At 42.8% G+C, this 70,424-nt stretch overlaps 4 protein-coding genes across 10 annotated transcripts; 2 read left to right on the top strand and 2 right to left on the bottom strand.

Moving 5' to 3' along the window:
• Nucleotides 1–10,871: 10,871 nt before the first annotated feature.
• On the bottom strand, nt 10,872–15,282 carry LOC111153904 (prostate and testis expressed protein 2-like). Of its 2 annotated transcripts, XM_022513209.1 has the most exons (4): nt 13,231–13,353; nt 13,077–13,100; nt 12,576–12,716; nt 10,872–12,262 (listed from the first exon to the last, which is right to left on the bottom strand). In XM_022513209.1, the coding sequence occupies exons 1-4, from the start codon at nt 13,292–13,294 to the stop codon at nt 12,060–12,062; spliced, it is 432 nt and encodes a 143-aa protein (XP_022368917.1). In that variant the 5' UTR covers nt 13,295–13,353; the 3' UTR covers nt 10,872–12,059. The 2 variants fall into 2 exon arrangements, with proteins under 2 accessions (XP_022368917.1, XP_022368918.1); XM_022513210.1 differs by lacking the exons at nt 13,077–13,100; nt 13,231–13,353 and adding an exon at nt 15,216–15,282.
• A 14,647-nt stretch (nt 15,283–29,929) lies between these two features.
• LOC111153931 (HYLS1, centriolar and ciliogenesis associated) lies at nt 29,930–40,361 on the top strand. Of its 5 annotated transcripts, none has more exons than XM_022513255.1 (4): nt 29,930–29,991; nt 31,903–31,952; nt 37,793–37,850; nt 39,093–40,361. In XM_022513255.1, the coding sequence occupies exons 3-4, from the start codon at nt 37,837–37,839 to the stop codon at nt 40,018–40,020; spliced, it is 942 nt and encodes a 313-aa protein (XP_022368963.1). In that variant the 5' UTR covers nt 29,930–29,991; nt 31,903–31,952; nt 37,793–37,836; the 3' UTR covers nt 40,021–40,361. The 5 variants fall into 5 exon arrangements, with proteins under 5 accessions (XP_022368963.1, XP_022368962.1, XP_022368965.1 ...); XM_022513254.1 differs by having other exon boundaries at nt 37,735–37,850; XM_022513256.1 differs by lacking the exon at nt 29,930–29,991 and adding an exon at nt 30,298–30,353 and having other exon boundaries at nt 37,735–37,850; nt 39,096–40,361.
• Nucleotides 34,251–37,513, bottom strand: LOC111153930 (pseudouridylate synthase 3). The gene is made up of 4 exons (XM_022513251.1): nt 36,791–37,513; nt 36,112–36,677; nt 35,027–35,217; nt 34,251–34,885 (listed from the first exon to the last, which is right to left on the bottom strand). The coding sequence occupies exons 1-4, from the start codon at nt 37,163–37,165 to the stop codon at nt 34,575–34,577; spliced, it is 1,443 nt and encodes a 480-aa protein (XP_022368959.1). The 5' UTR covers nt 37,166–37,513; the 3' UTR covers nt 34,251–34,574.
• Nucleotides 40,362–43,517: 3,156 nt separating the features above from the next.
• On the top strand, nt 43,518–64,173 carry LOC111153803 (DEAD-box helicase 25). 2 transcript variants are annotated; one of them, XM_022513046.1, is made up of 12 exons: nt 43,518–43,649; nt 44,280–44,346; nt 44,622–44,663; nt 45,136–45,271; nt 46,814–46,906; nt 46,992–47,094; nt 48,551–48,665; nt 49,862–50,039; nt 58,032–58,269; nt 59,359–59,521; nt 62,404–62,592; nt 63,881–64,173. In XM_022513046.1, exons 1-12 carry the CDS (start codon nt 43,518–43,520, stop codon nt 63,940–63,942), a joined length of 1,518 nt encoding a protein of 505 aa, XP_022368754.1. In that variant the 3' UTR covers nt 63,943–64,173. The 2 variants fall into 2 exon arrangements, with proteins under 2 accessions (XP_022368754.1, XP_022368755.1); XM_022513047.1 differs by lacking the exons at nt 43,518–43,649; nt 44,280–44,346; nt 44,622–44,663; nt 46,814–46,906 and having other exon boundaries at nt 45,150–45,271.
• Nucleotides 64,174–70,424: the final 6,251 nt, after the last annotated feature.

Raw genomic sequence — 70,424 nt, 5'->3', positions numbered from 1 at the left:
GCCTAGCCCCTGGCAAAAGCAGTGCAATTTCACTCGGGGTAAAGACACCTGAGAATCAAATAAAAATGCCAGTCCCCCAGAAGATCAGCAAGAACATGTGGCCAAGACCAAGTTTGCCACTCAATGAGAACATCAAAACTCCAGTGCTGGGGAATATAGCATATAGAATTCATGGTTTCCCCCCACAATTCTTTACTCTTTCAATTTAATGTTTTTTTCTCTTTCCTTTTCCAACCAATTTCTTATTTTATCAACTCTTTTTTAAAAACTTTTTTAATTTTCATTTTTACAGTTACATTCTATCCTTTCATCATATTTATTTTTGTATAGGTATAGGTTTTTCCTTCTTTACAATTTTGGGATGCAGTTTCTTCTAACAAACAGACAAATATACACCCAGAATTTAGAGTATAGCTCTGTTCTCTTCACCTGTACAATCATATTCTCTGTTTTCTTTTTTTGTTTTGTTTTGTTAAACTCTTTTTAATTTTCATCTTCACAGTTACATTCTATCCTTTCAAAGTATTTAATTTTATTTCTGTATATATATGTTTTTCTTTCTTTACAATTTTGAGATGCAGTTTATTCTAACAAACCAACCAAAATACACACAGGATATAGTGTATTGCTCTGTTCTGTTTACCTGATTATAGTCTCTCTTTTTGGAATTTTTTTTTCTTTTTGTTTGTTTGTTTGTTTCAGGTCTCTTCTGCTTTGTTTTTCATGCATATGTCTCTGGGGTTGTTGGTGCCATTTTAGTATTTTGTTCTCTCGCTTATCTATTCTCTTCTGGACAAGGTGGAAAAACTCACCTCAAAAAAGGGAACAAGAGGCAGTACTGACTACCAGGGACCTAATCGGTATGGATATAAATAAGAAGTTGGACTAGAGTTCAGAATAATGATTATAAAGATATTGGCTGGGCTTGAAAAAAGTATAAAATACACTAAAGAATTCCTTTCTGGAGAAATAAAAGAACTAAAATCTAATCAAGTTAAAATTTAAAAAGCTTTTAATGAGATGCAATAAAAAATGGAAGCTCTAACCACTAGGATAAATAAGACAGAAGAGAGAACTAGTGATATGGAAGACAAAATGATCGAGAATAACGAAGTTGAGAAAAAGAGAGATAAACAAGTACTGGATCATGAGGGGAGAATTTGAGAGATAAGTGAAACCATAAAGTGAAAAAAATATTAGAATAATTGGGATCCCAGAAGAAGAGGAAAGAGAGAAAGAGAGAGAGAGACAGAAGTGAGCAAATTATAGCAGAGAACTTCCCTAACCTGGGTACAAGTACAGGAGGCACAGAGAAACCACCTAAAAATCAATAATAAAATAAATAAATAAAAATAGGCCATTAAAATATAGGTCAATACTTTTTTATTTTTATTTTTTTATTGTTTTGACATATAAAATAAAAACAGGTCAACACCCCAACATGTAATAGTGAAACTTGGCAAATCTCAGAGACAAAGAAAAATCCTGAAAGAAGCTCAGGACAAGAGGTCCATAACCTAAAGGAATTGAAACTTTAGACTTGCAGCACACCGATCCACAGACACTTGGCAGGCCAGAAAGGATTGGCATAATATATTCAGGGTGTTGTTTGAGAAAAAATATGCAGCCAAGAATACTTTATCCACCTAGGATATCATTCAAAATAGAGAGATAAAAATCTTCCACAAGAAACAGAAACTAAAAGAATTTGTGACCACTAAACCAGTCCCCCCCCAAGAAATATGAAAAGGGGTCATTTAAGCAAAGAGAGAGCCCAAAGGGCAGACCAGAAAGGAACATAGACAACACAGAGAAATATTAACTTTACAGATAATACAAAGGCATTAAATTCGTATCTTTCAATAGTTATTCTGAATTAAATGGATTAAATGCCCCAATCAAAAGACACAGGGTATCATATGGATTTAAAAAAAGCAAGACCCATCAATATGATGTCTGCAAGAGACTCATTTTAGACAAAAAGACACCTCCAGATTTAAAGTGAGGAGGTGGAAAACCATTTATCATGCTAACGGACATCAAAAGAAAGCTGGGGTGTCAATCCTTATATCAAATTAGATTTTAAACCAAAGACTAATAAGAGATGAGGAAGGACACTATGTTATACTTAAAGGGTCTATCCAACAAGAAGATCTAAATATTGTAAATATTTATGCCTCTAACATGGGAGTAGGCAATTAACTAAGCCAATTAATAACAAAATTAAAGAAATACACCAATAATAATACAATAATAACAGGGGACTTTAACACCCCACTCACTGCAATGGATAGATCATCTAAAAAGATCAACAAGGAAATAAAGGCTTAGAATGACACACTGGACCAGACGGACTTCACAGACATATTCAGGGCATTCCATCCTAAAGCAACAGAATACACATTCTTCTCAACTGCACATGGAACATTCACCAGAATAGGTCACATCCTGCGTCACAAATCAGGTCTCAACTGGTACAAAAACTTGGGATCATTCCCTGCACATTTTCAGACCATAGTGCTTTGAAACTGGAACTCAGTCACAAGAGGAAAGTTGGAAAGAACTCAAATACATGGAGGCTAAAGAGAGTCCTACTAAAGAATGAATGGGTCAACTAGGAAATTAAAGAATTTTTAAAATTCATGGAAACAAATAAAAATGAAAATACAACCCTTCATAACCTTTGAGATGCAGCAAAGGTGGTCCTTGTATTGCTCTTGTATATAGCAATACAAGCCTTTCTCAAGAAGCAAGAAAGTTCTCAAATATAGAACCTAACCCTACACCTAAAGGAACTGAAGAAAGAACAGCAAAGAAAGCCTAAACCCAGCAGGAGAAGAGAAATGGTAAAGATCAGAGCAGAAATCAATGAAATAGAAATGAAAAGAACAGTAGAACAGATCAATGAAACTAGGAGCTCGTTCTTTGAAAGAATTAGTACGATTGATAAACCTCTGGCCAGACTTGTCAAAAAGAAAAGAGAAAGGACCCAAATTAATAAAATCATGAATGAAAGAGGAGACATTAAAACATCACTGAAGAAATACAATTATAAGAACATATTATGAGCAACTATATGCCAACAAATCAGGCAGTCTGGAAGAAATGGATGCATTCCTAGAGACGCAAGAACTACCAAAACTAAAACAGGAAGAAATAGGAAACCTGAACAGACCCATAACCAGTAAGGAAATTGAAGCAGTACTAAAAAATCTCCCAATAAACAAGATTCCAGGCCCAGATGGCTTCCCAGGGCAATGCCACCAAACACTTAAAGAATAATTAATCCCTATTCTTCTGAAGCTGTTTCAAAAAATAGGAATGGAAGGAAAACTTCCAAACTCTTTCTATGAAGCCAGCATTACTTTGACCCCAAACCAGAAAAAAAAAAAAAAACAACAAACACCACCAAAAAGGGGAATTACAGACCAATATCCCTGATGAATATGGATGCAAAAATTCTCACCAAGATACTAGCCAAAAGGACCCAATGGTACATTAAAAGAATAATTCACCATGACCAAGTGGGATTATTCCTGGGCTGCAAGGGTGGTTCAACATCCACAAATCAATCAATGTGATACACTACATTAATAAGAGAAAGGGCAAGAACCATATGATCCTCTCAATAGATGCAGAAAAAGCATCTGACAAAGTACAGCATGCTTTCTTGATTAAAACTCTTCACAGTATAGGGATAGAGGGAACATACCTCATTATCATAAAAGCCATCTATCATAAAAGCAAATATCATTCCCAATGGGGAAAAACTGAGAGCTTTTCTCCTAAGGTCAGGAACATGACAGGGATGACTACTTTCACCATTGCTGTTCAACATAGTACTAGAAGTCCTAGCCTCAGCAATCAGACAGCAAAAAGAAATAAAAGGCATCTGAATCGGCAAAGAAGAAGTCAAACTCTCAATCTGGAGAGCTGACATGACAGTCTATGTGGAAAACCCAAAAGACTCCACCCCCAAATTGACAGAACTCATCCAGGAATTCAGCAAAGTGGCAGGGTAAAAAATCAATGTACAGAAATCCGTTGCTTTTATATACACTAACAATGAGACAGAAATAAGAGAAATTAAGGAGCCGATCCCATTTACAACTGCACCTAAAACCATAAGATAACTAGGAATAAACCTAAGCAAAGAGGCAATAGATCTATACTAAGAAAACTATAGAACACCCATGAAAGAAATTGAGGAAAACACAAATGGAAAAACATTCCATGCTCATGGATTAGAAGAATAAATATTGTTAAAATGTTTGTGCTACCTACAGCATTCAAAGCAATACCTATCAAAATACAATCAACTTTTTTCACAGCACTGGAATAAATAATCCTAAAATTTGGGGAGCCTGGGTGGCTCAGTGGGTTAAAGCCTCTGCCTTCGGCTTGGGTCATGATCCCAGGGTCCTGGGATCGAGCCCCGCATCGGGCTCTCTGCTCAGCAGGGAGCCTGCTTCCTCCCCTCTCTCTCTCTGCCTGCTTCTCTGCTTACTTGTGATCTCTGTCTGTCAAATGAATAAATAAAATCTTTAAAAATTAATTAATTAATTAATTAATTAAATTTTTAAAAAAATCCTAAAATTTGTATGGAATCAGAAAAGACCTTGAATGCCACAGGAATGCTGAAAAAGAAAAGCTGGTGGCATCACAATCCCAGACTTCAAGCTCTATTAGAAAGCTGTAATCATCAAGACAGTATGGTACTGGTACAAAGACAGACACATAGACCAATAGAACAGAATAGGGAACCCAGAAATGGACCCTCCATTCTACGGTCAACTAGTTTTCGACAAAGTAGGAAAGAGTATCCAATGGAAAAAAGACAGTCTCTTCAACAAATCGTTTTGGGAAAATTGGACAGCCACATGCAGAAGCATAAAACTGGACCATTTCCCTATACCATGCACAAAAATAGACTCAAAATGGATGAAAGACCTCAATGTGAGACAGGAATCCATCAAAATCCTAGAGGACAACACAGGCAGCCACCTCTGTGACCTTGGCCACAACAACTTGCTAGACACGTCTCCAAAGGCAAGAGAAACAAAGGCAAAATGAAATATTGGGACTTCATCAAGATAAAAAGCATTGCACAACAAAGGAAACAGTTGTCAAAACCAAAAGACAACCAACAGAATGGGAGAAGATATTTGCAAATGTCTCATCAGATAAAGGGCTAGTATCCACAATCTATATAAAGAATTTATCAAACTCAATACCCAAAGAACAAAAATTCCAATCAAGAAATGGGCAGACGACGTGAACAGAATTTCTCCAAAGCAGACATCCAAGTGGCCAACAGACACATGAAAAAATACTCCATATCACTCAGCATCATGGAAATACAAATCAAAACCATAATGGAATACCACATCACACCAGTCAGAATGGCTAAAATTAACAAGTCAGGAAATGACAAATGTTGGGGATGATGCAGAGAAAGGGGAACCCTTTTACATTGCTGGTGGGAATGCAAGCTGCTGCAGCCACTCTGGAAAACATTATGGAGGTTCCTCAAAAAGTTGAAAATAGAGCTACCCTATGACCCAGCAGTTACACTACTGGGTATTTACCCCAAAGATACAAATGTAGTGATCCGAAGGGGCACCTGCACCCCAATGTTTATAGAAGCAATGTCCACAATAGCCAAATTATGGGAAGAGCCCAGACGTCCATCAACAGATGAATGGACAAATTAGATGTGGTATATATACAATGGAATACTACTCAGCTATCAAAGAAATTGAAATCTTGCCATTTTCAACAAAGTAGATGGAACTAGATGGTATTATGCTAAGTGAAATAAATCAATCAGAGAAAGACAATTATCATGTGATCTCACTCTCATGTGGAATTTAAGAAGCAAAACAGGATCATCAGGGTAGAAAGGAAAAAATAAAACAAGATGAAATCAGAGGGAGAGACAAACCATAAGAGACTCTTAATCATAGAAAACAAACTGTTGCTGGAGGGGAAAGGGGTAGGGACATGGGGAAACTGGGTGATAGACATTAAGGAGGGCATATGATGTGATTAGCACGGGGTATTATATAAAACTGATGAATACTGACCTCTACCCCTGAAACTAAAAATATAGTGTATGTTAACTGAATTTAAGTTTTTAAAAAGCAAGACAAAAAAATAAAACTGACCCACTGGAAAAAAAATAATAATATGAGAAAAACTTCAAATGATGTAACTGGAATTAAGAATATTAAATAAGATTCTACAGGTTTACTTACCCATATAATGCTTCATTTACCTATTTTAATTAGTTTTAAAATAATTTAATTTTAACAAAGGGAAACAGGAGAATTTCTATAAATGGATAAAATAACTTCTAAGTGTTAGAAAAATAAAAATGACATTTTTCTAAAAAATAAAAAGAAATAAAAAGGAAACTAAAATGAATAAATAACTTACAAAATAGGAGAAAACATTTTAAGCCATGTATCAGATAAGGGGTCAATATCCAAAATCTATAAAGGACTCATACAACTCAGTAACAATAAAACAACTCTGGCATCTACTGAGAACCTAATACATGCCAGGCAGCTGATATTATAATCTTATTTCTTTCTTGGAACAACTCAGTAAAGAAGAAGTTAGCATTTTTTATTTCATAAGTAAGAAAACTAGAGTTCTGAGATGTTAAGAGAATAGTCCAGGGCCATTTGATGAGATGGGAACAGAACCGAGGTGATTCATATTGGGATCTTTGGCTCAAAACACATCAATGTCTCCATGCAGTCCTAAGAAAAGAAAAGAAAGAAGAAAGAAAAGAGAAAATCCCACTAAAAAATAGGCAGAACTAAACAGACGTTTTTCCAAAGAAGACTTCCAATGGTAAACAGGTACACGGAGAAGATGTTGAACATCACTAATCATCAAAGAAGTCTAAACCACGGGGCACCTGGGTGGCTCAGTGGGTTAAGCCTCTGCCTTCGGCTCAGGTCATGATCTCGGGGTCCTGGGATCAAGCCCCACATTGGCCTCTCTGCTCAGTGGGGAGCCTGCTTCCTCCTCTCTCTCTGCCTGCCTCTCTGCCTACTTGTGATCTATCTCTCTCTGTCAAATAAATAAATAAAATCTTAAAAAAAAAAAAAGAAATCTAAACCACAATGAGTTATCACCTCACACCTGTTAAAATGGCTATCATTAAGAAAAATACAGGTAACAAGTGTTGAGGATGTGGAGAAAAAAGGGCACTCTTACGCAGCATTAGTGGGAATGTAAATTGGTACAGCTACTATGGAAAACAGCATGGAGGTCTTTAAAAAATTTAAAAATAGAACTACCATATGGTCCAGCAACTCCACTCTTGGGTATATATCCAAAAGAAATGAAAACAGGATATCAAAGAAATATATGCTCTCCCATGTTTACTGCAGTATCATTTATAACAGCCAAGCTATGTAAACAATTTGTGTTCCTCAACAGGTTAATGGAAAAATAAGAGATGTGATATTCACCCCCCTCAACACATACAGGAATATTGTTAGCCATGATAAAGAAGGAAGTTCTGCCACTTGTAACAAAAGAATGAAACTATTTTTCATTTTCATTTTTAAACATTTTTTAAAAGATTTTATTTATTTATTCATCTGACACAGAGGGAGAGAGCATGAGCCACGGGGAGAGGCAAAGGGAGAAGCAGACTCCCCACTGAGCAGGGAGCCCAATTGGGGCTTGACTCAGGAACCCGGTGATCATGACCTGAGCCAAAGGCAGATGTTTAACTGACTGAGCCACACAGGCGCCCCGATAGGAAACTTGGTGGCATTTTGTGAAATCAATTAGGCAGAGAAAGACATATGCTGTATGATCTCACTTACATGTGGAATCTAAAAATGCCAAACTAGTGAGAATAGAGAGAGTAAGAAAGAGGTTATGAGGGTCTAGGGGGTGGATGAGTTGAGGAGATGTTTAAAGATACAAACATAAAATCGGTAAATAAATAAATCCAGGACATCTAATTGAAATTAGTGATTTCACTGATTAGACAATACTGTATTATAAACTTTAATATTGCTGAGAGACTAGATCTTAATTGTTCCTACCACAAAAAAAAAGAATTGTAAAATGTGACATAATAAACGTGTTAGCTAATGTTTCAGTGGCAATTATATTGTAATATATAAATGTATCAAACTGACACATCGTACACCTTAAATTTACACAATGCTCTTATGCTTCTTCCATTGCCATGAGTAAGACATGTCTAAGCTAGTCTATTGGTCCCAGGAGAAGATGAGCATACAGAGCAGAGCTCAGTCACCCTAACCAAGGCCAGGCTAAATCAACCAGTCTCCAGCTACCCACTAGACATAATGAATGAGTCTGGTCTCACTGAGATTAGCAGAACTGCCCAGCTGAGCAAATCGGGATCACCTAAATTCCTCACACACAGAAAGATAATTTATAATTTTAAGCCACTGAGTTTTAGAATGGCTTGTTACTCAACAGAATTGAAATAATTCATTGTTATTCTTTTATCTGTTTTTGAAATCTGTCAGCTACTACCTTGTCAAAAATTTTTAAATTGATGTTTATAAGTGAGTTTTTTTTATGTCAGACTAGACTATTTTTTCCATCATCAAGTCTTTTTAATGACAATCTCTTCCAATTCTTTTTTTTTATTATTATGTTGTTAGCCAGAAAAAAGTGAGATTTTTTATAAAGGTCTATATTACATAAACTCATTTGGATTTGGATATCATTTAATAAAAAGAATATTTCTTATCTATACTTTGAAAATGTTTAAGTAGCATTGGAATCATCAACTTATTAAAGGTTTTTATTGGGAGGGGCATCTGGGTGGTTCAGTCGGTTAAGCATCCAACTCTTGGCTTTGGCTCAGGTCATGATCTCAGGTGTGGGATGGATCCCCATGGTGGCCTCCACGCTGGGTGGGGAGCTGGCTTAAGATTCTCTCTCTCCCTCTCCCCTAATCCCCCTTAAAAAAAAAAAGTTTTTTTGGGATTCTTCTGTGAAAACATACAGATATAGTGCTTTTCTTGGGAGGTGACAGGAACACTTTTATAATTTTTTCTATTTTTTAAAAAAGATTTTATTTATTTATTTGACAGAGACACAGTGAAAGAAAGAACACAAGCAGGGGGAGTGGGAAAGGGAGAAGCAGGCCCTCCACAGAGCAGGGAGCCCAATGTAGGGCTCGACCCCAGGACCCCGGGATCATGACCTGAGCGGAAGGCAGACCCCCAACAACTGAGCCACCCAGGCCCTTTTTTTTTTTTTAAAGATTCATTTTTTTAATTTGAGAGAGAGAGAGAGAGAGATCAAGCACATGAGTGGAAGGGGCAGAGGGAAAGGGAGAGAGAATCTCAAGCTGATTTTGTCCTGAGCGCAGAGCCTGCAGCAGGGCCTGATCTCAAAGATCCTGAGATCATGACCCCAGTAGAAATCAAGAGTCGTTCACTTAACCAACACCACCACCCAGGGACCCCTAATTCTGCTTGGGACAGTTTGGGTAAAAATTCTATTTTCCTAGAAAATTAGTTATTTCAACTAGATGTTTATACATCTGTAAACTAGATGTTTATATTCATTTGCATAGGGTTATACAAATTAATTTTGAAATTTAAAGCAAATATTTTAAAAAATTTCCCATTTGGATGTTTATTTCTCCTTTGCAATATCTAATATTCTGTATTTGTGCAGTCTCCTTCTTAAATAAGAGGTTAACTTTGTGATTTGCTTATTTAGATAAACTTTTTAATTCATTTGTTGTATTTATTTCCTGTTTTCTACATGTGATGGAAATATCCTAAGGTATGGGTTATACCCAATGAGTCACCCCTTGAATGTGGGCAGAACTTATGACTTGCTTCTAACCAACAGAATGTAGCAAAGGTGATGGAATATCAAGCATATTATTATGTTACATTATATAAGACTGGATGTTAGCAAACAGGAGAGAGACTCTCCCACTGGCCTTGAAGAAGCAGTGATGTAAATTGACTATGGGGATAGCCACGTGGTGGGGAACTATGGCCCTTTGGAGCTGAAAGAGGCCTTAGCCAACAGCCTGAAAGAAAATAGGAAACTCAGTTATGCCATTACGGAGATGAAATCCACCAACAGGCCAAGAGAGTTTAGAAGTGAATTCTTCCTAAATTAAGTTTTCAAATGAGAACATGGCTCTTGGTCTACCCCTTGACTGCAGCCTTTGTGAGATTCTGAGCGGAGGACCCATCTAAGCTCTGTCTAGACTTCCAACCTATAGAAACTGTGAGATAATATGTGGCAGCCATAAAAAGCAACACGGCCATATGGAATGAATACACTACCTCTGAGTTTCTGCTTTTACTTTTTGCTAGCTCTTACCTTTTTTCTGCTTACTTTGTTTGTGGTCTGCTATTTTGAATTGAGTGTTTAATTAACTTATTATTTTTTAAATTTTTGTGTATTTAATTCTATGACTTTTCCACTGATAAATGCTATAGCTGTATTTCATAGGTTTTGATATGTAATGTTTTCTGTTAAGAAATTCTGCATTTTTTTTTTTTTTTTTTGGTCCTGGATTTTCCTATTAAGAGCTCCTTGATAACATCTTTCTATATTTCCAGATGGTGGCATCTTTTTGGTCTTATTTTTAACTTCTACTTTATTGCATGTGGTAAGTGAATATTGCTTATATTATTTCTATTTCCTGGAATTTATCGAGTATTTCTTTGAGGGCTTGCAAAGATTTCCCAAATTTAGGTATCTGGAAAACCTCATCAGACTTCACAGAACACACTTATTCTCTAGGAACATACTTATAGTGCATACTGAATATAGCTTTTATTTAAAGACTGAGGATACAGTGCAGCAAAAGAAGAAGAATACAGACAAAAATTAGGAAATCCAAGAGACATTCCATGCACAAGCTCCCAGGAGTCCTCATTTACATACAGACTGCTCTCTGTCACGGGATTACACAACCACAATCTGTGTCAGGAATCTCAGCATCAGGGCTATTTTAAACAGAAGTTCTTAATGAGGGTGCATGTGGTTGGTGGGGAGGATGGCATTATATCTGTAACCATGTGATCAAGCCAGGCTGGAAAACAGTTTATTTAGATCAGTAAATAAAATGATGCTGGGAGTCACCAGGGGAGTTTCAGACTTTAAAGAGCACATCATAAAGGTTTTTATCCTGGCCAAAATTCCAAACATGTACTGAGGAAAATATGAACCTTCTACAGGTCAGATGTAAATCAACTCTATCCTCCACAGGGCAAATATACGTGACCAATCTTTGTGAATGTTCCGTGTGCATTTGAAAAGCCAAGTTCTCTATTATCTGGGTTCAGGATTAGATATAGTTTTATAAGATTTACCTTAATAATCATGTTGTATATGTCTTCAATCCCCTTGCTAATTATTTACGCACATGACTGATGATTAGCATGCATTTCTTTTTTTCATCGTACCTCCTACAATTTCTATAGGAGAGTTGTTAAGAAAAGTCATTGCTCTGGTATTGGCTGCCTGTTTTAATAATTTATATCTTTATGGTACATTACTGACTTTAATAATATAAAGTATATTATCTCTTTTGATGATTTTGAGCCCATAAATAGGCTCATACTCAATATGGGTTTTTAATATGTATTTTCCTATTCATTTATATTTACACATTCCGAATTGTTTTGACTCGGTCATATTTCTAAATCATCATAAGAGTTAGATTTTGCTCTGTTTACTAAACTAAAATCTTTTTAATTTGGCTGATATGTTAAGTCAATGCTGTTATATTGTTTTATGGTGTTTGTAAATTTGTGTGTATAATTTTCTACTTTATGTTCTATTTCCTTTTATACTATCTTTTTCTTTTCTTTTTTTCCCCTTAAGTTTATTTATTTAAGTAATCTCTACACCCAACATGGGGTTTGAACTCACAATCCTGAGATCAAGAATCCCATGCTCTTCAGACTGAGCCACTCCGGTGCCCCTATACTCTTGGTCTATTTTAGGGGAAGGGGAAAGTATTATTTAAGATGTGCATTCCTATATGGTTTAAAATCTTAAGCATGTGTTTATCTTCTATCTTTTATCACATCAGTCATGTTATCTATCCCTCTTCCAAATACCACTGTAGTATCTAAATTTATGTTGCCGTTATTACACATGTCCTTATGATTGCAGCAAATTGTTTCTTTCAGTAAGTCATGGTATACTTGAACCATTCCCTCTTCACAAGGTTTACACGACAGTTCCGAATAACGATACAGAGCTCTCCCTAAGGAGAGAAAAAAAGCAAATGTGATCACCTTGTTTAATCACACCATCTTCTTAGCAATGACATCTCAGAACCTCACTGGTTTTCTGTGGACAGGAATGAGCCCCCAAAGCTGTGCCTACATTTCATCATCTCTCTAGACAGGACCAGACAAAAGACATCTGCCTCCCACTCAGGCTCCACACCAAGTAGTTTATGAGAATTCCACTTTCCCCAGCCTCTCCCATGGTCTCAGTTAAGCCTCCACACCTTGACATCAGGGAAGGTGGGGACCACTGGTACAGTTTTGTGTCTCTCTATAACCTGCACTTACCAGTAATTCGATCATCGTAGTAGTAGTGATCTATGGTACAACTCCTTCTGTAAATTGTTAGATTGACTTTCCAGCACTTTTTCAAGCCAGTGAGGCATCTGTATCCATCAAAGCGGGCACATTGATAGCAAAATCGAACCACTAAATAAAGAGAGGAAATTTTAAAGCAGAGTTCTAGGTTAAGTAATTCAGCTTCAGAAGCCTATCCCACTATCAAGTTACACTGGCAAGGTGTAGACCTCACAAGAAGGAAGCTGACAACCTTCCCAGCTCCTGCCTGGGGTCCTCACTCCCTTGAGTGGGTGACAGCTATGACCCCAGGGATTCAAGCCTCCTCCCTCCTTTGCCCAAGGCCGGGGACAGAAAAAAGACACTAGAGCAGTGAGTGAGGAGAGTGGAATATTTCAGGGAGGGTAGAGAGACAATGTTTGAAAAAATCAGGAGTATCCCCTCTCATTGCAGCATTATTTATCCAAAAACTGCAAACCAACTACACCATACATCTTGATGTCAGGACTCGGTTTCCTATGAAGAGAAGAAGAAATCTCCTTAAGCCATTGTACAGCAGCCCAAAAAGTTAAGGTTAGAAACGACCTTCCTCTTCTTCCCACATAGTCTCTCGCCACCCATCTCTGCCTCCCTCACCAGGCTTTACCTTCATCCATGAAGAGCACTGTGAATGTGCCCAGCAGAAGCAACTGGAACATCCTGGGACCCATTCCAGGGATGATCCTGGAGGGAGGCTCCAGCTCTATTTATTCGCATCACCTGCCCTCAGGCATCCCACTAGATCACAGAATCATAAATTTCAGATCAAGCCGCCTGAATCCTCTCTACAATGTTCCCAGGAGAGGGTACATCCTGTCTGCATTTGCATGCCTCTAGATATTCAGAACTCAGCCATCCAGACACCCCCTTTCATTTTATTAGATCCAGCATGAGGTACTCATTAACGCTGGTGGAGAATCTCTCTCGCTAGTACCTCTTCACTTCCCCTGTAGTTCTGGATGTTGGTCTGCAAAGAGCGTGACTAACCCCATGTCCGCAAGACAGCCTTTCCCATATGACAGAGCTGGAATCACTGAGCATCTGTGATGGAGCTGCTCAGGCCCTTTCAGGTAGAAGCATCCTGGACACTGGCCTCAGGGCGACCTCCAGCGGTACTACCCCCCCACCCCGCCAAAGTGGGTCATCAGGACCAGAGCCTGGGACTATAGATGTGGTCCACCTGCCCAGCATAGCACGCCTCTGAGAGACGGATGGGGCAGTTCAAGAAGTGGTGAAGAGGTTTAGATCTGTGTCCCTTGAGCTTTATTCATTAATTTGTCCAAAGGAGACAAAGACCAGAAATGATTACAGTGGGAGAGACTTACACGGAGGGTGACGGGGAGAGAGGAAGACATATTTGGATGAGTCACTAGAAATGGATTGTGAGGGAAGGAAAGGAGCAGGGAGGCCTGGAAAGGGGTTTTCCCATCAGTTCTCTGTCTTTGCCTCCCTTCCTGCAGATCGCGCCCACAGGTGTCCCTCCCTCTTTCATCCACGAAGTGTCAGTTGATTAGTGAGGCTCGCCAGCGCACTCCCGGCAAACACGAACTATCTGTATGTATGCACAAAGCTCCCTGACCGCGCTCGCCCTGTCCCTTTCCTGTTTTCTCCCACGTGTTTGGCCCAGTTTGTCATTTGATGGCTTTTCCTTATTTATGTTTCTTGTCTCTTGCCCTCTCAAGGACGAAAGTGCCATGAATGCAAGATTTTCCTGTGTCATGTCCACTGCTCTCTCCTCAGCACCTAGAAGGATGCCTTGCACCTCTCAGATAATCAAACTATCTGATGAAAACACGAGTGCACTGTTGTCATTGTTAACCTGAGAGGCACAAGGGAACGGTCCCGCCATACGGACAGCCCCTAATTCCCAGATCGCAGGATGACAGTCCTTGTCTACCTTGCGGTTGGTGGTCACCACACAGAAGACAGGCATGGGTAATGGCAGCTTCCTGTCTTGGGGGAAGAGTGAGTGTGGGGCCCATTTATCTTGACTGGGCTCCTTCCCAGAACCAGAAGCAGGCTACCCCAAGTGTGATTCCCCGCATAATCTTCCCTCTGCATCTGGGATGGAAGGCGAAGTGTGCTACCTACCGGCCATGGGATCTTCAACAAGTTTCTCCCTTCTCTGTGCCTCTGGGACCTCACAGGTAGAAACAACGACTGCCAGAGCTACATCAGATGGAGGTGTTGGAACTTAAGAAATTCACATATGGAGCGGCGCCTGGGGGCTCAGTCGGTTAGGTGTCTGCCTTCGGCTCAGGTAAAGGTCTCGTGGTCCTGGGACTGAGTCCTGAGTAGGGCTCTTGCTTGCCAAGGGAGTCTGCTTGTCCCTCTCCCTCTGGCCCTCCCCACCAACACATGCTCTCTCTCTCATAAAGAAATAAAATCTAAAAAAGAAATAAAAATTCATGTGTGGATAATGGTCAGGAAGACCCTACTTGGTGTCAAACCTTCTTCGGGCATGTTATGCACTTGATTTCTTTGGATTTTCTGAACAAGCACGTAGGTTAGAAAGAATGGACCTCTTCTTCCAGTTGAAGCCCAAGGGCACATGGAGTGGAAGTATTTTTCCCCTGGGAACAAGGTGTTTACCTGTTGGACTGGGTGGGCCGATATCTTCCCATTTTACCATGCTGTTTCCTTCTTTTTACAATCTGGAGAAGGTTCCCAGGACTGGAGATGACTGTGGGGAGAGACGAAGGGAGAACAGGTAAGAAAAAGCCTTTCTCCATTAAAAAAATAAAATAATAAAATTAAAATAAAAAAAGAATCTCTCTCTGCCTGGCAGAGAAAACATTCACAAATGAACTCCCACTAAAAATAGGGTGTCCCACAAGCCTGGTTGGGATCTAAGACTTATGAGCCACTGTCCAAGTAATTCCCATAGGGACCACATTCGTGAGTCTTGCATTTGGACCATGTGAGACACAGGCACCAATCCATGCACAGAAGTTCAGAGGGTCTGAGTTGGGAAACCAAGCTTCTGCTTGGAAGCAAAGGACCCCGTGTTCTGGCTGGAAGGATGTTCCTGCACCAGGATCTGGGCAACCAGGGATTAAAATCGGCACTGAATCCCAAAGTTTGTGCAATGTATCTCTCTCCTGTGTTCATCAGGCAACTTTGGACAACATTCTACATGGAAGAAAAGGAACAGAAATTGTGGAAATATGCCAAACTCCTAAGAAGTACCTAAAACTCCCTTTGTGCTTCCAAATCTGAGGAAAACTGTGGAACGGTGCCATAGCTCCATGCAAGAATTCTTCTGTGCATGTACCACAGGTTCACGTTCATAACAACTGTCATGCTTGACGTGGTATGTGTGAGGCTGTGATTTGTTGTTGTGGGAAGGGCACCTTTGTCATCGAACCTGTCTTCCCCTCCTAGAAAGAGAGGCCCAGAGATGGCGGGAGATTCAGGAGCTGGGCTCCTGGTCAATCCCTTTTAAAAGGTGAACACCCGAGTCTGCCTTCCAGACTGCGCCAGAAGCTTTGGCCACTGCTTAGCCCCTCAATCCCTCACCTGAGGATCTCAGTGTGGGCCCCAGACTGACCTTGGACACCTGTGGCCACCTGTCCCTCCCACAGATAGAGACGATGTGCCCTGTAGCCAGTCTTTTCCTCCCCGCTCCTTGTCTGAACCCCTGGAAGCAGGTTGCCGTCCCTCCCCCGTCTCGGGGCTGAGAATCTGCACCTTCTCCCCTCCTCTCCTGGCTCCTATTCAAAGCCTTTCCACTCTGCTGCCCCTTCCTCCATGGGAGGTTGTAGGACATGCTGTCCTGCTCCTGCCCTGCCCAGAGGCTCACTCTGAACCCATGCCCTATATCTGCAGATGGAGGAGAACCACATTCGGCTCCTTTGTAGTCAGTCCCAGGGTGGGTTCCCCTTGCCCCTATAGGAGGACTGTGAAAGGGTAGGGGATGCAGGGAAAAAGAAAATAAAAACAGAAGCCACCTCTGCCCCACCCAAACCCAAAGAATGTTCCCTGCATTCCACAATAACTCTTCACTACTTCTGCCAACCTCCAACAAGCACTTCTCCTAGCCCTGCTCAGTAGGGAGCCCACCTGAGAGTGGGATCATCTGGTCCCAGGGGAGTCCGGGAGAAGAGGGAGACTTGCTGTATTACAGGGCTCCCGTCGAGCTCCCACACTGGCAGGAAGAAGGAAGTGTGAGATGGATATCCAGTCCCATTTCTTCTCTGTGACCACTTCTTCCGCATGTGACAGCAAACCTGCCTCACTCGCAGGTCTGCTGGGGACATGGGGTCTGGCTGACTAGCTCTCCTGGCCTGCAGTCCCCCGAGGCCTGCCTCAGACCCACGCTCCCTCTAGCCACTGGACCCAGCCCACAGCACTGCCCTGCAGGCCTGGGTCTCACCCCAGAATCCTCTGGCCCCCTCCCCCATACTCAACTCAAATCAGCCTCCTGACCTAGCCTCCCTTCTCCGCTTTAACTGTCATCCAGACTTTCTAGCTATAGCAGCCTGGAAGGTACCATTTTCTGAAACGGGTCAATGTGTTGGGCATAGAAGCCACAGAGCCCCATGTCTTCCTTTTATGCTTAAGAGATGGGACTGAACTGAAATTCTGTCACAACGTCAAGGCAGAGAGAGATCCTGATCCGGGTCCCCTCAGCTGTCAGGTCATGTGTGACCGGCGACAGAAGCAAGGAACAGGAATTAGGGGTCAGACATGAACTCTGAGTCACCCCTTCTCGTTGGTTCAGCTCTTACCATGCACACCGCTTAGGACCTTAATTCACCTAACATAGTTGACAGGGGATCGATTGTGGAGAGGCCATGAGTAACGATGGGCTTTTTCACCAGGACACCCCCTAAAGCTTTCTGCGTGACCCCCTTTCTTGAGGCTCATTTTAGATGGAATCAGCAGGATCTCAGTCACCAAGGCAGGGAGGGCTTTGCCTTGAGACCATTCCCTGTTCCACTGCCCCAGCCTCCTACCGCCTTCCAGCCCGTTGCTCTGGTCGTTGCCCAGCACACTTCGGACTGATGAGTACAGGATAGGAGGCTCCGATCAGCCACCCCCGAACAGCCGTTCTCGACCGATTTCCAGGACTTCGGACCAAAAATTGTCCCTGTTATTACAAACAACATGTTCTGCCCTAGGACACAGAGACCATTTAAGAATCAAAACTGTTCACTCACTCTGGACAGCCAAGTTCTATAAATCTAAAGCAGCTGCTTTGGAAGCTTTTGGTTGCATAAAAAAGTCTGGATGGTCTGATAACCGCCGAGTCACAAATGTTTATGTAACTGCAAGAGTTGCTCCCACTTCTATTTTTCAGATTTGTGAGGTGAGCATAACAAATCCAGCTTGCTGTCTCCCTTCTTTGAAAGAGAATATTAAGAACATCCAGTCTTAAAATGTGGTTAAAAAAATATCAGTTTCAGAATTTCAGCCAGGTCTTTTTTGCAGCCATGGGTTGGCAATCGATCACCAGGGACTCTGTTGCTTGAAAAAGATAGGATCCACTGAGCAGAGAGCCTACTTCTCCCTCTCCCTCTGCCCTTCCGGCCCACTTGTGCTCTCACTCTCTGAAATAAATAAATACATATTTTTTAAGATTTTATTTATTTATTTGACAGAGATCACAAGTAGGCAGAGGCAGGTGGGGGTGGGGGCGTGGGGGTCGGGGAAGCAGGCTCCCTGCTGAGCAGAGCAGGTCCCTGGGATCATGACCTGAGCCGAAGGCAGAGGCTTTAACCCACTGAGCCACCCAGGCACCCCTAAATAAATCTTTTTAAAAGAGAAAAATAATTACACTAATTATAGTATAAACTCATGCTGGTAATTAAGTTAATTTTAAAAATAATTATGCTAACCTCATAGGGATTTTGTGACAATGAAATTTGATGATTCATGTGAACGGTTTAGAAGAGTGTCTACTACAAGAATATGTTCATTAGATGCTTATGATTATGATTAGTACAGCTGACCCTTGAAAAACGTGGAGGTCAGTGGCACCAACCCCCCACACAGTCAGAAATACACATTTACCTTGGACTACCCCAGAACTTTACTAATTAGCCTACTGTTGACTGAAAGCCTATGGATAACTTAAATGGTTGATTAATACGTGTTGTATACTATATGCATTATATACTGTATTCTTACAATAAAGGTGGAGAAGAGAAATGTTATTAAGAAAAACATTAAGATGACAAAATACATTTATAGTACTATAGGTATACTTGTTGAAAAAAAAATCTGTATGTAAGTGCAGTTCAAACCCGTGTTGTTCAAGAGTCAACTATACAGCCAAAGAATTCCGGGAACTGGCTAAGATCTAGTTGAATAAGAGAGTTCCAGTGGAGCTGAAGCAACAATGGGACATCAACATTTAACTGGCATAGAAGTGAAGATGTTAATACAAATCCCCTTTGCTCTCAAATAAACTTGCAAGAGAAGCCCTCTAAAGGAGGGTTTACAAGGGACACAGACACAAAGCCCAGGGAGGAGAATCGTTCCCAGATCAAGCCACTGAGGTGGTCAGCCCTGGGGCAGAGGGGCAGCCAGAGTGACAGGAAGCCTCTGAGACCTGGATTAGACACTGCCTATGTTCCAAAGCAGCTGAAGACAAGCCCTTAACCACCCTGGGATCAGTATCTGGCCTGACCAACAGCAGCAGGTATATTTCTGACCACTTATCTGAGAGAGAAAAAAATTCCCTGTGTAGTTATTAAGGTTTGAGAAATGGTGCTAGCGAGGCAGATGAGAGAAGGCAATGCACACAGCACTGAGGAAAGTGATGGCTAATGGTTTTCACAGGAAAATATCATTATGGAAATTTAGATTTCTGAAGAGCGCAGATAATTTCTCACCATTAATCTGGGAATATATGAGGCTTAGAACTGACATTCTAGGCTTAAGCTTAGCTTTCTTGTTTAAATTTAATTTTTTATTTTCTTTTACATGGCATTGCGTTGTATTTTTTCATCATAGTAAGTATACTCTATAATCCCCATCACCCATTTTCCCCATCCCCCAACTTAGCTCCCCTCTGCTAACCATCAGTTGATTTTCTAGTTAAGAGTCTGTTTCTTAGTTTGTTTCTCTTTTTCTCCTTTGCGCATTTGTTTTGTTTCTTAAATTCCACATATGAGTGAAATCATATGGTACTTGTCTTTCTCTAACTTATTTTGCTTAAATATTCATCCCAGCCATGCCCAAAGAGACCTATGGCTGTTTACCAAGGGAACTGCGCACTGGGGAAAAGGAAATATTCAAACCTTTCAGAGACTACTAGAAACCGACTCTGAAATGACACAAATTCCAAGAGACCCAAAATATCACTGTGGCCTGCCAGTCAGAGCAGGAGCTTAGGAAGCTCAGGTGATCAATGGAGTTTTAGCTCCAGTGGGTCCCTGAACCCTTCCTGTGTTTATTTTTCCAATTTCAAAATGCATACTTGGAATAGAGATACTTAGGTGTCAGAATCCCTTCATCGGTTCCCTGACTATGGAGTGTGAGCTACTCCAGGAAAGGTCAAACAGAAGCCATTAAAAATTCCTCCACCTAGGGGCACCTGGGTGGCTCAGTGGGTTAAGGCCTCTGCCTTAGGCTCAGGTCATGATCCCAGGGTCCTGGGATCAAGCCCTGCATTGGGCTCTCCGCTCAGCAGAAAGCCTGCTTCCCTCTCTGCCTACTTGTGATCTCTGTCAAATAAATAAATAAAATCTTTAAAAAAAAAATTCCTCCACCTAGGAAAATAGTAAACTGAAGTTAAATCTCGGGAGGGACTGCAGAGATTAGTGCCAACATCAAGGATATGAAGGATACAGAGAAGTGATTCCCACCACATCCCCATTCAACTCTCCCAACTGGCCTGTGCAGATGACAGATGCACGTGGATAACGGCAGTGGTTGATTATAAGCTTAGCCAGGTGGTGACTCAACTGCAGCTGCTCTACCAGATGCAGTTTCATTGTCTGAGCAACTGAACACATCCCCTGGTAGCTGGGGTGCAGCTACTGATCCAGCAAATGTTTTTTTCTCCATCTCTGTCCACACGCCCACCAGGAGCATTCTGCTTTCAACTGGCAAGGCCAGAAATACATCTTTACTATCCTGCCTCATGAGTAAAACAACTCTCCAACCCTATGTCAATTTCGTTCGTAGGGGGATCTTCATTACCCTTCCCTTCCAGAAGGTATCACACTGGTCCTATTACAGTCATGATATAATGCTAATTGGACCTAGACAGCAAGAAGCAGCAAGTACTCCAGACATATTGGTAACACATTTGCATGTCAGAAGGAGTAAGTCCAATAAAAATTCAGGAGCCTTCTAACTCAGTGAAATTTCTAGGGGTTCAGTGACATGAGACATGTTGAGAGATCCCTTGCAAGGTGAAGAATAAGTTCATTGTTTTATCAGGGCCCTCCTACAACACAAAAGTAGGTCCATTGGCTTGTGGGTGTCTTGGATTTTGGAGGCAACATATTCCTCATTTGGCTGCGCTCATCACTCCCATTTGCCAAGTGACCAAAACACTGCCAGCTCTGAGCAAGGCCCAGAGAACAGAAGGCCCTGTGGCAGTTCCAGGCTTCCGGGCCAGCTGCTCTGCCCCGGGGCCGTCCGATCAGCCCATCCAGCGGTACACAAGGTGGCAGCGGCAGACGGGGATGATGTCTGGAGCCCCCGGCAGGCACCTACAGGTCAAGTGGAGCACAGCCCTCCTAGAACTTCGGAGCAAGGCTCGGCCATCCTCTACAGATAACTGCCCTCCTTTTGAGAACAGCCCTTGCCCTGCTGCTGGACCTTAGTAAAACTAAACACCTGACCATGGGCCACCAAGATTCCATGAGGTCTGAGCTGCCCAGCACAAACTGGGTGGTATCTGACCCACCCGTTGACTTTTAATCCTTTCAAATTGCATTTACACAGTTCTTCTGATTTTGATCAAAATGGTTTAACAGGGGCCAGATTTACCCTCCTGCCCAAAGCATGTTAATAAAGGAATAGATTACAATACATGGCTCTCCAAGCATTGGATATGAGGTAGTGTAGGTCAGTGATTCCCGAGGCATGGAAAATAAATGAGGTCAGCTCTAAGACGGCTCCAGCTTCTACCTGAAGAGTTCGCAGGCTACAGAAGTATGCCTGAGTTGAAGAGACAAAACTGACAGTTTGGGAAGACCAAGGTGGCTAGAGCTCACAGATGCAGGAACTAGAAGAGAGAGTACACAGAGAACTCTGAGATCTGGAGACGATCCCTCTCAAGGAGTCAACTGGGTACTGACGGACACACATGAGGAAGCTACACGAAGCAGGCGAAAACACCACACAAAAGCACCCTGCTTGTTCCCACAAGCCAGAGAGAAAAGAAATCCACACCAAGACACATCAGAGCCGACCTTCGGAAAACTAAAGACAAAGGAAAAAAATTTTGAGAGCAGTAAGAAAGAAATGACATTTTCAATTCAAGTAAGAGATTCCTCATCAGAAACTATGGAGGCTGGAAAGAAGAACATTTTCCAAGTACTGAAAGAGAAGAGCCATCCTGTATTCAGCAAAAATACACGTTAGGAATGAAAGTGAGAAATGAGACATTCTCAGATCAAGAAAACTGGGGAGAACATGTTGCCAGGGGACTTACCCTAGAAGAATGGCTAAAGAAAGCTCATAGGAGGGGCGCCTGGGTGGCTCAGTGGGTTAAGCCTCTGCCTTCGGCTCAGGTCATGGTCTCAGGGTCCTGGGATCGAGCCCCGCATCGGGCTCTCTGCTCAGCAGGGGGCCTGCTTCCCTTCCTCTCTCTCTCTGCCTGCCTCTCTGCCTACTTGTGATCTCTGTCAAATAACTAAATAAAATCTTTAAAAAAAAAAAAAGAAAGCTCATAGGAAATGCTGTTCTTGGAAAGTCAAGAGGAAATAAAAACACAGTAAGAGAATAAATGGATCAATATAATAGACTTTCCTTCCCATTTGAGTTTTCAAAATTCCATTTGACAGAGAAAGCAAAAATTATGATATTGTCTGACGTGGTTCTTAATGTATGAAAAAGGAAATATTTTTTTTTAAGATTTTATTTATTTATTTGACAGACAGAGATCACAAGTAGGCAGAGAGGCAGGCAGAGAAAGAGAGAGAGGAGGAAGCAGGCTCCCTGCAGAGCAGAGAGCCCAATGTGGGGCTCGATCCCAGGACCCTGGGATCATGACCCGAACCGAAGGCAGAGGCCTTAACCCACTGAGCCACCCAGGCGCCCCGAAAAAGGAAATATTTAAGACAATTACATTATAAATGATGGATTGCATTATAAAGGGGCATAAAAGGAGGTAGGTTTCTATACTTCATTCTGACTGGTAAAATGACAACACCTGTAGACAGTGATCAGTTATGCATCTATAATACCTAGAGCAACCGCCAAAGGAGCTACAGAGAGTCACTCAAAAACATTACAGATAAATCCAAATGGAGGTTTCAGTTCAAGCTGGTGTAGTAGGATCCTGTACTCAACCTGTTCCCACAGACACACCAAATCTATAACTACATATGGAAAAAGATCCTCTGAAAGAAACCCCAAAACTAGCTAAGCAGCTCCCACACACTGGGTGAATGAGAAAAACAAACAGACAAACAAACAGACAGACAGACATGAAGTGGTAGGAGAAGCTGAGACATGTCACAAATGCTCCCCTCCTCACCCCCCACACAGTGACCTATATTCAAGAGGGCACTCACGAACCCAAGTTTCTCCTTGAGGAATGAAGGGTTTGAACCATACACCTGATACCCTGACTTTAAAGACCTGCGTTGAAAGACAGTCCTCAAAATATCTGATTTGGAAAGCCAGCGAGGCTGGTGTCCATGAGATCCACAAGTCTATTTGAAACTGAGAAACACTTCTTAAAGAGCTCGTGCAGAATCACCCACTCTAGAGCCCAGTACAAAGGCAGCCAATGGCAAAGTATCAAGACATCTGGAGAAAGAGACTTACTTGCTTATCTTAAAGCATCTGCCTGATGGGAAAGCTTCTGATTTAGCATTCAGCTATGGACCTACTGAAACACATACCAAGACAGACGCCTATAGATACTCTCTTTGTGCCAATCCTCTGCCTTGCTCCAGGACACTAGTATCTCCTGCATAGGAACTTATACTGTCTCCTGGTGCCCTGATATTTGTACCTGCTGCCTAGGGGACATCTCTAGATTGCCTGGTAGCCAGTGACTTACACTCGTGGGTCCCACAGGATTGTAGAAAGATTTCTTAACTAGCTACTACCTTCCCAGGACATAGCAAAGAGGCAATAGAGTGAGGCGCTCAGTCTTTCTGTGAAAGAGACCTATTAGCTTGTGTTCATAGCTGTGGCCTAAGGAGCAGGCTTCTAATTAAACACACATCTAAGGGCTGACTCTAATCCTTTCCAGAGACCTTAGAGGGAAGGCACTTTCTTCCTATTCTCCCTCTGCTGTACTATTCATCGGTATCTCCTGGAGGGGAGTTAGTCTACTTGACTGGTATCCCACTCTGGGATTACACCTAGTTGCCTGGCCCTGGTGGCCAGTGGAACTTGTGTTCATGGTCCCATGAGACTGTAACAAATGGAGAGATAATTCTTGGGAGCTACCAATCTCAGGGCACAGCACAGTTACCAGCAAAGTTACCAAAAACATCAGAAAAAGATATTAAGGAAACAGAGATAAGTGATTAACCTGATGGTCATAAAGATCCTCACTAGGTTTGACAGAAGAATAAATGAACAAAGTGAGAATTTTAACAGAGATATAAACTATAAGTCACAGAGCTAAAGAATACAATAATGCACTGAAAAATACATCGGGGGTCCAAGAGCACACTAGATAAAGCATTAGAAAGTATCAGTGGAACACACCCAATGACAGCAGCAAAACAAACGAAACAAATTAAAGCAAGTGAAGACAGCTTAAGAGACTTATGGGAAAACACCGAGCAGGCCAACATTCATATCACAGGATTCCCCAAAGAAGAGAGTGAGAAAGGGGCAGAAAACTTATTTAAAGAAATAACGGCTGAAAACTTTCCTAACCTCAGGAAGGAAATAGACATCCAGATCCAGGAAGCCAGAGTGTTCCAAATAAGATGAACCAGGAGACCCCACCAAGACACGTAACCAAAGTGTCAGAATTAAAGACAACAAGAGAATGTTAAAAGCAGTGAGAAAAAACAAATTGGTATGTAAAAGAGAAGACTATCAGCAGATTTCTTAACAGAAACTTCACAGACCAAAAGAAAGTGGCACAATCTATTTAAAATGCTGAGAGAAAAACCCGCCAACCAAGAACACTTTACCCAGCAAAATTATCCTTTAATATTGAAGGAGAGATAGAATCTTCCAGACGAGCAAATGCTAAAGGAGTTTATCACCATGAGACCAGCTTTGCAAGAAATGTTAAAGACTGTACACTAAATGTATGATCCATAAAAGGGAAAGTTGATAAAATGGACTTAATCAAAAGGTAAAACTTTTGCTCAGTGAAAGACCCTATTAAGGGGGTGAAAGGCTACAGAGCCGAAGAACTTATATGCAAACCACAAACTTGGTAACTGTAAGATATATGAGGATGAGAAAGAGTTAAAAAATGATCACTTCTTAAGTGTTGGAAGCCTGAGGAAATGATGTTACTACTGAAAGGAATATGGTATCATAAGGGTGAATCCAGAGGGAAACAAATAATAGTATTTTAGATATGTTGTATTTGGGAAGACGAAGATACTCAACTAGAAATCTTAGTACACAGCTAAGATCAATTTTAAAAACCAGTAAAGAGGTAAGAGTTGGAAATAAAGATTTTGAAATTATCTCATATAAAATTGATGGAAGCAATAACACTATTAAGCTCTCAGGGCACCTGGGTGGCTCAGTCAGTTAAGCATCCGACTCTTGATTTCAGCTTAGGTTATGATCTCATGGGTGAGAGACTGAGCCTCATAATGGGCTCTGCACTCAGCAGGGAGTCTGTTGAGATTCCTTTTCCTCTGCCCCTCCCCCTGCTCTCTCTCTCAAATAAATCAAATCTTAAAAACAAAACAAAACAAAACAACTATTAAGCTCTCCAAGGGGGAGACAAAGGACTGTGCTTTGGAAACCTGCAACAATTAAGAGGCGAAGGGAGATGAGAGGAGAACCAGGACAGAGAAGTCTCAAAGAGTTCACCAGATGAGTTTCAAGAAGAGAGTAGTCTTTCTTCTCTTTTCACTCTATGTTCTGTCCTGGAAGATCTTATTCTCACCCATTACTTTAATAACTATCCACCCACACGTAAATATTACAAGGCCATAACTTGCATCTAACCTCTACACTCAGATTTCTAACTGCCTAATCTTACCTCCACCTGTATGTCTCAAGGGCATCTCAAATTCACCATGCCCAAAATCTGTCTCTCAAAATATGGTCTTCTTCCAATATTCCCTATCTCAGAAAATGGCATCCAGCTGCAAAACCTAGAAACCTACAAATAATCGATGACTTCTTTCATACATCAACCCCAGCCAATTCATGGTCACATCATTTAGGGTTTTATCCAGTAACTCTATCTGTCCTCTTCTTGCTATCTTTGGCTATTAACGTCCTAACCTAAGCCACAACCATCTACTGCCTAGAATACAGCAACTGCCTCCAATTTGGACTTCACATAATCTTGCCCTCCTCAAACACATTTTCAATGCACCTAAGATGAAATTTCAAATCCACACCTGAGTATGTCATATAACCCATCCAAATCTGCACTTTAGAGAGTTTCCATAGTTCTTACAATAAAGATCGAATTCTTTGTCTTGGCCTACATGATCTACATAATCTGGCCCTTGCCTACCTCTCCAGTCTCATCTCTACCCTGTTTCTTTGCTGGTCTTTTTCAATTTCTTTAATCTTCCAAGCTTCTACCCCCAACAGGCCTTTGCAAATGCTTTCCCTCTGCTTAGAAATCTCCTTTCACCCCCATCTGTCCCCTCCACAACATCTCCCCTACTCACCCTTTAGCTCTTTGTTCAGAGGCACTATGTTAAATCTCCCCTTTATTAGATGTTTTTGTTAGACCATTTGCCTCTCCTTAGCACTGAACACAGCTGTAATTTTATAATAACCTGTGCTTGTTTGATAAATGTAATTTTCTTCAATCTAACTGGAAGCTTCATAAGGGAGCGGGATCATGTCTTTTAATTCATCATCAAATCACTAAGACACATAGTACAGTACCTAACACAGGTATCGTGAAACCAAATAAAGGATATGTCATTTAAGATGGAGCTGAGAGGCCAAAAAGGGACGGTCTCATGTCCTACCACTACTCACTGTCAATTGTAGATCCCCAATAAGAAGAGATGTGCCTTGCATTCCCAAAAAGAAGCAGCCTATACTTGACTACCCCAGAAAAAGGAAGGAGGCTTTTCCTACACGGCTGGCAACAGTCTAGCCAATGAGAGACTGCCACCACTCAGCCAATGAAAATCCACAATACTTCCAATTTCCCGTTTACTCCAATAAACTTTTTGCTTAAAACAGCCGCCATTCCCAACTTCCTTCTTTTCGTTATAAAAAGAACAATCTTCTCCTTTGTTCTGTGTACTTGCCCATCGTTTTCCTATATCTTGCATGTCCTGAGTTGCAATCCCCTGCTATTCCTAAATAAACATTTTTGGCGGCAAAAAAAAAAAACTGACAGTTTTACTTTTAAGGTTAACAGTGTTCAATACTTACTGAATAAATTATCAAACACTCTCAAAAAAAATAAGAGAATGGGAAATGAGCAAAACACCTGGGGATGACCATTAAGAAGTACATTAGTAATATCTGAGAGCACAGTTTGAATATAGTGATGCGGGTGGAATGCCAGCAATGAAAATACAGACAAGCTGGACAAGGAGGCTGGCAGAAGGCAGTGGGGGAGCAGAATCCAAAGAGCTGTTTTCATTTTGCTTTTCTTTAGGCCAGTGTTCTCTTTCCAAGACTAAAAGAAGGACCAATTGCAGATGTCAGGGACAAGAGATAATGAGTCTACAGAGACCCGCTACAGTTGAAGGAGTTTGAAAATGTCAACAAACAGGTGAGGTAAGCAAACATATCACAAAGGAGGGATTAACTTAAGCATGACAATATAACCAGCTAAAAGTATTATTTCAAGACAAAGATAAAACTGCTGCTGGGTTAATAAACAGCTAATCCTAAGAAGGAAAACATCTGAACGAGAGCTGTTATAACCAAAAGGTAAGGAAACCATATTAAACTGTGTTAATCAGCAAAATCCAGATTATGGGAAACTCCACAGGACCAACAACATGGTTCTCTCAACAAACTGCACAAGAAGGGAGGAGGAACTTATAAAAGAAACTTAAAAGATCAACCAATCACAATGTATATACTTGGTTGGATCCTGGTTCAAACAAGCAAAGTAAAGAAAAAAATAAATGAGACAAGTAGAAAATTGAACACTGGCTATTTGATGATATTAAGGAAATACCTTAGCTATTTTAGGTGTGATAATAGTACTGTGGTTATGCTTTTAAAAAGTCCTTTTTTTAAGTAATCATATTGTAGTATTTATAGATTCTAGATACCTGATACTTGCTTCAAAATGATACAAGAGGAGGTACATGGATAGTGATATAGAAGCAACAAGACTGATCATGAGTTAATAATTATTGGAACTAGGCACTAAGTTCATGGGGCTTCCTTATATACGATTTTTTTTTTATGTGTTTGGAAGTTTCCTTTATGTTTTTATGGACACAATATGGTTTTTAAGAATAGGATTTTCTTCCATATACTCAATTTTAGATGGCCTTGGTTAAGGTTTCTTGACCTGGGTTCAGTGGATTTCAGAGAATCATGAAGATTATTAAATCAGATCTAGGCAAAATTGGAGCATGAAGTGGTCCACCAAAACACAAGGGTTGAGTTGAACAAAAGATACCACTTGAAATATGACAGGAAATAGATATAAAGGTTTTCAAAGATCAAACTTTATCATAAAAGATAACAAGAAGATAACTGATGGTGGAGGTAAGGAGCATGTGGAATGATCAAAGCAACAGGTAAGAAAAATGACTGTGCTCTTCTTTTCAAGACAGATTAGGGAGATTTGATGTCAAAGAAAAATCATACAGGTATAAGATGACCAAACTGGAACAAGGGATATTTACTCATGAGGAAAGAAAAGAATGTGTGGTACTAAAGTAGTGTTAATATTGGAGATTTAGGGGGTAGGGTCATTCAAATCTTTACAACCCACTTTCTGCCATATTGTTTATTCCTTTTTCTTACTCCCCAACAAATCCAAAGTGACTTAGAGGTCGTGCAAAGGCCACCTCTAAGGGGGGAAAGTGATTGGAGAAAAAGGATGAAATAATACCCGCTCCCTCTCACTGAATCCTGGGTTTAAGAAATAATATAAATTTGTCAACCGGCACCTGCCCGCTTGTGTGAAGTGGGATACAGAACGCTCAGCCTTGGAGGACAAACTGTTCAGGGCAATGACTAGAACATCGAGTCGTAGGGACATCTAGGGATTTTCTTTTCTAGATCTCATCCTCAGTGATTCCCAAAGCGGGTACATATACCAAAAACATTTTTGTTTTTAAAGAATAAAATATGGGAAGGGAGTAGACAGGGGCATTTGGGAGGAAAACCGCGAGCGCTGTTCTAGCAAGAAGTCAGTGTGGCTGGAGCACGGGTGCAGACGAACATCGGTAGGGACAGGACCCACGACATTGGGTCCGCCAGCCTTGGGAGTCCCCGAAAGCACTCAGTGCGGTCTGTGTTTTTAAACAGAACCTGCGTGGGCCAGAACCCAGGTGGACCGTCTGAAGAGGCGGATCGCTGGAGATGGCTCCAGCTGAGCTCCGAGTGCTTTCTCTGCCGACGCCACCCACCCCGGCAGCCATCCGGAGTTGAGAAGAGTGGAGACGCCGTCCACTCAGGTGGATTGAACGCTAAGGCCGCCCCTGCCAAACCCCAGCTAACTGGCCGTTAACGAAGGTTACAGAGTCCCCTCATTCCCTACCCGTGCGCCTGAAGGCGACGCAGACACGGTTCCGGGTAACGCACCGGTACAACGAAGGGGGAGCATTCCCGAATCTACGCCTCAGATCCCGGGCTTCCTCCCGCCAGTCGGGGAAGGACAAGAGAAAATGAGCACCAATCATAATGTAGACATGGAAGACGACAACCCTTAGAGCCAATAGGAAGGCTAGAGGGCGGTGCCGAGGCCTCGGGTTCGCTCTTCTGGTTTAAACCGCGGCTGCGGGGCGGTTAACTGAGGCCTCGGCGCGTGGGCAGGCTGTGCGCCTGCGCGAGCTACGGGACACTAACGGAAGCCTGCGGTGCTTGGCCAGCCCGGACTCGGTGCGGCGAGCGGACCTTGGCGGGGCAGGTAAGCCGGCACGGACTGGAATAGGGGGCGCACGGTCCCGGGAGGGCTGGCTGCCGGCTGCTGTGGAGAGGTCGGGTTTTGAAAAGTGCTGAATGGGAGTTTACCCCCTGGCGGGGCTGGGAAACGCCTGAGATCCCTGCTGAACCCAGGTTTTCTGCTCCCCAAGGCAGGTGTAAGCTCTGTCCTGCTGTGCCCTTGGCACGTCTGAGCCCCTCGAGGTCACCGTGGGCGCCCACTGCCTGCCCGGTGGCTGCAGCGGCTGCATGTCGGTGGCCCAGAGGGCGGCGGGGGGCGGTGCCGCGAGGGAGCCAGGTTCCCCGGAGGCCGCGAGCATCCGAGGCGACGACCACGCCCGGGGCCAGGTGGGCACACGATCGTCTTTGTTGTCTTGCGGGAACCAGAGTCTTCCCAACCCCTGGTTACGCCCTTTGTGAACTTCTAGGTGTCACGGTTCGTGCACCTCTCTCCCTAATGAGTTAGGATAGCGTGGAAAATCGAAGAACCCTATAGTCCTACCCCAGATGAAAATACACCTTTTTTCGGATTATAAAGTTATACAGCCCCATTGTTTTTAGAAATAAATTTAAGAGGTACGAACGTACTTTAAAAAAAAATACTAGATAATCTGCAAAATATAAGCTGCTCTATCTTCTATGTGAAAGTTTCCCCCTAAGTAAAGGGAAAGGATTATCAGGTCTTTGTATTAAAAAGTAATAATTTATAGTTACCTGTGGGCTTTACTAAAGTTTATACTTCTTATTTACGAATATCCATCTTCATACATTCAAGAAAAGGAATGAGAGTGCGTAATTTAAATGCAAAGAAGATAACAGGTTAATCACTTAATATATAGTACATATGCCATGACAAAACAAAACAAAAAAAAACGCTCTCAGGGCTTCCGTGTTGGAGATCTTCATAGCCCGGGCAGAGTCCTATTTCATTTCTGTCCCTGCTTTATTTAGCTCTTCAGTAGGTAGTTTTGTATTGCATGAACATTGAAATAAATGGTGTAATACTTCTCACAGAGTACCATTTTATTTATATATGTATCTTACATATAAAATATATTGCATGTTACATATGCATATATAATGTGTATAATCTCATTTAAACCTCACCACCTATTGGAATAATTCCACTTTTCCAGTGAAGAAAGGAAGATCGAAGGACTCTTCAGTCAGTTATTAGTCCCTATCTTGAGTCAGAAGCTGAAATTACAAATTAAAATATGAAATTAAAATTACAAATATTCAGATAACTTAGGTACTTTTGCAAAGTTACATTTTGGGATTCATCATTGCTTCATCTATGATGATTGTCCAAAGTTTATCTATGGTAACTACCAAAAAATATCACTAAATGCCTATTCTACTAGATTTTACTTAATATATTATTAAGACTTTGATCCTCTAACTCCTTTGCCTCTATAGAATCTCCCAAGCATGGATTTTAGTGTTTTTTGTCTCATGTATCATTTCTGTAGAGTTGATTTTTTTTTGTTTGTTTTTAGATTTTATTTGTTCATTTGACAGAGCACAAGCAAGGGGAGTGGCAGGCTTCCTGTCGAGCAGGGAGCCCAACTCAGGGCTTGATTCCAGGACCCTGGATCATGACCAGTTGCCCAAATGACTGAGCCACCCAGGTGCCCCTAGAGTTGATGGTTTTGTTTTTTTTTTTTCTTTTTAAGATTTATTTACTTGACAGAGATCACAAGTAGGCAGAGAGGCAGGCAGAGAGAGGAGGAAGCACGCTCCCCGCAGAGCAGAGAGCCCCATGCGGGGCTTGATCCCAGGACCCTGAGACCATGACCCAAGCCGAAGACAGAGGCTTTAACCCACTGAGCCACCCAGGCGCCCTGAATTGATGTTTTTTTAAATAGTGATTTCATAAACTCTGTTCTCTTTCCAGGTTTTTCTTTAACTTGAAAACTAATGGCAGTGGAGGTACACTGAAATAAGGTAGGAAATTGAAAAAATGAAATGTTTTGGTTTGTCCTTACATCAGAATTAAAGGAGAAAGCAATACTTTAAGAACATTCGGGGCATTATGAAATGTTGGTAAATCAGGTTCCAAAAACCAATGACCTGATTCAAAATCTAGATGACCTGGGTTGTGCAACTGGCTAGTAAGAATAAAGCTTAGTTATTTTGTACCACTATTTTCCCATCTCTAAGATCCATGAGGATCTTTTCCGTTCCTACTCTGCTAGAATGTAAAAGCTATGATGTGTCTTCAGTATGACAAGGTCACTTGACTTTTCTACTATTTTACATTCTAAACCTGAAAGTTTTTCAGTGAAGTCTTGTGTCTTTGGCCCATCCACTACTAAGCTTCTGTGGCACTTACACAGCATCAGTTAACTCTGTACATGTTGATATTCTTTGTAATTGTCCCATATGTTGTCTTAGCTAGCAGCTTGAGGGTATAAACCATATTTGTATCCCTAGAGTTTTGAACCTAAGTAGGAACAATTTGTTGATTGGTAAGACTTTGAATCTCAAATATACAATATAATTCATAGATGTACAGAAGTGTTACACTCTGCAGTGATGAAAATTGAGGCAAAAGGTATATGAGTTCATTTGATGTTTATTATTTTAATGGCTATAAGTTCTAGTGTATCATTTTAAAAGAACTTTGAACTCTTGAGTAAATACTGGTGTTAATATTTTGAGGGTTACTTATGATCTTTGAGAACAAAACCCCACCTTATTTTCCTGTCCCTTGTGTCTTAGATGTGCTTAAGTCTGAAACCTAGGTGTTATCCTGAAAGCCACCCTACTTTTGAACCTCACATTTAGTCAACCATAAAACACTGTTTCTCCTTTCTTAATTTCAAAATTCATCTACTTCTTTCCATCCCCCTTACTATCAATCTGGTCTAGGCCATCATCATCTAATTCCTTGATTATTCTAACAGGCTCCTATGTGGTACCACTGTCTTGCCCTCTTCTAATCCACACCATAATCAGAGCAGTATTTCTGCATCCCTGACTGTATTTTTTTTCAGTGGCCTCTCAAGATGAAAATTAAGCTTTTGGGGCGCCTGGGTGGCTCAGTGGGTTAAAGCCTCTGCCTTCGGCTCAGGTCATGATCCCAGGGTTCTGGGATCGAGCCCCGCATCGGGCTCTCTGCTCAGCGGGGAGCCTGCTTCCTCCTCTCTCTCTGCCTGCCTCTCTGCCTACTTGTGACCTCTGTCAAATAAATAAATAAAATCTTTAAAAAAAAAAATCTTAAAAAAAAAATTAAGCTTTTTTCAGGAGGCCTACAGGACTCTACAGACATGACCCTTGCTCCTTTCCTAAACTATGCTCTTGTCAGTGTCAAGCCATACTCCTGTATTTACAGTTACTTGCAGGCATTATTTACAGTTACTTGCTCTCTCTCATGCTTTATACAAACTGCATCTTCTGCCTTGGACACACTTAACGTTCTGCTTCTTTTTTTTTAAGATTTTTATTTGATTTTTTAAGATTTTATTTATTTATTTGACAGACAGATTACAAGTAGGCAGAGAGGCAGGCAGAGAGAGAGGAGGAAGCAGGCTCCCTGCTGAGCAGAGAGCCCGATGTGGGGCTCGATCCCAGGACTCTGAGATCATGACCTGAGCCGAAGGCAGAGGTTTAACCCACTGAGCCACCCAGGCGCCCCAACGTTCTGCTTCTTTATACCAACTTTAACTGGCTCTCCCTTGTTCTGCAAGATTTAGCTGGGAAATCTCTTTTTAAGAGTTTTCCTTAAACCACTGTGCCAGGGGGTGGTAAACTCTATGGCCTATTTTTATATGGCCCATGAACTAAGCTTTTTTTTTAACATATGTACAAGGTTTTAAAGAAGAAAAAGATGGGGGCGCCTGGGAGGCTCAGTCAGTTGAGCATCTGGTTTCTGCCCAGGTCGTGATCCAGGGTCCTAGGATCGAGTCCCACATCGCGCTCCCTCTCCCACTTCCTGCTGTTTGTGCTCTCTCTCTCAAATAAATAAAATCTATTAAAAAAAAAAAAAAAAAAAAAAAGACTAACCAGGACTGTTTGTGGCTCACAGCACTAGACTGATAAGCCTTATAAGCTTTATTCACTTAGGTCACTTTTGTGTCATAGTGTGCCTTTCGTAAACAAATGTACCAAATAGTTAACTAAATTTCTTACTTTTACTTTCTCTCTTAAAAAATAAGACACTCAGGCAAAGCTCTTTATGAGAATTCAGATGAGTAGTGAATATCTCATTGGTTTTTTAAAAAGACAGCATAACAAATTAGATGCTTACAGAATCAGGCTTTAATAAATTTGAACACAAGGCACAAGTTCCCATGAGTATTTAAAGTCTCCATTTCACAACTGCTTTTTGCATCTATCTCTTAATCCTTTTGGGGAGGAATGAGAATGTTTGAACCCTTATTCAGGCTAAAACTTGCTTTATAGGGTTTAATAGTCTTTGGGTTTGCAGGGGGATGGTTTTTTTTTTGTTTCGTTTTTTCAAAGAACTAATCATCTGAATTTTAGGACTTGCAGTACATGCTATGTTGTATTTCTTTTCTGTTCACCTACCACTCGCTAGTTCTTGCCTCCTAGATCCTGTTAGAGTTAACTGATGTTTTTAATTTCTGTATCAACACAGACTCTCTTTGTTGGTTTCTCCAAAAGAGTATTTTCTTCTTCCATTGTATCATCACAGTCCCTTTTGGCTTTTGTTTCTTCCTCGTGGAATAAAGGTGGGTGCTCGATGCGTCCCCTACGTACAAAATGCTGGATCCGGGATTCTAATCCTTGGCATTTAGGACGATCCATTAGGGGTTTATATGTGCGCATTTTCACTCCTTCTACAAAGGCACTGGTCTGCTTTATGACAGAGGGCTTAACATTTCTCCATTCTATCACTCCATCCATCTTTGGTCCTATAATATATACAATCAGCTATTACACGGATGCATACCACAATAGAATCACCTCCAAATGTTATATAACCTTCCTCCCCCCACAGCCCATATAACTTTAGTTCTAGTAAGTGATTGTATCCTAGGATTTTCCTGTCATACCTGTCCCACAGGGTACTGCAACGGAGTCCAGTCCTTGTAGCATGCTATACAACATGTGTGTTTTAACAGCATGATTAGCCCATAGTTGTTGTAGATGGGTAACATTGAACTCCTGAACCTCCCGGTCATAAATCCACTTGATATTTTCAAACTTACAATCATACAAGACTAGAGGAAATTCTACGGCCATACTAGAGAAGAAAAGAGATAAGAAACGAGAGTGTGAAAATACACAGCAGCCATTTAACAGCCTTGTATTTTAAGAACAAGGTTGGGGGGGTAGGCAACTGGTTTAAAAGGAGGGGGGGAAACTTCATCAGTATCGAGTAAAAGATAAATAAAAAAAATGATCCCTCACCTTGAATAACTTTATAATTAAGAGAAAGAAAAAACAACAAACCATAGATCAACTAGTTAGGCTTGATCTATATTAGGGTAAATTTCAGTGGTAACAGGTCACCTACAAGTGAGCTGACTCGTCTCAACCATAATGCTATGAAATTATTTTTTAATATTTTTCCAAATTTGTTAATTTTCTATGGTATGAAGTAAAAAGTAGATTTCACTGCTTAGGAATGAATTGTTGGTTGATCTGACTTCAGCCTGCTCTTAAAAGAAAATTTTGTCTGACTATTCTTTCCATCTTTCCTACCATTTCCAACACTGAAAATTAGGAAAAATTCAAAAGTACAATAATGTAGAGCAAGGAAGATTTAATAGGAATAGTTGGAATCCTTACCTTCAAACTTCACCAGAATCTAAAAATAATACCTCTCAGCATAAATTCAGGGGAAAAAAAATTTAGAAATGAATGTTACTTTATTTAAGGGGCCTGGTACCAACACCTATTTCTTACTAATGGTACAGAACAACGAGAGAAGATAAAGATAGCCCTCCTGCATGTTTATAACATTCTACAAGATAGATTAAATTCCTCATGAAGACAAAATAAGTGACCTAGTTAATCAGACAATTGTTGGGAGAGGAAGATATGTTAACCTTTAGTTATATAAAATGTTTAATATATTTAAAAATATTCTAAAGGCAACAGTTGTTTTGGTTTTTTTGTTTTGTTTTTAACTTACCTGTACTGAGGTTTCTGGGGGTTTTTCTCTATGTTCAGGAGCTCATCAATAATCTCTGGCTTCTCCATTCCTTGGCCAATCAGAAAAAGGATAGCCATCATACAGCGGACTTGATGATAAAGGAATGCCTGGCCAATCACTTCAAACTGACATAACTGGAAAGGTTCTTGCCATGTCTCCTCATCCAGGGTCTGGCCCACTAGCTGTACTTGAGCAGACAAAATAGTCCTCTGAAAATTTATAACTCCATTGGCTACATCCATTTTACATAAGTTCCTAAAATCATGTGTGCCAACGTACTTCTGAGCTGCATAGTTCATGGTTACAATGTCTAAATCAGCACGAGGGAAAAAATAGCGGTAAGTCCGCTCCAGACAGTTGAACCTAGCACTGAAGCTAGGTTCCACAGGGGCCCAGGCCAGCACACGGATGTCTGGAGGGAGTACCCGATTGAGAATGTGGGTATAGCGAATCTCTTTAGCAGCATTGTAGACATCATCTTTTCCATTACAATCCTCTGAAGCCCTGCCCTTCAGAAAGTGGGAACGAAGATCGAGAGAAATCACCTGTGGAATTAAAGAAAAATATTTGTTTTGGAGACACAATCTGAATTCTTAATATGTAACACCTAGAGTATCTTGGTGTTGCTGGCTTTGAGAAAGAACATAGTGGCTCTTACCTGTCCGAAGGCACTAACTCCTTTGTCTGTTCGCCCGCACCGGTGATAGTTGGACGTCTGTCTGCTTTCTACTAGTCGAGTCTTTGTTAGAGCCTCAAACAGTTTCTCTTCAATTGTATTGTTTGTGTTCTCCTGACTGGCAAAGCCCTGGTATTCCCAGCCCAGATAGGCTATCTTTAGGGCTACATGTCCTCGACCATGAGCACTGAAATCAAATGCACGCTTAGCTTTTCCAGCTGCTAAAGAATTTTCTCTCACATTTGAATCTTTGTTGTTAGCCTGCTCTTTTTTAAGCCTTTGTACCTCCTGCTCCAGTTCTTGTACTCGTTTTAGGAGTTTCTCAGTCTGGGTTCTATCTATGTCATTTTCAGCCATGATAAGACAATCAGCCCCAGGAATAAAGGAATCATATAGGTCCACTCTGCCTGAAAAGAGAGTAAAAGGACACAACAGTTTCAATGTGAATTATTTTGATGATGTCAGTATCATTGAATTATGTGCAAATAATACCTAAGATTTAATTTAATGCCTAAAGGATATATTTTGCTTCTGTCCAGGGAGATAAGCATTGACTTAATTATTGTGGGTTGATCATCCACATTCTTCATTTCCATCCTGTCTGGCCAGTTCACAGGTGAAAAGGAAGGGGGGTATTAAGAAATAGCTGGTGTTGTTAAAGTTTAGTCAGAATTTAGGGAAAATGTCTGTAGATCCCATTTCTCTCTCTCCTTCATTAGCTGAGATGATTTAAGGACTGATGTTACTGATATTTCTTCCTTAAAACATTTCCTTCTTATTTTTCATTATACTTGTCCAATCTTTCTAATCATAAAACTGTTTATAAAGAATATATGTCTACTCTTTTTCTACTAACTTTCCAATATTTCAGATAAAATTAGTAGCTTGTATGTTCTAACATCTAATACTCAGTTCTGTCTTTAAAGGTGCTACAGTAGACTAGCCTGATTGATGAAACTTATCAATGATTGTACTTCATATTAGAAATAAAGCCTGAAGTCAAGATTTTCCCACTCTAAGCAATTTTGATGGCAGAAAAAAGGTAATAAACATCACTTGGCTTTTTTTTTTTTTTTTTTAAAGTCAAACTGAATTTATATTTTGTAACTCTAGCAGTTAGTAGAGTCAGGAAAATGTAATTAAGATGTCGAAATTTCTGCTGTATTTCAAAAATATGGGGACGAATATACTATATCCTTAAATGTAGGACAGTGCTAGACAATCTATGACTGACAGCCACTTTAGTTATGGACTGTCTCCAAATCTCTGCTAAGGCCATGTTATCTAATTCATGGCAGCTCATTTAATTTTTGGCCTTGAAGAGTTTCTTGTATCTATGATGATTAAAAGTTTAAATACAGGGAAAAAAAAAAAAAGGAACTATAAAAGTACTAGAAGAAAACCTTTTTTATAGTTTTGTAATGGGAAGAGCATTTCTAAGTAAGATCCTGCAGAAGCACAGAAACTGTAGAAAAAAAAATATGACTACCTAAAATTGAAAGTTGGACAAGCAAAAAATAAAATCAGAAGGTAAACAACAAACTTGGAAGAAAAATAATTATGGTAAAGGGCTAATTTGCTTAATACAGAAGTATTTATATGCATATCACTGCTTTTCTTGTGAGAGAAAGTGTGAGCAGGTACAGAGATAGAATCTCAATCTGACCCTGGGCAGATGAAGGCCTTGATCTCATGAGCCAAAACCGAGTCAGACGCTTAACCAGCTGGGCCACCCAGGTGCCCCAAGTCACAAGCTTTTTTAATGCCAGAACTCACTTGTCCTGTCCTAGGAGCTACTAAAGGTAGCAGGAACTACCAGGCATTAGAAAGTGGGAGCAAGGGGCGCCTGGGTGGCTCAGTGGGTTAAAGCCTCTGCCTTCGGCTCAGGTCATGATCCCAGGGTCCTGAGATCGAGCCCCGCATCGGGCTCTCTGCTCAGGAGGAAGCCTGCTTCTCCCTCTCTCTCTCTCTGCCTGCCTCTCTGCCTACTTGTGATCTCTGTCAAATAAATAAATAAAATCTTAAAAAAAAAAAAAAAAGTGGGAGCAAATAAGAAGAAAGTGGAAATGAAAGCAGATGATGGATTCCCTGCAGCTGAGTTAATCTTCCTCCAAACTGTTACCATGTTACCCTGTACTATAATTCATATTTTATAACTCTTATATTTATGATTGCCTTAGCCATTCTTTCTCCATCTGACTACCATAAAATAGTACACAAAAAGGGAATGAAGAGTTTAAGAACTGGGAATTACAGAAATCTGGTTGGTATTTTTTTCTTGCAGAAGGTCCTACAGTGAAGGGGAACCAATGGAGGAACTCACGGGACCTGATGGACAAAAATGGGCCAATATGGATCCAGAAGAACGAATGTTGGCAGCCGCTACAGCTTTTACCCATATCTGTGCAGGGCGGGGTGAGGGAGATATCAGGAGAGATGGCCTGCCTATCCAGTATGATCCCTACAGTAAAGCTTCAGTAACCCCAGGAAAGCGACCTGCTTTTCCTACGCACCTGCAGTACCCACACATAGAAAGTAATGCCACTTCAGAAACAGTCTCCGAGGCCTCCCAAAGACTCCGAAAGCCAGTGATGAAGAGAAAGGTGTTGCGAAAGAAACCAGATGGGGAAGTATTAGTGACCGATGAGTCGATTATCAGTGAATCGGAGTCTGGTACAGAGAGTGATATGGATCTCTGGGACTTAAGACAAAGGCTGATGAGTCTACAGTTCCATGAAGACAAGGAATCCCCAGCTGACATTTCACAAAAACTTAATCTACCACATGAGTACCAAGGAATTTCTCAAGATCAGCTCATTTGCTATCTACGAAGAGAAGAAATGGGCCCTCCAGCTTATGAACAAGACCTGATTGTTGCCAGCCGACCCAAGTCCTTTATCCTCCCAAGGCTGGACCAGCTGAACAGAAACCGAGGCAAGATAGACCGGGTAGCCCGATATTTTGAGTACAAACGAGACTGGGACTCAATGAGGTTACCTGGTGAAGATCATAGAAAGGAGTTACGCTGGGGTGTCAGAGAGCAGATGCTTTCTCGAGCAGAACCCCAGTCCAAACCTCAGCACATCTATGTTCCAAACAATTATTTGGTGCCAACTGAGAAGAAAAGGTCTGCCCTTCGTTGGGGTGTTCGTTGTGACCTTGCAAATGGTGTCATGCCCAGGAAGCTTCCCTTCCCTCTTTTTCCTTCTTAAAAAAATTTTTTTTAACCTCTTTTATGGGATTGTTTGGGGATAACCTCGTTCTTTATCTCTGTTCTTCTATTTAAATAGAAACAACTAACTTGAAAGCCCATGGAACATTACACAGTAAGGACCTCACCCATCACTGGTCTTTATCACATTGGTATCAAATACCACTTCATTTCCAAATTACCACTCAAATCCATTAATTGTAAGAGAAAGCCACAGACCTACTCATTCCCTTTGTCAAGATAGCACTGTTTCTGTTCTATACTGTTTTTAATCTTTGGCCAATGTGAGTTGCTGTTTTTAAAGTTGCTGGGCATTAAGCTTATTCATTAAAGAATTGGGATTTTGTGAACTTGATCTTATTTTTACTTATTAATACTTCCCAAAGTAAGATAATCTCAAAACTGGTCATGACTCTGCCTCCAATCATTCTCCCCATCATACTCTCACCATGTGAATATCAAGCCAAAGGAAAGGAACAAAAAACTCTCCTTTATGTACACAATCCTAAAGGAATGAAGAAAAGTAACAACATATCTCCATTACTAAAGAAACACAGTAAATTCAGAAAATTTAAATGCTTTTTAATCGATACTCAATAACCATATTATATGCCATACAGGATTCTAACCAAAGTTTTATTTCAGAATTACTTCAATAATTTATTGCCCTCCCAACTGTCACTTCTAGAGTACAGTGATTTTTACAATTTGCCACTGAGATTTTCTTGCAAATTATGCCTGTCACTCTGAAAAAGAATTTACTAACATCTGGGACTAGATGTAGACACAAATACCGAAATGAACATGGCATATTTGGGTATGGACCAAAACACTAATTCTGTTCACCTTAAATTGGATCTATTCTTGATGCTTCTGATCCAGTGAGGAACATCTAAAATCTGGAGGTTGTGTTTTAGCACTTGAAGCAATTAGAGTGAGAGCAAAAGTAGTTAGCTTGTTCAAGGGAAAACAGCTGTGTAAAGTAGAAATGAGTAACTGACCATGACCATTACCATCCGCTAAAATGTATCTTCTCTGTAATATTTAAGCTACATCATTCAGTTCCACTGCAAGACATTTATTGGGAAAGAAATTGTGACTCAAAGATAGATGTAAGATATGCTCACTGCAAATAAGTAAAAACCGCAAACTCTCCAACAATAGTGAAATGATTAGATAGAATATTAGCCATTGAAAATAAGGGGAAGCTAATAAAAAAGTGCAAGTTAAATGAAAAAGGCTGTAAACTATACGGTCGCAGACATGCACATATAAAGCACAAGGAAAAATCAAAACGTAGTGGGATTAAAGGTAGTTTTTATACTTTTCAAAAACTTAAAAGCCACATTGCATTTTATATGCAAATTACACCTAAGACCTACCTGCTTTATATTATCTCAAAGCCCAGTAAGTACCAACACAAAAAGTTTTCTGAGATCACTTTAACCATTATTTAACCAAAGAATTAGTCCAAAGGGCTTAAGCAGGTGGTTAAGATCTGTGGCAAAAAGAGGACCTGAGCCTACAGAGCTTCCTCCAACACACCACCGCATGCCCTAAGCCGATCTAACGCTTGCAAAGGGGCTGCCGAATTACAAGGAGGGAACTGGTGCGTGAGCTGAGCATCGACTGTGAACATCAGCTATCGCTGGAGTTTCAATACATTTTTTTAATGAAAAAAGATTTAAATGTCAAAATATTAGTAACGGAGTAAGAACGCATTTTCAACGATAAACCTTATTTTAAACCAAAGAGGGAAGGAGGAGCAATAGCCAAAGGACCAGGAGACACGCACTTATGATCAGTAACAGTGAAAAAACAATCGCGTGGAAAGCAATCTCCCAATTTGAAAAAACTGGCCACGCCTCCCTCCCCACATACTACTGGAATCCCGACCTCTACTAGTATTTAGTTTTATGAGCAAACAAAAGACAGCAGAGACTTCAAGTCCAAGGGCCCTCTAAGAGTCGAACTAAGTTCCTACTGTTGTGAGTTTCTGCCAGTTTCAAAAAGCACCGGATACAAAAACAGGGTCCTAAGCAAGATCCCACTTCCACCTATCAGTGCTTTGAAGATCAAGGTATGGAAAAGGGGAAAAAAGGTCCAGCTTTTTGTCCGTTTATCCGTTCCTCTTTGTATAACCCAGAAAATAATTCATCCCCAAATCCCCTTACTTACCTTCCGGTTGTCGAACACGCAGCTTTTAGCGAGACCGGAAGCTGTCTCTTAGCGTCTTCAGCGCGCGCTCCCAGGGTCTCATGGGAAATGTAGTCCACCCTGTGGGAAATGTAGTTCCAAGAGAGGGAGGTGCAGGCTTGACGCTGAAATCTACCTAATATTTTCTAGTCTAGCCACTACTTCTCCACCTCCAACAAAATAGAATCTGGGGTCTATGGTGATACAATAATAAAAGGATAAATTCCAGTGCGATAAAATAACGGAAAAGCAGTTTTTCAAATGTCTGCTATCCTTATATGAAAATTAACATTAAAGAACCCGGCCCGATTTTATACCTTCTTAACTTAGTAGAAAGTTATCATTGTGAGACAAAAACATTTGCTACTAGAATCCACATGGGAAATCTGAAAAGAAATTTGATTAACCTCAAAATAAACGATTGAGGTGCCTGAGAGTGACCCAACGGAGCTGGGAAGTCTTGCTTTCAGCACCACGGAGAGATCATAACTAAGTTTTTGGTTTGTGGGTTTTTGAAGAGATGCTGATCCAAATCTCAAGATTCCAAGCAGAAAACTGAAGAAATCTAGTTCTTTTGTCCAAATTTAGCAGTCAGTAGTACAAGGAATCTGTGTCGGATTATGCAGATATGGGTAGGAGGTGGAGGTTGTACCGCAAGGAAAACAGTTATCTCAGGACTACATTAGCAAAGGGCACATACCAGAATTAAAATTAAAGCAAGCCGGTGTGTGGAAACATCACAGGTATTAGAACAGGGACAACAGTTAGAACCTGAACGACTTTACTTCCTTTCAGCATCTTTCGCATTTGAATTAATTTGTCAGCTGAAACTCACCAATTCTGACCCTCTACTTTCCTATGAAATTCTCTGGTCTTTCTGACATCATGTAATGTATAAGTGGATATTTCGGGGAAACATGGGCAGGAGTGCTGGAAGCCACGGGGCGGGAGCGGGGAGGAGGGAGGGTCCGGCCTCATCGCCCGGAGAATCGTGTAGTAAGTGTTGGGTAAGGGAGGTAGGACTCCCAAATCAGTGCGGCTTACAGTCTCAAGCTGTTGCTGGCTTAGCAAAGGTCAGGAGCAAGCGTGTGTTCACGACACTGGCGCTGCGTGGCGGGTTCCTGCCCCCGGCGCCCACGCGCCGCTGCCAGATGGCAGACCTGCCTCTGAATTCTTCTCCCGCAGCCCCCACCTCCTCTCCTGGCTCCGCCCACCTCCCTGGAGTTCGCGCGCCTGCGCGCCGCGTCGCGGGTGGTCGAGGGCGCGTCAGCCCGCCCCCGGAGGAAGCCCATTGGCCGCTGGATGGAGCCGGGCACTGCCTCGTGCCGGGAGAGGGCGCACGTGCTGGGGGCGGGAGCTGCGATCGCGGCTATGGCGTCGTTACTTTGGGGAGGCGACGCCGGGGCGGCGGAGAGCGAGCGGCTGAATAGTCATGTAACTGCCGCTGAACCGGGGAGGGCAAGTGGGCGGGGGTCAGAACCGCACTCCGAGAGGGAAATCTGCCGGGAAGGGCGGGAGGAGAGAGCCCCGCTAGCGTGTGGAGTGGGGTGTCAAATGGTGTTGGGTGGGGGGGAATGTGGCAAGGATGTGGGGGAGGGCCAGGGGCAGGAGACCCCGAGAGGGACGCAAGACCTTTGGTTTGAAAGGGCGAAATGAAGACCCCTAGAAGTCCCGGGATAGAAAGGAGCTGACAGTCCCAACTAGACCTTGGACTTTTCTGCTCTCCCAATTTGACCATTGAGCCTCGGCTAGCTTCCATCTTACCGACCACCGCGCTTTGCTATCCACCATCCCTTCCTCGTGCTGTGACCCCCATGGACTGCCACACTTAGGTTAGAGGACTATAAAGAGGAACTTAAGGTACAGGGGCAGCAGAAAAGTCTCCTCGATTTTTAGCGTAATTCATAGAGGTGACCTATTCCTGAAAAGAATCCAGTGTCAGAATTAATACCTGACACGGCAAAGGAAACCGTATTCGGGTGGGTCCCTCCCTGCTAAGGGGGAGCCCTGGGCTGATTGGTGACTTGCTTCCTAATGTTGGTTGAAATTTGTATCTTTCAATAGTTTTCAAACCTCATCCATCCCCGGAAGAACCTTCGGGGTATTAAGAGTACTGCAGTCCCGAACATAGGTGAGTGCTGTTAGATAAAGCAGACTGGCCTCAATTAATTAAAAAAAACAAACAAAAAAAAAAAAAACAAAAAAAAACATTGCTTTCCTCAGGTCTCTGGCAACTGAAATGCCTCTGGCTCCTATTAACTGTCAAGGTGCTCCGCTACCTTCCCAGTCTTTTAACCCACTCCTTCACTGGATGACCCTTGCTGTCAGTGCATACTGTGGAGGTGGTGAGAGATCATACACCTTACATTTCTGTTGGTATTTATTATTTCTCTTCCATTCTTTTAGATGGTTCTATTAATAACACGGAAGAAGATGATGAAGATGTAGGTAGGAGATAAATTTATTTGCATGGAAACTAGCACTCATGATTTTCATAATGTGAGCAAATAATATAAGCTCAATTGGAAAAGAGCGGTCTTTTTTCTTTATAAGTAGTGACTATCAGGAGAAATACTAAATTAGGATTAGCCATATTTCTTTAGAGGAAGTTGAAATGGAATATGCAGGAATGGACTAAGAGTTTTCAGGTGGCAAGGAAAAATTAGTTCTGGTGGTGATAGAAGTAGGCTTGCTTAAGGTCGGAGGTTGGTATAGCAGCAGAGCATAAGAAACTGGATTCTTGTGTAAAAAGGAATTCGCAGTGTTACATCATTTTTTCTAGAACCTCCTTTTAGAGGAAAGATGAGAGTAGGAGCAGTTGCTTGATATGCAATCTCTGAATGGGAAGGACCAATTAGGTTCATTTGGGAGGCTGGATTTTCTCCTGCAATATCATCCTTTTTAATTTTTGCTTTTCTAGTGGATTTGGCAGCTAATTCACTCTTAAACAAGTTAATCCGACAGTCCTTAGTAGAATCCAGTCACCGAGTTGAAGTCTTACAAAAGGATCCCAGCTCTCCACTCTACTCAGTGAAAACGTTTGAAGAGCTGCGGCTGTGAGTACTTTTACTCATTTATTGTGGGAAAATGCCAGAAAGAATGGTACCAAACAAAGTAATCTGCTAAAAATAAAGTCTCTCAGAATCCCCTTAATGTTCTAATATTTAATATTAAAATGAGATGTGTACATTTTGCATGCATTTGAAATATAATTCAGAAAGGAGCAGTAGGATACCTGAGTGTGCAGCAAATTGAGAACATCTTGATGGTAAAATAGTCTAGCCTTATGCTAATAGGGATAGCTAAGCTCAACACAGCCATATTGCTATTCTCCATACCATAATACAGATACGGGGACACTGATGGCCCAAATAACTTCCCTCAGCCCCTTTAGATGAGTTAGAAGCTGTTACCTCCCTAATTATATTTTATTTCAGACGGTATTAAAATGAATAACTTTCCCAAATGGGTTTGCATTTTCGAGGGATCTATCAACTAGCATTAAGGAACTGCATTTTAACAGGAAGAGTTACTAATAGGGACTTACGTAGAGGGGAAAAATCCAAAACCCCAATGCCCCAACAATTTCTAAATGAAAGAAGAAGCCTACCTGTGATTAACAGTTGGCAGCCAGTAATCTGCCAAGTAACCAAATGCAAAACGTACACGTCATTGAATGTGGAAGTTTTCCAACCTATGTCATTTTCTCTTCTTTCTGTCAACTATCATGAGATCCCAGGAAAGATGCATTTAAAAATGCTGGCTCAGGGGTGTGTGAGTTGCTCAGTCAGTTAAGCATCCAACACTTGATTTCAGCTCAGGTCATGATCTCAGCATCATGAGATCAATGAGCCGTACATTGGGGTCTCCACTGGGCCTGGAGCCTGCTTAAGATAGTCTCTCTCTGCCTTTGCCCCTGCCCCCTACCCCACCTCACTCATGTGTCTTCTCACTCGCTCTCTCAAAAAAAAAAAAAAAAAAAAAAAGTTGGCTTAGAAGGATGAGGTAGTATTGTGTCCTCTGCTCCTAGACAGAATTGATGTTAAGAATTACAATAAAACTTTGTCTTCTCTGAAAATTGCTATTAAAGAATCAAAGATTGTCATTCATTAAAAAGAATTAAACAGTATGGGGCTCTGGCTGGCTCAGTTAGAAGAGCATGAGACTCTTGATCTGGGGGTCATGAGTTCAAGCCCCATCTTGGGTGTAGAGATTACTTAAAAATAAAATCTTAAAAAAAATAGAAAGAAACAGTAAATCTGTTTTCTGCCTGTGTAGAAAAGAAGACTCTTCTGACAAATTTATATACTTCTATCAGATGAGTTTTTCCTTTTTTGCTTGGTTCAACCGAAAGTTCAATGTTAGGCTATTAATACTGTCTTCAGCCTAGGCTTATAGCATAGCTTATTATTTGAGTGGTCCAACTATACAGGCACAATTGTGTATTTTTGGGAGTCAAGGTGTAAATTGTATATTTCTAAATACTGAAGCCCCATTGTAGAGTGGCTTAATTTAGAAATACACCTTTTGAGTCTGTATTTCTGAGGCTGCTGACCAATTGTAGGCTTTAAGTGTGTGCTTTTTCTTTTTTCTTACAGGAAGGAAGAGCTATTAAAAGGGATCTATGCAATGGGATTTAACAGACCATCCAAAATCCAAGAGATGGCTCTCCCTATGATGCTGGCCCACCCGTGAGTTTCCAGGGCAGTGCTGTTCCAACTTGGTTTTTAGTCTCCCGTATGCAGTTTATGCCCAGGTGTCTCTTCTTTTCTACAGACCCCAGAACCTCATAGCCCAGAGCCAGTCTGGAACAGGAAAAACAGCTGCTTTTGTCTTGGCAATGCTAAGCAGAGTCAATACCTTGGAATTGTTCCCACAGGTAAGGAAAGGTTGATGGAGAGAGGGGAATGCTTGCAGTGCTCGTGATATTTTAGTAGTGGGAGATACTATTGCCATGCTATGATAGCATGTAGAATAGGCATTCCTTCTCAAAATCACAGAGCATTGGGCAGCAGGATGGAATGGTGGTGGGAGCACAGGCTTTATAGTTTGACCTATTCCAGTCCCAGTCTCTCTGCTTACTACTAGAATGTCTTAGGTGAGTTAGTAGATCTTCCCACGTCTGTTTCCCTGTCTGGAAGGATAACATCTCTAAAGGTGTGGATCTTTCCTGACTCTGAGCACAGTGTCTGGCTTGTTGAGTGAATGAATGCCTCATAGAATTGTCATGTAGATGAAATAATGTACTCTTTTCACACTGCACTTGGTATGTGGTGGCCTTAGAGCTGTAGGGCCAAAGCAGCACCCGGTCCGCCGCCTCCTGTAGCAGAGGGGAAACTGAGGCTTGGGCAGGGAAGTGTCTCGCATGAGGTCACAGGTAGCCAAGAGTGACTGAGCAGGGACTGGAAGTGTCCTTACCCTTCTCTTAGCCTAGCTTCCACTTTGGGCAAGTGTCTGGTGCTTTTCCCATGTATCTCCAAGCTGCTCTCATCAGCTCATTTGACGAGCTGACTACCTGAGTATCGATCGCACCCCACACAAAGGATTCCTTCAGGAAGCTTACAGTTTGTAAGCTGTAAGTTTGTACAGCAAGATAAGCTGGGGATGTGGAAGACTGGTGCCTGGCTTTTTTAGACAGGTTCACTGAAACACATATTTAGGGTTTGGTATTATGAATAAAAATTTTTCAGGAAAAGCTGTGCTTAAACCCATGTTGAGAAATGTGTGGAAACAGTTACTAGCACTTTAGCTATGTTTTCCTGTCCTCTGTATCACAGATACTTAATTGAAGCCCATAAATGCATTAAATATCACCAGTTTCTTCCGTCAACATCTTCATTCCTCAGCAACCACCAGATATAGGGGCTGGAGGTAACTAAGGGAAGAATTTTAGGGAATGTTCTGCCAGAGGTGTGTATAGTGGATTGGATCAATCAGGGAGTGTTCTGGAAACAGGCAGACTTTTAATAGCAGGGAAGAAGTGACAGGGTGACACTCAAGAAGTGGTTTGCCTTGCATTTCCTTTCTTCTTGATTCCCAGCCTCCCTACACCCCCCCACACACACAAAAAAGTGGGATCTGTGGTTCTGCATAACTCTTTAGAGAGGAATATATAAAGGTATTTCTCTATCCTTCAGCCCCTTCTCTCAATCCATACTCAACTTTTACCTCAGATCTATCATTGCTAAATTGTGTTCAACTGAAAATACTTTATTCATCCAAAATCTCCCAGTTTTGCACAAAACTCGCGTCTCCCTGTATGAATTTTAACTGTACCTCAGATTTGCGTGATGGCTTGTGTGAGCCTTGCGATTTCCCCCTCCTTTCTCTCTCAGTGCCTCTGCCTAGCTCCTACTTATGAACTGGCTTTGCAGACTGGTCGCGTGGTCGAACGGATGGGAAAATTCTGTGTGGATGTTCAAGTGATGTACGCCATTCGAGGGAATCACAGTATGTACCAGTAAGCCAGGCCTGGCGGATTTTGTAATTCCGGACTCCACCACCAGCAACCACATTCTGTACCTTCTCGGGTTTCTCATCTCTAAAATGGGAGTCATCATAGCACTTGTCCCAAGGAGCTGTGACTGGAATTAAATGAACCGATGTAGAGGCAGCACTGTGTACACGCTTGGCACATAATAAGGACCCCGTACATGTTAGCTGCGCCATTTCCACATCCTGCAAGATGATAGCTTTGTTTTTTTGAGGCTCAGTTGTTTTTTTTGCAGAACAGCTTGTATGTTTAACATTTTCATTAAAGTATTACATGTGCATAGCAGGAAAAAAACCCTTTGAAACAGAGAAGGTCAGAAGATAAAGGTGGAAGTTGTTCTTCCTTGTCATTCAAAAACCTGTTTCCAAGGATAATAGTTTTATTCACAAGACCTCTGTGGTTTGCTTTCTTTTTTTTTTTTTTTTTAAGATTTTATTTTATTTTCTTTTGACAGACAGAGATCACAAGTAGGCAGAGAGGAAGAGAGAGGGAGGAAGCAGGCTCCCTACTGAGCAGAGAAGCCTGATGCAGGGCTCGATCCCAGGATCCTGGGATTGTGACCTGAGCCGAAGGCAGAGGCTTTAACCCACTGAGCCACCCAGGCGCCCCCATGGTTTGCTTTCTTTTTTCAGTTCATACACATGAAGATGCACATGTAGGTTTTTGTTTTTGTAGAGTGTTTATGAAGATGGGAGCGTTTTTTTCATAGTGTCTAAAAAAGTACATGTTTTGGACATCTTTCTACATTCATGAATATAATCCCACCTCATTGTTTTGACTAGCTTCATAGTATTCCATAATTTATTTAATGTAACCCATTGATAGTACTGTGCTTATTTTCCATTTGGGAACAGTTGGTAGGGTTCTCACAGCTGTGCCGCTGTTTCTGTAAGGTGATGGGATCGCTGGAGGGTGGCTTTTTGACTGACCGTGGGGCAGAATCCAATGGCAGGACTGTTATTACTCTAAACCTAGAAACACGGGACTTATCCTAAAGCTCTGCAAATACAAATCCTCAATGACCCTCAGGGTTTGCAGTTAGAAAATCATCACGAAATATACTTTCACTTCACAGTCCTGTTGTGTGGTCCCAAGTTGTGGACTATGAGGGTCCTTTGCATCTGAAGGAGTCTTTCAACGCTTTTCTCCCCAGTTCCCAGAGGCACGGACGTCACCAAACAGATTATAATTGGCACTCCTGGGACTGTTCTAGATTGGTGTTTCAAGCGAAAATTAATTGACTTGACTAAGATTCGTGTGTTTGTCCTGGATGAAGCGGACGTGATGATTGACACACAAGGATTCTCAGATCAGAGCATTCGGATTCAGAGGTAAGTTTCACATTCACCTTTTTTCTTCCTGGATCTTCCGTCTGGAGGGGGAGTTTGATTCATCGGCTGCTCCCCGTTGTCTTCACAGCTTGATTCCCTACTTCCTTTGCTTTTAAAACAAACTTGGGAGTTCAGTATTTTCACCAGCTCAGCGGGCTCTTAGACTGCTGTCATCTCCCCACTTCTTTAGTTTGTTATCTTGCCTGATTGGTTTTGTTTTCCCTGCAGGCCTACACATGGAACCCACCAAACTGTGCCACTAATTTTGCTGTTAAGAGCAAAAGTCTAGGGCACCTGGGTGGCTCAGTGGGTTAAGCCGCTGCCTTCGGCTCAGGTCATGATCTCAGGGTCCTGGGATCGAGCCCCCCATCGGGCTCTCTGCTCAGCAGGGAGTCTGCTTCCCTCTCTCTCTCTGCCTGCTTCTCTGTCTACTTGCTCTCTCTCTCTCTCAAATAAATAAATAAAATCTTCTAAAGGAAAAAAAAGATGTATTCTCAGGGCATCTGACTGGCTCCGTTGGAACAGCACGGGACTCTCTATCTTGGGGTCTTGAGTTTGAGTCCCACGTTGGGTGTAGAGATATTTAAAAAGATCTCTTCTCGGGGCGCCTGGGTGGCTCAGTGGGTTAAGCCGCTGCCTTCGGCTCAGGTCATGATCTCAGGGTCCTGGGATCGAGCCCCCCATCGGGCTCTCTGCTCAGCAGGGAGTCTGCTTCCCTCTCTCTCTCTGCCTGCTTCTCTGTCTACTTGTGATCTCTCTCTGTCAAATAAATAAATAAAATCTTTAAAAAAAAAAAAAAAAAAAAGAGCAAAAGTCTAAAGAGAATTTATTAAAGCCTGCGCAGGCTGCTGTGGAGAGTAGACAACACAGTAACTTTGAATCAGTAGCCGCACGGTCTAGTCCTGATTTTGCCTTTCATTTGTCAAGTAAATCCTGTTGTTTTCCTAGGCCTCTCTCTCAGGATCACCCAAGGGCCTTAAAATTACACATTACTGGGCCTAACCTGAGCCTTACTGGTTCAGAATTTCTGGGAGGGGGCTCTAAGGATCTGTGTCACTTATTAAATTCAAATAGTACTGAGTGGCACCTGGGTGGCACAGTGGATAAAGCATCCGGCTCTTGGTCTTGGCTCAGACCATGATCTCAGCATCTTGAGATGGAGCCTCGAGTTGGGTTCTACACTGAGTGCAGAGTCTGCTTGGGATTCTCTCTCTCTGCCCCTCCCACTCCTGCCCTGCCCAAAATAAATAAGTAAATCTTTCAAGGAAAAAAAAAACAAGAAACAAGCAGTTTTGAAAGACCTGTAATGAAAAACAGTGCTGCTTCTGGAGAATCTCTATTTTGGTATTAACCTTCATATGTTTAAATAGTGTGCTCAAGTGGCTGATTCTTAGTGTGTCAGTGTCCGCTGCCGGCTAGTATAGGAAGTGGGAATCCAGCTCTTTGGTGCCACCACCCTCCCTCCGCTTCCTGTCCCCTCTGCCACCTCTCTATGCTTACCTTGTAAGAGTTGGCTACCTTAATAGTGTTGTTCTCATTAGGGCATTATAAATATTGTTCACTGTCATGCAGTGTATTACTGTAATTATGTTTTTTCCTTATACAGCTATTTCCCCTAGAATTAATAATGCCTGTTTTCCTTAGTTTGGTTAGTATCACTGGCTAGGGATACTTAATTTTTCTCTGCCTATTTCATCATATGTGTTTTAATTTCAGTGGTATTTCCAAATAGGCAAATACATTTAAAAACTCCATCAATGGGGCACCTGGGTGGCTCAGTGGGTTAAGCCTCTGCCTTCGGCTCAGGTCATGGTCCCAGGGTCCTGGGATCAAGCCCCACATCTGGCTCCCTGCAGGGAGCCTGCTTCCTCCTCTCTCTCAGCCTGCCTCTTGGCCTACTTGTGACCTCTCTCTCTCTCTGTGTCAAATAAATTTAAAAAAAAAATCTTAAAAAAAACACAAAACTCCATCAATGTCTTTTTTCATGAAACTGTCCCAAGCTCTGTCCAGTTTCAGTCTGTACTGGTTGTACAGCTATCACTATAGGTCTTGGAATCTCCCATTTTTTGGGTGCTTTTTCTTGGTTACTGTCAGTTTTCTCAGTGTTCGGGAGTATATTCTCTAGTCACTTCCTGAAAAGACTGTTAGGAATTTCACTTTCCATCTCCCACATGTCTGAAAGTGTCTTCATTGTAGCTGTAAATCTGATCTTTTGATGGACAGTTTGCTTGCATGTGGAATCCAAGTTAATTCTTCCAGTAAATTCTGAGTCAGTGTTGAAAACAAAATTTTTTTAAGATACCATAATTAATACTGTCAGTTCCCGTGTTGTTGCTGACAAGTTTAATGTCATCCTGATCCCCAAACTTTTGTAGGTAATCTGTTTTTTGTCTCTAGAAGCTTCTCTCTCCACTGTATTCTAATATTTCTCAGTGATGTGCATTGGTTTGGGTCCTTTTTTCCTCATCCATTGTTCTAGACACATAGTGCACTCATTCTCTTCATTTGCAAAATTTGTGCCTCCCATATCTGGGAAAATTGCTTAGGTTATTTCTTTCCCTACAGTGACGAGTTTTTAAAGAGCAGGGCACAGTCATTGCAGACAAAAAAAATATATCTATGTAATAATATAGAAAAATAGTCATACACATGTGTTATTAATATAAAAATATGGGAAGTACGTTTCTTTTCGATTATATATCACCCTGTATTTTCTGTTACATAAATGCTACTATTTGGGGCACCTGGGTGGCTCAGTCGTTAAGTGTCTGCCTTCGGCTCAGGTCAGTATCCCAGGGTCCAGGGATTGAGCCCCACATTGGGCTCCCTGCCCAGTGGGAAGCCTGCTTCTCCCTCTCCCACTCCTCCTGCTTGTGTTCCCCTCTCTTGCTGTGTCTCTTTCTGTCAAATAAAATCTTTAGAAAATAAATAAATGCTACTATTTAAGCAAAACAACAGAACTGGTTAACAGTAGCGATTAGTCATAATTATTAGTACAATTAGTTAAATGAATAATATGTATGAGAAACATATAACAGTATTTTATAATGTCATCTTTGACAGCAGTTTATTTTAATCTCCTTAAATTCGTTATTGGCTGCTTAAATTTTGTGCTGTGTGCCATTCTATATTTTTAAGATACTCAAATAAAAGACTTTTTATGAGGATAATGTCAATACAATAGGACTAATTAAATAGCTCTTACCTTTGTTTAAAGACCCAACCAGCATAGTAAGCTGTTTCTACTCTTTCCCTTTCCTCTTCCAGTAATAATTCTCTGAACTACCTGAAGCCGCCTTTTTTGTATATGGTGGGAAATTTTACCTTGGACTGTAAAATTCATTTTGCTGACTCCTGCTGTTCGTCCAGTGTGCTGTGCTCTTCACAAGAGTGTTCAAGCGTGGACTAGTTAAGAGTTTACTTACTACCAACACCAGGTTTTCAAACTTGCAAGCATTCATGTCTAGCTTTCTAGAAATGTCCACATCCGCTTTGTCTGCAGGCTTGTTTGGTAGATCAGCTGTTTGGTCATTCAGATCCCTTGCGTCTGTAAATCCACCATTTAGGTTCTCCACATCTAAAATGTCCATCGTTTTCAAACGCTCTGAAGTACATCAGCTACCACTGCAGTTCTCAAGGAAAATGGTGGTGAAGCAGGGAGGTGATTAAGGCTTATGAAATCAAAGATGGATTCTAAGTAAGTTACAGTTTATAGCAAAGGAACAAGAAAGTCTTGTTCAACTGGGCTGTCCTTTTCTGGTGACATTTTTTTGTCCTGCAGCAGCCTTATTTCCTAAAAAATGAGTAATTTTTTTGCTACGAGTATTTGTAGGTAACACTAGACAACTCAGGGGCAACCAGTCTCCTGAAAGCAACTTCACAGGTCATCACACAGTTTTGGAGAAACAGCATTTTACTACAATCATTTACTATGATCATCTCCTCCATTCCCACCTTCAGCGTATTTTCAGATTAGAGAAGGGCTTTCTTTTTGTCTCACACTTTGAAAATATGACTTTATGACTGGGCAACTTTTTAACTCCTTTCTATGGCCTCAACAGTGATAGTATCGTACAGGCAGATGTCCAGGTGACTCTCCAGGTGACTCTCTCCTTCCATTTCCATACAGGTAAAAATCTTACTAAGTACCTCTGCAAGTTCTGAGGAAGCCGAAAGTAAGCAAAAACGTTGATAACGAAAGCTCGGTATCACAATTAAGCAAATGATTTGCCTTTTAGAAGTGCTGTGCACAAAGCATGTGGGATATTTAGGTGGCGAGATCTTTTCGTTTTCTCTGAGAAGTTTATAGACTGAGTGGAAGCTGCCAGAGTTTCCATTTGCACTGTGTGCTGCACATGCAGACAGTCGAGCAGAAGCTAGTTTGTATTTGGATGTGCTATCCACAATCTTCTGTTTTAGATTTTCTGTGTCTCATTAAAACTTCATAGAAGTCAAGAAGATATTTCAAATTTTCAAATCCTAAGAAATGGGGGAAGATGTTTTTTGTTGCTGTGATTTGGCATAGCAGCTGGTATAGTGTACGGAGTATGACCACTGATAAGATCTTCCAGAATTAGCTCTCCACTGAACGTGGTAAGGCATCCGTGGTCAGAATGTCTCCATTTGTTCACCTGCAGGACATTTCACTTGCAAGCACGGAAGCATGCGATGTAACTTCACTGTTTCCTAGAGATACCAAGGGAGGAATGCACTAATGCATGTCCCTCTGTGCAGGATGGCCAGACGGGTTCAGCATCCCCTGCTTCCAGCTGAGCACTATGTGCTTTCCAAAGACAAAACAACTTTGAATTTCGAAGTGTTGCCTGTCTCATCCTGAACTTGGGAGGGTCAGTGTCCATATATACTTTTCATGTCTCCTTCCCACCAAGCCTTGCCCTCCGTTCTTCCTTCATGCGGGGCAGTGGCTCTGTTTCTGGTATTTACCTCTTTCACCCAGTTGAACGTAACCTTCTTTTCCTGTCTTGTCTGGATTGCCCTGGCTTTCTCTGTTCCTCTCCTGTAACTTCCTTTTCTTGTTACAGGTGCGATATGCTGCTGTTGTCTCTCTGAGGATATTAATTCGAGTATTTACAATTTTTTTCCTGTTCTCAACATTGGCTCTGAATTATCTTAAGTTTCTCCTTTTTGTATCTTTGCTCTGTCTCTCTCGTGGTGGACCTTCCCCCCTCATATCTGGTGATTCTTGGCTAGCCTTTCATAACTTATGGTTGAGAACCAAGAAGCTTACTGGCAGCTCTGGGTGCATGGGTGGGGCTTGTAACTTGGGCAGCTCCCCCTAGGATGCTCGTTACTTGCAGGTTATTAGAACTATGGAATGTCTCTCATCTCCTCCCTAGGAGACATACACTTGGTTGCTGGCCTCCTGGGAGCAGGGCCAGGGAATGGGCTACATAGTCATATGCATATTTTCACTCCCTATTTTCAACTCTCTGCTTTACTCTCACCTTCTGCTGAGGCTGGCATCCCCAAGTCTGGGATTTCTGCACAGAATAAACCTCTCGTCTCCTACTTGTACATGCCCAACTGCCTGAGATAAAGTGGGATCCAGCTACTCCTTATACACGTTTTCAGCCAGACTTCTTATTTAAAATAGTTTTGGCCAGGGGCGCCCTGGTGGCTCAGTCAGTTAAGCATCTGCCTTCGGCTCAGGTCATGATCCCAGGGTCCTAGGATCGAGCCCGCCATCAGGATTCTTGCTCAGTGGAATCCTGCTTCTCCCTCTCCCTCTGCCTGTCACTCCTTCTGCTTGTGTTTACTCTTTCTTTCTCTGTCAAATAAATAAAATCTTTAAAAAATATTAATTTTGGCCAAAGATCAAGTGAGACTCCCTTCTTGCCATCCCTTACCAGTAAGTTGGTATATTTATGTATAACTGAGAATGAAAGACTCGGAATTCCAGGAAAGACCCAATAGTCAAAAATTGCTTTCACTTCAAGAGAATATTAAGTAATAATTAGGGATTTATGGGGGCGCCTGGGTGGCTCAGTGGGTTAAAGCCTCTGCCTTTGGCTCAGGTCATGATCCCAGGGTCCTGGGATCGAGCCCCGCATCAGGTTCTCTGCTCAGCAGGGAGCCTGCTTCCCTTCCTCTCTCTCTCTGCCTGCCTCTCTGCCTACTTGTGATCTCTGTCTGTCAAATAAATAAAAAAAATCTTTAAAAATAAATTAGGGATTTATGTTGCTTGTTCATTCCTCCATTGTTGATTTTTTTCTTTTGCTTAAACAAGATTAAATCATAGTATTGTCCCATAGAAATATAATGCAAGCTACTTGTGTAATTTTAAATTTTCTAATAGCCACATTTTTAAAAAGGTGAAATTCATGTTATATTTTATTTAAATATATCAAAAAATAGCATTTAACAGGTTATTAATTTAATCAATATAAAAATCATTAATGAAATAGTTTACGTGATTTGTCTCATCCTAAGTCTTTGAAATCCAGAGTGTTCTGTAGAATAGCCCATGTTTCCTTTCCTGGTGTAATCTGTGTACATTGTCTTTTTGGCATGAAATGTCTCAAGCCTTGGGATGCCAGTCGTGGTGCCAGCTTTTTCCAGATGGAGAACCGTGATACAGTAGATGGCCAAGAGGTCCCCCCTTCCCTCCCCTACCCTCTTTGCCCCCACCAAACACAGCAAGCTAATGCAGAATTTTCCTCATATCTTCTAGCACACCTGCTTTCTCTGGCACCTGGTGCTCGTAGCTCCAAGAACTCTCAGAGGTTCTGAGGGAGCCACTACCTTTGCATCTCAGCCACCGTCTGCATCACCGTTTCCATCTGTACCACTCACGTGACGGCGTCATCTGCTTTCTTGTTTACCACACTTTCCCGTCTTCCAGAAATACATTGAGTTATCACATCCACCAATTTCTCTTCTTCTGTTCATGTTGTGGGTTCATGTCTTTCTGTCTCCTTATAATCATACTTGTGGTACGTGGGAAGCTGGGAAGGTACGGCTGTAGACAGTCTACCGTAGTTGCCCAGAAGTCTGTCAAATCGTTACTTGGAAAAGCTCCCCAGACAACCCACGCCCCAGGCTTGACGTAGTGCCTGGGAGTCACTGGACTTCATGATCTCTCCACTCTCCTTTAACACTAACACCCTATCTTCTAGATGCTCTGTCTTCTCAAAAGTGGTGATTTCTCTCTGGTGAAATCAGATTAAGTTAAAATTTATTGATATATACAATATGTTCAGAGAAATACATGAATCACAAGTATATAGCTGAGTGAAAATTCAAAGAGGTTGGGTTCATGAGATAATAGCCCAGACGAAGAACTAAAAGTTTACCAGCACTCCAGAGGTCCCCTACGGCTCCTTTCCTATATCCCCAGCCTCCGCCTGCCCCCATCCCTGCCGCTCCTCCCCAGGGTTAACCTCTGTTCTGACTGCTGGCTTCATAGATTCATTTTGCCCATTTTTAAACTCGGTGTGAATCAGCCCTGTGTTTGCTGCAGGTTCAGCTCACGGTTTGTGTGCAGTAGCGTTTCCCCTGTGTTCCCCCTTTTGTTTCTATCCAGGTCCTTCCCATCCCAAAGAAAGTGAGTGTGGCTGTTCTTTTTCTCCCAAGAACTCTAACACCTGCCATTGAATGGCCTGTTTCCTTGCTCCCATTTCACTTTGTGTGAGACGAACACCATGAAGAATACCTAGACGGACACTCAGGGCTCCTGACTCTGCCTCGCTTAGGAAGAAAATGGGCATGAGAGACCCCAGACCCTCCAAAATACATATCTAAACTTTGCTCTTGAGCTCCACACTCAGCTTGTGTGTGTCTTTCCAAATTCTCGGTGGCATAGAGGGGCAGAACACGTGGCCCCTTGCACAGGGGTGGAACTTGTGGCAGGCAGCCACTCCTCCGCGGACCCCTGGTGGCAGTGGGCAGGACATGCTTGAAGCACCCCTCCCTCCCCCCCCAGGAGAGCGATAGGGATGGCCGCGGCTGACGATGTCTTCCCTTCTCTTACAGAGCTTTACCTTCTGAGTGCCAGATGCTCCTCTTTTCAGCGACCTTTGAGGACTCTGTGTGGCAGTTTGCAGAGCGAATCATTCCAGACCCTAATGTTATCAAGTTACGAAAAGAGGAGCTGACCCTGAACAACATCCGACAGTATTACGTGTTGTGCGAGAGTAGGAAAGACAAGTACCAAGCCCTGTGCAACATCTACGGTGGCATCACCATCGGGCAGGCCATCATCTTCTGCCAGGTAACGGTGCTGAGATCTGTCCTCGCCGTGCCCGGACTCGCCCGCAGGAGCAGAGGGGACAGTGACGCTAATAGGGGCCAGAGACCCAGGCACCCCCATCAGCACTTTGGGTACAGGAGCATATTTAATCTTCAGAACCACTTGGGACAGAAACGAATCCGTATGTTATGGGAGGAACTTAGAAAGATTAAGTAACTGAATAGGGACTTCAAGATGACGTTAAATAGAGGCCTCCCTATTTTAGAAGGATTGCGTCTGACACTTCCCCGTGTGGGTTGATGTTCATTGTGGGGTTTTTACAGGTCCCCTCCGTCAGACTAAGAATATTCTTTTGTAGTTCCTGACTTACTATGAGTAAAGTTGCCGCTCACTCACTATTAATATTTTCCTATTTTTATTTTCGTATTTATTTTTTGCTTTCCGACATGTTTCACATTCACATCTTGGTTTTATTTTCTCTCTACCCCGTGAACACTGTAAGCTCCCTGAGCGCAGGACCTCCTCTGTCTTACTTTCCTAGTCCCACTAGAATTGGCACCCGCCTGGCACAGGGACAGCACTGAGAACATGCTTGTAGAATAAAAGCAAGCTTGCTTCTGCCATGGACTAGCCATGAAAACCTTGGGCAAGTGACTTCGTTTTTAAGCTCTTGTTTTGTTTTTTGTTTTTTTTTTTAATTTTTTAAATGAAATGAGGTACCCGTTTCATCATATTGTGGTGAGAACAGTGACCGTAACACACGTAAAGATCTGAGCGAGACACCAGGAGATAGGAAGCACCCTTACAGTGCCTGAGGTTTTCTCTACTATGTTATTCCATTTTGTCATCATCCTACCGCATGAAGTAAGTGAGCATTTTATCTCTGCTTCATGGCTGAGAAGCCAAAGCTCCCACAGGTTGAGAGGATATGACCCTGAGCAGCACGGGAGGTGCCCCATTCAAAGGTTCCTCTTAGGGCTTAAGGGAGAGGTAAAGCACAGCTCCCAAGCAGCCCTTTCTGGCTTCCCCGCCGTGCCTATGTGAGCATGGCAAACACAGCCAGTCTGTTTGGACGTGGGGTGCTATGCTGGGTTTTGTGTTTTCACATAGACTCGTCGAAATGCCAAGTGGTTGACTGTGGAGATGATGCAGGACGGCCACCAAGTGTCTCTGTTAAGCGGAGAGCTGACCGTGGATCAGCGAGCCTCCATCATTCAGAGGTTTCGGGATGGGAAAGAGAAAGTTCTTATAACAACCAATGTCTGTGCTCGAGGTGTGTGCATGTGTGTGTGTGTGTGTTCATGTTCAACATCAGGTTTATTGAAATGTGATTTACATATGATAAATCTCACTGATTTTAACTTTATGGTGAGTTTTTTTTGACTTATTTAAAGATTTTATTTATTTATTTTTATTTTAATTTAATTTAATTTTATTTTATTTTATTTTTTATAAACATATAATGTATTTTTATCCCCAGGGGTATAGGTCTGTGAATTGCCAGATTTACACACTTCACAGCACTCACCATAGCACATACCCGCCCCAATGTCCATAACCCCATTTCCTTCTCCCAAACCCCCTCCCCCCAGCAACCCTCAGTTTGTTTTGTGAGATTAAGAGTCACTTATGGTTTGTTTCCCTCCCGATCCCACTTTGTTTCATTCATTCTTCTCCTACCCCCTTAACCCCCCATGTTGCATCTCCACTTCCTCATATCAGGGAGATCATATGATAGTTGTCTTTCTCCGATTGACTTATTTCGCTAACCATGATACCCTCTAGTTCCATCCACGTCGTCGCAAATGGCAAGATTTCATTTCTTTTGATGGCTGCATAGTATTCCATTGTGTATATATACCACATCTTTATCCATTCATCTGTTGATGGACATTAGGTTCTTTCCATAGTTTGGCTATTGTGGACATTGCTGCTGTAAACATTCAGGTGCACGTGCCCCTTCCGATCACTTCGTTTGTATCTTTAGGGTAAATACCCAGTAGTGCAATTGCTGGGTCGTAGGGTAGTTCTGTTTTCAACATTTTGAGGAACCTCCAAGCTGTTTTCCAGAGTGGTTGCACCAGCTTGCATTCCCACCAACAGTGTAGGAGGGTTCCCCTTTCTCCACATCCTCGCCAGCATCTGTTATTTCCTGACTTGTCAGTTTTAGCCATTCTGACTGGTGTGAGGTGTGTGGTTTTGATTTGTATTTCTCTGATGCCGAGTGATGTGGAGCACTTTTTCATGTGTCTTACAGTGAGTTTTGACAAACATACAGAGTCATGTGACCATCACCATAATCAAAGTACAGAACATTCCCCTCTCCCTCCAGAACTTGCTTGTGCTCCTTTGTAGCCAGCCTCTTCCTTTTATCATCTGACCCCTGGCAACTACTGATCAGATTTCTGTCTCTTTATTTTTGTCTCTTTCAGAATGCTTTACAAATTAAATCACATAGTAGTCAGCCCTTGTGTCTGACTTATTCCACTCAACATAATGCTTTTGAATTCATCAGTGTCGTGACTTACATCAGTAGTCCATTCCTTTTTGTTGCTGAGTAGTAGCCTTGAACGGGTGTACCACAGTTCATCCATTCACCAGTTGAGGGACATTTAGATTATTAACAGTTTGGGGCTATTTTGAATAAAGCTGTAAGTATTCATGTATAGGTTTTTCAAAGACCTGTTTTCATTTCTCTTGGATAAGTATCTAGGAGTAGGATGTCTGGGTCATACGGTAAATGCATATTTAGCTTCCTCAGAAACTGTCTTCCAGAGCAACTACCTCTTTATCCCCGAGAGCTGTGTTGGAGAGTTCCATTTCCTCCGCTTCCCTGCAAGCAGTTGGTGTTGTCACTCTTTTAATCATTCTAGTAGATGAGCGTGGCATCTCATCGTGTGCTTAACTCACGTTGCCTAATGATGTTGACCGTCTCGGAGGTGTTTTTAACTTCAAAACTATTGACTACTGAGGGAAAAAAATTCTTTGTTTTTTTCAAGAGACAGTCCTTCCTACAGACTTCATCCTTCCTGTACTCTTGCCTAGACCCTGTACTCAGACAGTGTTTCCTAATTCATTCTTAGTTCACCAGATAGAAATGGGGAACTGCCAAGCTATGGAGCTTAGAACTGTGGAAGAGTAGCCTGAAAAAAGGATGAGGTCCCAGCCCCTTGGGAGCTCAGTGTCTAGATGCTTGACTGTTTAGACCAGTGCGACTCAATAGAACTTTCCACATTGATGGAAATAATCTGTTCTGTGCTGTTCATTTGATAGCCACTGGCCATATATGGCTGGTGTGACCAGGGAAATGAATTTGTTTAATTTAAAGTTGGATAGCCATACTGGATAGCATGACTCTAGACCTAGGAGGAAAGAGGGCACCAGGAGCTCCAAGGTGGACAAGGATGATGACCCAGACAGCTTACTGTGCCGGAGGACAGAGGCACTGGGGGATCACAGAAGTCTTCCTAGGGAACATTAGATGTGAAAGGTTTTGAAGAGAATCCTGTTGGGTAAGAATTGACAGTTTGCTTGGAAAATGGCAAGACCATGTGGCTGTGGCATTGGATCTGAGTCAGGAGAGGAAGAGGTGAGACTTCGGGTGCTGGGAATCTGGAATCATTTGTACTTCGTCCTGTGCAGTTGGGGCAGTTGGGTCCTGAACACAAGTGTTCTGGACGTTGTCATTGTGACTGTGGTCAGAGAGATTAGGGGAGAGAAAAGGGGGAACCCAGCTGGAAGTTGTTGTAACGGTGAGACAAGGGATAAAAAAGACCTGGATGGGAGGATGGCCAGGGCATGGTGCAGAGTGGGGTTCCAGGAAGGGTAGGGGACACTAGATGGGGGGCTGCTGGGGACTTACACAGCAGGAACGGAGAGGAGGCTGTGGCTCTGTGGGTGGTGAGAGCCCCTGTCCACAACACACACACAACCTTCTGTGGAACTAGCTTCTACTGACACTCTTAAATCGAGCATCCTAGACCTACTGTGCAAGCACACTGCCTGACCAGTATCCACTTCCATGATGGAAGACCAGATTTTATTTGTAAATTGTGACTGTTACATGAGAATTCATTCCCATGGCAGATGTGGTTTGTGAATAGCTTTGACCTAAGGAAACAGTTGCAGGACCCTACAGTGTCTCTTCTCTTCTAGGGATCGATGTGAAGCAGGTCACAATTGTTGTGAACTTTGATCTTCCTGTAAACCAAGCCGAGGAGCCAGATTATGAGACTTACCTTCACCGCATAGGGCGGACAGGACGCTTTGGGAAAAAGGGCCTTGCCTTCAACATGATTGAAGTGGATAAGCTGCCATTGCTCATGAAAATCCAGGATCACTTCAGTAAGTAGCACCTGTTGCTGTGGGACCCATGGATCCTGCTGATGTTGACGGTGATGACGTGTGTCACACACCTTATGCCCAGAGGCTTAGGGTAGCTCGGGGGCAGGAGCCAAGGAGTGGGAGACTTCTAACTCACAGTGCCAGAGTCCCCACAGTGAGACAGTTGGTGAAATCATCCATATATAGTAGCTGAAGAACAATCCAAAAGTCCAGTGGAATGAGTGTGAGTTCAGGTTTATGTTACTGCCCATTGTAGGACCTGGGGCAGTTGTTCACGGCCCATAAAGCACCATCCAAAACAAAGTAATAAAGTCCTTTAGGATTATATTCTGTCCCCAGCTTCCTCTCTTACTTAGATTTTTCCCTTCCTCTGGCCTCGCCCTAACAACTAAGATGGTCCTGAATTCTGAGATCTGCTGTCCTTCCTCCAGAACCCCATCCAAACAAGATAGGCTCCTCAATAACCTGCTGGGGCTCCTGGACTGGTGGCTTGCCCTCTGACGGAAACTGATGGAAACTAGAAGGGTGACCTAAACTGAGGTGTCCATCTCTCAAATTATGCCCCAAAGCCCGTGGATATGGCTGGGGAGCAGGGGAAGAGGAATACCCAAATGACCCCAAATATATCTTCACCTTTTGGGAAAAATCATACTTAACTTTTGTGGGAAGCAGTGGACACTGTCCTGGGGGAATGCACAGAGGCACGTGTATGCAGTCTACAATCAGACTGTAGCATGTCCAGGGCCCCCTCAGGGAAGCTGATAAAGCACCCTATGGTAGGAGAAGCAGGGAAGGTGAAGAAAGAAACTTAAAGCCCGTCTGCTCTTGCTGTGGTAAGCGCCATATGACCTAGTCTTGGGAGGCGACCTCAGTGGAGGAGCCTCAGCCCCTCTCCCTGTTGCGACCGTGCACCCCACGCCCCCTCACACTCACTGCCCCCCCACCCACACACAGGTTCTCTTCATCCCTTCTAGCACGAGCAGGCCCCTTCCCAGGCTCCCCTCACTTGTGCTCTGGCCTTTCTCCTACCCAGCTGTCTAGACACGCATGTTCTATTGTTTGGTGCATCTGATGCTATTTTAGTCAGTATTGATTGGTTATTTTGATACTATCTCTTCCTTAACTGATCTTGAGAACATTCCTCTCTCAAGGCTTTCCGTGCAAGGGGTCACAGGAACACATATCTGCAAAAGTGTCACTGTCTTAAGAAATTCAGAGTTGAGTGGGATTTCATTGAAATTTCATTCAGGCCCTGGGCTCAGACTGATTCCATTCTCTCTCCTTCTAGACAGCAGCATTAAGCAACTCGACCCTGAAGACATGGATGAAATTGAAAAGATTGAATATTGAAGACAGAACTTTGTTGCTTGTGAAATATCCTAGTTTATGTGAGAATGTCCCAGTGGGTTTCGAAGGTAATTTTTTCTGTTGGGGCTTTTTCAAAGTGAAACTGTTAAATATGGCAAAATAAATGTCATGGTATCTTAGTCTTAAGACCTGAGGTCTTTTAGGAACCAGATTGGTGTGAAGCACATGATCTTTCTGAATAAAAAAGCGAGATTATTTCTTATTCTAATCTCATTTACAGGTAAACATCTTTGTGTGGGCTCCTGGGATGTCGCGGGACCTCATTTCTAGACCTGAGCACACTGCCTCCTGGGAACACGTTGGGGTGCCACGAGATGGCAGTAGAGCCTTACTGGTTTGGGAGTATGAGCTAGCGGGCGGAGAAGCCACTGGCCCCAACCCTCACTCACTTCCCCCAGGCAGGCGTGCTCAGGAATGCGGGCGCGCCGCACACACGCGTGCACGCGCACACCTCTTAGGTGGGAGTGCAGGGTGAAAGCTTCAAAAAGTCTAACAATTTAAAAGAAGACATTTTGCTTTCTTAATGTTTCAGCTGACCTACAGAATGTGGAAATATTTCCTCTGCTTGGCTTCTTAATGTCTTCAAAACAGAGCAGATTTAATCCATCACCAGCCATGTAATAGTCTCTGAAAATGTGGCTTTGTTATAGGCGTTTTTTCAGAACAGGCAGTGAGAGGGGGGAAAACCCATTTGCCTTATTAAAAAAGTAACATTTCATTCAGGGTATATCTGAGAATCCCAGACGTTTTCCTATAAGTCCCATTGCGATGCTTTTCATTTCTCACATTTGCTGCTAACAAGTGAAACAGTGGGCTTGAGGAAACCGGGGAAGTCGATACTCTCCCTGAAAGCTGGAGCGGATCCGCGGCCTGCAGCTAGAGAGCCCCGGCCCCGGCTCTGTCCGCCCGCGGAGCCCCACCCGCAGCTGTGGGGAGTGCCCCTGTCATCCCGGCGGGGAGGGTGTTTCCGGCCTATCTGTTCTGTGCAGAGCTCCCTGCCCAGGTTTTACCCCCGTGAGCAGGGCTCAGAAACACATGAAAACCATCCCGCTGCCTCACTCCCCGGCAGACCAGACGCCAGGGAACGGGAGAGGAAAAAGATGTTACAGCCATTCTCCGACCTCAGAGTTACAGCAGCTTCAGAAAAAGCCAGCAGGGTAACAGACTTTGCCGACGGAGGGAGGGGTGTGCCGGTCACTGGTACAGCTCGGAGGAGGGGCCCTGAACACCAGCCGGGCTGGCTTCCCAGAGAAGACACCCTGTGTCCTTTTATGAGGGAGAAATCTGTATTGAATGATGCCTTTGGCGACGTGCTCAACATCGCTCTACACTTAGCTGACATGAGCCCCGTGAGGCAACCTTCCAGGTCCAGCTCACCACCACAATTACCTGAAGAACTTGAAAAAAACATAGACTCCATCCCCCGTGCAGAAGAAGCTAGAGCCTCCAAAGATAGGGCAAGGAGGTGCAGCTCTGGGGAGCTGAGGGCATAGGGAAAGCAGTAGATAAGAGATCACAGTCTCAGGAGGTGCTCCGTAAATATTTGTCGAGTAAATAATTCTTTGCCATTTCTTCATTCCCTGACATTCTTCCCCGATGTTTTCCATCCAAGGTTTGAACCGCAGTTACACGGCACAATATGACTGAGCATAGGAAGTATATCAGGATGCCCTGTTCTCTCTATCTGAAGAGGCAGCGGGGCCGTGCACATACGCAGCTCCGCACTGGGGAGTTCTAAAGGAAGCTTTGCCATTGCCCTCTCCAGTCCACATCTCCCATAGACGCTCTACTGGTTATCCTCACAAACGTCTCCAGTGATTTCTATTTGACAACTGTTCCCACCGGGTCTGCAAATAATGGGCATTCTTCGGCCTTCCCCTTTGCCCCCTCCTCACATTCCTTTGTCTCGCCACCTAGGAGGCCGCAGAGCCGTCCTGTGTTCTGTGCACATCACAGCTGTCTTAACACTAGCTGTCCAGTGTGGTGAGTCAACAATCTGAAGGCCTTTCTTCGGGTGCAGCTCCTTGCTGGGAACTGCAAGCAATTTTCACATCTCCGCGCACAGCCTGGCCAAGGTCATCTCTCAGTTGATGCCTGCCTGAGGAAGGAGTCCAGAGAGAGGCAAGGAATAACCAGATGATTTCAGTGCATCTGTGCGCTGGGTTAATCAGCTGTGTATTACTTGGCACCAAATACTAAACCAAATCCATTAAGTTGATCTTGGCCGGCATGATACTGTTAGCATATTGAAATTCACAATTACGTAGAGTAGGGCTGTGACTCCCAGTGGGAGTTGTGAGCGAACACCTTGCCTGGGGCACAGCTCCTATGATGTTAGGTGCTGGATGGAAGGCAACTATGAATAATGGGAAAGGCAAACGCATTGGTCATAGTCTGGTAAGGTGTCTGACAGCCCTTCTCAAGAGACGTTATTGCTTTTGGTCATGAGAAACTGTTGATCCCCCTCAGCAAAGCTTGGTCCCAATGAAAGCCGCTGGCAGTCTCTGCACATGTGATCTGCAGTGGAAAGTCTTAGAGGATTGCTGGCGGAAGGGGAGATGAGCAGGACCTTCCCAGCTCTGGAGAGAGAAAGCTGGTTGGGTCCAGCCTTGCTTCTGCTCTGGGTCCTCTGAGAGGCTTGGTCTCCTTTCCTTTGATTCAAGGAGGGACTCCACTGGAAAGAGGACCTGAGCAGGGACGACAGAGCTGTTGCACTGGAAGGTGAAATGGGAGTTCAGATCAAGGACCCCTCTGTGGGCCTGCACTTCTTTGCCCTCTGAGCTCGAGGGCCTTCCTTTGCTCTTTCCTGCTGTGGTATGGAGAGTCCATGCATGCTGATCCGAAAGGCATGTGGTGTCCAGCAGGTGGGCCTGTGTTAGTTTTACCACAGGACTAATGGAAGAGTTGGGTCCTCTTAAATCCTCCCTCAAGCCAACACCGCCCCCACCATGATGGCAGGGAACCATGTGTTTTAAAGGTACTCATAACATTGTAACCCATGGAACTATGAAATATCTTGGTCTTGCTTGAAATATCTCAGCCTATGCTTCAAGGAATACCAACTTTCTATTCTTGGAAGAATCCAAAAACGACTCGCCCCAGAATTTTGTATACTTCTTTTAATCCATGGCTGAGAGGAGAGTTAGACTTTGCCTTTCTTACTTCTGTCTCCTGACCCCATGGCCCCCTAATGTTTTCAGTTCTGGGTTCTACATTCTCCTGGGCTCTTAGCTGTCCTCTGCTCCCTGCTATCAAAGGAGGGATGGGTCAGCCAGGCTCTAGCCTTCCACGTCCCTCTCTCCCACCCCGGCTGTGCTGCCTGGTGCCCCTCAGAGGCAGGCTTTCAGAGTCACGGTCTTGAGACCCTGCCCTCTTCCCCTAATTTTCCCTATTGCTTTATGTCTCAGTCAGCTTGGGCGCCATAACAAAATACCACAGACTGGATGGCTTCACAGAAATTTCTTTGCTCACAGTTCTGGAGGCTAGAATGCCCAAGATCAAGCTCCAGCAGCATTCAGTTTCTGGCAAGGATGCTTGTCTGCCTTCACACGATGTCCTCACGTGGCAGGGAGAGAGAGAGCTGGCCAGTGTACTCTCCGGTGTCTCTAATCCCATAATCCCACCATCAGAGCCCCTCCCTCCTGACCTGACTCCAAATATGTCACACTGGCGGTGTGGCTTCAACATAAGAATTTGAGGTAGGGGTGAGGAACAAGCATTGTGTCCTACCTGCCAAATCACACTTTGCAATCTATCATTTTTAAATTATCCATATTGATATCCATAACATTCCAGTCACTGTCATTTAAAAATTTGGGTGAGGGGGCGCCTGGGTGGCTCAGTGGGTTAAGCCTCTGCCTTCAGCTCAGGTCATGATCTCGGGGTCGTGGGATCGAGCCCTGCATCGGGCTCTCTTCTTGGCGGGGAGCCTGCTTCCCTCTCTCTCTCTGTCTTAACTTGCAGATCCACTGGCTTCTTCCCCATGTGACAATCTCTCTATGCCTATCTTCATCAACTCACGCAGAATGTGGATTACTTTTCACTTAATATTTATATTATAAAAGCGATAAAACAGCAAATAAATTAGTAGGGGAAAAATACCAAAAATACCATTAATTCATCAGAACAATTATCTTGATGTAGTCCTTTCCATCTTAGTATGACTACTTGTAGTTAATCATAGTGCATATATGTTAGGTCTCTTTACTTGAAACAGCGGTGGTGGGAGGAGCAGAGAGAGAGAGAGAACCCCAAGCAGACTCTGCGCCGAGCCCAACACAGGGTTCCATCTCACAACCCTGAGATCACGACCTGAGCTAAAATCTAGAGTCAGACGCTCAACTGACTGAGCCACCCGGGCACCCCCTCCTCATTTAAAAAAAAATATCACTACCAATTTCATTTTTCGATAGTAATTTTAGATCCATTATATCAACTTTCAAAACACCCTCTGGATTTTGGTTTGACTGCACCCATTTAGCAGTAATAATTATTCAGTCCACACATTAACTTGTGGAGAATTGACTTCTTTGCCGTATTTAATGACATGGTAGGTCTTTTCTGTCTCAGTGTGCAGAAGCACGCTAGGAGTGCAGTCACAGAGGGACCGGGCATGGCCTGGGCCGGGAGGCTGGGATTTCTGGAGGGCACAGGTGTTGGGAGGACTCTCTGGGCTGTACCTGGGCTGGGCCATGCAGGTCCGCATGCTAACGTGTCTGTCAGAGAGGAGTCCAGGCGAGGGAGACCGGTGTACCCTGCGGAGGTCAGGATACCTGCACACTCCGTCTGATACCTGGAATACTGTTAGCCCATTCTGTGCCAGGGCAAAGCCACTTCCCCTGCCATGGCCTCGGCCCCCGAGGATTCATCCAGTTGTAAAACCCTCTTCACCTCTGGCCCGTGTTGGTGGAAGACCCCACAGTGCCATTCCTGCTTCACCTCTGCTAGACCCTGGGGCGGGAAGGTGGAGACCCTTCTCATGGGTCCTGTGGATCCCAGCACCCGACCGAGGGCCAAGCCCTCACAGGTGTTCCGTGCTGACAGAAAGAAGGGGTGCAGGGCGGAACCGTGCAGCCCCAGTGTAGAGAAGAGTTCTGTCCTAGCTGATGCGTTTGTGTGCACCCGGTCTCAGCCTGCGGGGCAAACAGAAATCCCCCAGAGAATCTGCAGCTCTCTGAAGAGCCTGTCTGGATGGTGCCTGTGCTGTTTGCAGACCTCACCTTGAGTAGCAAAGTTTTAGAACTATGTGGGAAAGTTTTAGATCTATGTGGGAATTCTTGGCTGGAAAAAAAAAAAAAGTGAGCTGGGGGTGGGGGTGGCTAGACTCCTGGTGACCATTGTGCTTTCAATGTGTATAGACAAGAAACACAAAGCCATTGGATACATTATGGGGATGGTAAGGTTATGGGACTTTCTTCTTCTTCTTCTTTTTTTTTTTAAGATTTTAATTATTTGTTTGACACAGAGAGAGTGAGGTCGCAAGTAGGCAGAGAGGCAGCAGGAAGCAGGCTCCCCGCTGAGCCAAGAGCCTGATGCGGGGCTCGATCCCTGGACTCTGGGATCATGACCTGAGCCAAAGACAGAGGCTTAACCCACTGAGCCACCCAGATGCCCCAGGACTTTCATTTACATGTGTGTAGCTTTAGAATGTTTGCAAAGAATAAAAACTGGAAAAGAAATATTTTAGTGAACAGGAAAAACAAAAGTGGGTCATCCTGCACCCGCAAAGGATTAGCTAGGCCGCACCACTCACTGTTCGTTCTCTGGGCGACTGTCCTCCCAGGTACGCTTTCTTTCTGGCTGGGGCGGTTTTCAAACAGCCTGCTTGGGTTTGCTCTCGTCTGGAAGCATCTGAGGCTGTACCCCCTGCCTGAAGGGTGAAGACGCAGCCTTCAGAGATGTCAGAAAATCCCTCGTTCCTCATCTAGGGTTAACCCGCAGCCAGCCCCAATGACCAGAGACGTCCTCCACACCCACCGAAAGCACGAAGGAAAATCTCTGCGTTAAAAGTTTGCCTTTCTTACTGGAAGAATTTTTATTAGGCCAAAGCGTTGACAAGTTTATCATTCCCAGAATCTGCTAGCACCCTCCCTCCATTCCCTTCAATTTTTAGTGCTTTTCCCTCCTCATTTCTAGAGGGGAGGAAAAACCGTCTTGAACAAGCAGAAAGTTTTATCCAAGGTGTTTGGCAGTGACTCCATGTGCTGGGAAAGATTTATGTCTCCGTTCTCTGGCACTGCCTAGTGTGAGCTCACTTAAAACAACTGAATAAATGAGTTCACTTTATCCTGTCAAAATGGAACTGAGGGCGGCATGGTACCCAGCTGGGGTCCACGGGGACCCTGAGGCAACGTTCATGTCTCAGTCACTTGTGCTGAGCTCAGCCGTTTTTATGTCTGTCTGAGATCATTAAAACGAGGAGGGCAGGGAGAAAAAGACCTGTGGAATGAATGGTGTGATGGAAA

The sequence above is a fragment of the Enhydra lutris genome, unplaced genomic scaffold (assembly GCF_002288905.1).
Source record: "Enhydra lutris kenyoni isolate GAN:26980312 unplaced genomic scaffold, ASM228890v2 scaffoldscaffold34, whole genome shotgun sequence".
In the NCBI taxonomy this organism is placed as follows: domain Eukaryota; kingdom Metazoa; phylum Chordata; class Mammalia; order Carnivora; family Mustelidae; genus Enhydra; species Enhydra lutris.
This window is presented reverse-complemented; position numbering and strand designations above follow the sequence as displayed.

Bases quoted from the DNA above. Each gene is read 5' to 3' on its own strand.
- LOC111153930 (XM_022513251.1), bottom strand. From the start codon at position 37,165: ATGGCTGAAAATGACATAGATAGAACCCAGACTGAGAAACTCCTAAAA. The intron at 35,218-36,111 runs GTAAGTTAAAAA...TTTCTTCTCTAG, and splicing joins CCCCAGAAACCTCAGTACAG to TATGGCCGTAGAATTTCCTC. The intron at 34,886-35,026 runs GTATGACAGGAA...TATATATTATAG, and splicing joins TGCAGTACCCTGTGGGACAG to GACCAAAGATGGATGGAGTG.
- LOC111153803 (XM_022513046.1), top strand. From the start codon at position 43,518: ATGGAGCCGGGCACTGCCTCGTGCCGGGAGAGGGCGCACGTGCTGGGG. The intron at 44,664-45,135 runs GTAGGAGATAAA...TTGCTTTTCTAG, and splicing joins AGAAGATGATGAAGATGTAG to TGGATTTGGCAGCTAATTCA. The intron at 59,522-62,403 runs GTGTGTGCATGT...CTTCTCTTCTAG, and splicing joins AACCAATGTCTGTGCTCGAG to GGATCGATGTGAAGCAGGTC.
- LOC111153904 (XM_022513209.1), bottom strand. From the start codon at position 13,294: ATGGGTCCCAGGATGTTCCAGTTGCTTCTGCTGGGCACATTCACAGTG. The intron at 13,101-13,230 runs GTAAAGCCTGGT...TTCTCTTCATAG, and splicing joins AGTGCTCTTCATGGATGAAG to GAAACCGAGTCCTGACATCA. The intron at 12,263-12,575 runs GTAAGTGCAGGT...TTCTCTCCTTAG, and splicing joins CTACGATGATCGAATTACTG to GGAGAGCTCTGTATCGTTAT.